Below are 72,089 nucleotides of genomic sequence, written 5' to 3' on the forward strand. Positions count from 1 at the left end.
TAGGATTCTTTCTCCGTGTTTGCAGTCATGAGATTGTTGTCTATCACATGATGGTGTATGTTTTCATTCCACAGTGTGGGAAGTGACGGAGACAGGATGTTTTGTGTTACTGTGTTCCGTGAAGTGGGACTATTGTCCTTTGTTCTTCCTCTTTTTGCTGCCTGATGAGAAAGAGGAAGGAGCTAAGTGAGAATGCTCCGAGTGTATTATATGTAAATAAAGTAGATTAGCCAAAATGCTGAGCTATTGAGTCTGTTACGCAAATCGCCAATACTCTGCAGGATCCTAAAGCGTGCTAATGCCTCTTGGCATCGGTCGCTGTGATGTTCGGGCTGAAGAAAGCTTTTGAAGCTCCCAAACGATCAACCAGGAGGGAAAGAACATGCCAGTCGGGCATGTGTCTCTGCCAGGGTCCTACACGCGAGTAGGACAATCCTAACAAAAGTGAGGCTGAATGTTGGAAGATTCAAGACAGACAAAAGAAAGCACTTATTCGCACAGCACATTGTTAAATTATGGTCTTCACTCTCATCAGAGGTAATGATGACCACCAACTTGGATGGCTTTAAAAGAGGATTAGCAGAGACATCACCTTGCCAACAAAGGTCCGTATAGTTAAAGCTATGGTTTCCCAGTAGTGATGTATGGAAGTGAGAGCTGGAACATAAAGAAGGCTGATTGCCGAAGAATTGATGCTTTTGGATTATGGTGCTGGAGGAGACTCTTGAGAGTCCCATGGACTGCAAGAAGATCAAACCTATCCATTCTGAAGGAAATCAGCCCTGAGTGCTCACTGGAAGGACAGATCCTGAAACTGAGGCTCCACTACTTTGGCCACCTCATGAGAAGAGAAGACTCCCTGGAAAAGATCCTGATGTTGGGAAAGATTGAGAGCACAAGGAGAAGGGGACGACAGAGGACGAGATGGTTGGACAGTGTTCTCGAAGCTACCAGCATGGGTCTGACCAAACTGCGGGAGGCAATGGAAGTGCTTGGCGTGCTCTGGTCCATGGGGTCACGAGGAGTCGGACACGACTAAACGACTAAACAACAACAACATGGAGGAGAAGGGTATCAGTGGCTGCTAGCCATGATGACTATGTTCTACCTTCACTGTCAGAGACAGTACAGTATGTTTCCAAACGCCAGGTCCTAGGAATCACAAGTTGTCCTTCCTGCTTGTGGCCTTCCTATTGACATCTATTTGGACACTGAGAGAACGGGGTGCTGGACTAGATGGGCATTTGAGCAGGACTCTTCCAATGTTATTATGTTCTATTACTGTACTCTTAACATCTAACATTTATTTACCAGGCTGAGGCTGCAGTCCTATACACGTTTACCTTGTACAGTAATAAGTCTCATTTGACTCAACTTGGCATACTTCTGAGTAAATATGGATAGGATTGCACTGTGAGATAGTTATTGTCCAAAAAATATAGGTGTGATATAGTCCCCTGGAGGACTTGCTGGCTATCAACATGCCACCAGTTTAAATAGTCAGTGTTTTCAGCTCTGATAGCAGTAACCATTAATTGGAGAAGGATTAAGTCAACCCTGCTGAATTAATCAAGAGAGTGACATTGGAATGAAATTTTCAGGCATACCCACACCTTCTGAGGACACCTTCTGAATCTGTGCTTCAGAAGGATAGCTGCAGTGGTTTCCTAGCAAGGGCAACCATTACATTTGTAGATAAAAAAGGGGATCAATTTCCCCTATGGTTTCCTGGGCAATTGGTCTGAAATGTTAATTATTTAACTTGACATGGGATGACTAGAGAGTCAGTATGGTGTACTTGAGAGTGATGGACTTAGATGTCAGATATGTGGGTTGAAATTGCAGATGACTCTTGAGCCTAACCCAGGATTCCTTGAAGTTCCTTGAAAGAAAGTTTGGAGACGTGAGAAATAAAATACTCAGAGTTAATAAAAGTAACAAAGAATTTTGAATAACAGGGATATTGAAAACGGACTTTCTGCTGTGAATCAAATGTGAGAAATATGGATGAGTATTCAAGTTTGCACAGCATGGACATGTAAATGCTCAAATCCCGAGAAGATTAATTTCAGCTATTTGTCAAATATTTTCCACACTATATTTCTCCTGGCTTTCTAATATCTCCTTATTAGACCTTCCTTGACTTCTAAATATAAACTACAGAGAAAATGTGATCTTGGTGACAGTTATGCGCTGGCATATTGGCCTGTGGGCTAAGCTCATCCCTTGTGTAAGAGCAATTGCAATGAATCTATACTGAAAACTTGAGTTAAATTCACAGCTGGTGCAAGTCATGAAGTACTACTATACAGTGCACACTGATTTATTTGTCAGTGAGCATGCAAAATGAATAAATTACATCCAAGATTGCTGAAGCAACACTTCACAAAACTTATTTCACTTTAGAAAGTGCAACTCAGGCTGAGGTTTCAACTGTGCTGTCTCTATAGTTTTTTGCCCGTGGGGTCAAATACTCAAATTTTGCAGCCCCCCTACCTCATGGGGTAGTCTTTATCTGCGAAAATTGTTTCTTTTAAGTGGAGGAACCACCACTTAATGGTAGAGTATGTGCTCTGCAGGGCAAATTTTCCAAGTTCAGTCCTGGTGTTTCAGGTTAAAGGACGATCTGGTGGCTCCCTCATTGTGAGAAGTGAAGTTACAGGGAACCAGGCAGAGGGCCTTCACAGCAATGTCACCCTCCCTGTGGAACGCCCTCCCACCAGATGTCAGGGAGATAAAGAGCTGCACAACTTTCAGAAGACACCTGAAGGCTGCCATGTATCAGGAGGTTTTTAATGTTTCATGTTTTATTATGTTTTTATATGTGCTGGAAGCTGCCCAGAATGGCTGGGGAAACCCAACCAGATGGGTGGGGTATAAATAATAAAAATGTTGTTGTTGTTGTTGTTGTTGTTAATGGATCAACTGCTAGGTGTGTGTGGAAGGCTACCGCACCAGCGGCCACACCTGAAGCAGCACTATCAATAGCAAGGCTGAAGGAAAGAGTTTCATCCTTCAGCTTCACATGCAGTTTCACAGATTAGGGTTACACTAAATATGCTGAGTATTCTGAACATATATCCAAAATTAGAATACTGCATGAAAGTGCTTTTTCCTTGCAGGGGAGGAAACAAGTTAAGGTTGGCTTGCCTTTAAAATATGTGTCATTACCAAGGACAAATCAGAGACTGGATAAGGCACTTTATTATAAATTTATTGCACTTGGTAGAGCATGCTAAGTCAATTTCACCTTGAAAATTATAAATCCCGGTAAGCATGATATTAATTTATGTCTCGGCAGCAGTGTAAAACACTTTTTCTACTGCTGAAATATTGATGTGAAAGGACTTTCACTGGAACAAAGTTTCATTGATAGTTTCTTCTAGCCTATCTAGAAGGCTCAAAACAGTGTGTGCCTATGCAACAGGTGACCCACGAAGCTGAATGCAGTCCACTGGGCATTTATTGTGGCCTGCCACAGGCTCAATGTTTGTTTAGTGGTTTTTTTTTAGAAGTCTTATATCCCACTTTAGGGGACGTGGGTGGCGCTTTGGGTTAAACCACAGAGCCTAGGGCTTGCCGATCAGAAGGTCGGCGGTTCGAATCCCCACGACGGGGTGAGTGCCCGTTGTTTGGTCCCAGCTCCTGCCCACCTAGCAGTTCGAAAGCACATCAAGTGCAAGTAGATAAGTAGGTACCGCTCCAGCGGGAAGGTAAATGGCATTTCCGTGCACTGCTCTGGTTTGCCAGAAGCAGCTTAGTCATGCTGGCCACATGACCCGGAAGCTGTCTGTGGACAAACGCCGGTTCCCTCGGCCTATAGAGCGAGATGAGCGTGCAACCCCAGAGTCGCCCGCAACTGGCCCTAACGGTCAGGGATACCTTTACCTTACCTTTTATATCCCACTTTATGTCATGCCCACCTCAAAGCGGTTTCCTTATACAAAATACTTCAACTACAACCAAGGCAAGAACATAACATACAAAACAAACATAATAATTCGTAGCAATTTCATTACATTTAACAACAGTACAGAAAAGGGGAGAAGAAGAGAGACAGAGAAGCTGGAGAAAAACAAAGTTGGCCTGCAAATGTAGAGAATCCCTACTAGCAAAAGAGAACAGAACCTCTTGGCAGAGAGCTTTCCATTCTTGGTAGCCTTCTCGGTTGTCAGGCTGGACAGTAAACCATGGACTGTAGATCAGAAGAAAGTGACTAGATTCTACAAGGTGCAGAGGGGCTGATGTAATCACTCTGTGATGGCCTGGGACTAGGGCTCGGACTCTGAACCGGAGGAGTCTCAGTCTGCACAGGTTCCCCTGCAACAAGCACCAGCAGAGCCGAGTGAGGGGCCTGAGCCTGCCCTGGCTCCAGATGCGGGGATTACCTCGTTGCCCTCTGCTGGGCAATCACGTGCAGCTGCTCCACTACCAGTTGGGTCAGGAGAGGCTGAGGCGGCCTCTGGGTCTAGTAACCCACCGACATCTCCCGAGCTGCAAAGACTCAGGTCTGAGAGAAGGAGAGACCTGAGTACTCGCAGGAGGAGTGCTCACCTTCGGGCAATACAGGGAGGTGAGTCGCCGGGGGATCAGGACCGGCCGCTACCCCAACAAAGATAAAAGGCTGCCGGACCCCACCCCAGGTTGCAGGAGCAACATTGCTGCTTGCTGGGACCTGCCTGTTACCCTGTGCCTGACCTAGCCTGGTTTCCTGCCTTGGCCCTGTTGGACTGACTCTTCGTGGAATCCTTGGATTCGGGACTGGACCTGGACTGCGTTGCTCGGGTTAACCCCCGGGCCCAGCACATACTGTAGGTTACCAAGCATGACCTTCACCCCATGCGGGTTGCAAGAATAGCACCGCAAGCATGACCAGCTTGCTAGATCTCCATTGCTTGCTGGTTTGAAATAATTTCTGGGATGGCTTAAGGACTCAAGTAAGCCAAATCACTTTTCTCCACTAATCCCCCATTTTCCACTTTTCCTTTCCCATTGACACTCAAACTTCTTTGGCTTTTGGGGGCTAATGAGAAAGCTCATGTGTGTCTTGCATATTGATTTCTGTTTTTGGAGCATTCCTATTTATTTATTTGGAGTGGGCAGTTTTGTACTTCTGCATAACTTGAGATTCACCTGGATAGACTGTTGCTTCCCATTTCTTTGTTGGTGGCCCCAATTTGGCACGGGGGGTGGGCACTGAGTCCAGTATTATAGGGAGTGATAGCACCATCAATGTACATAGAGCTTCCAAGCACACAAGAGGACATGAACCAGATCTCACTTTCTGGTCTAATGCCAGATCCAATGGGGAAAGTGGCAAGGGAAAGCCTGGCCAGATGTTTCTGAACCATGGACAGCTCCAAGTCAGCCACTCACTCTAACCAATTAGACCTGATTTTTGCAGCTGAAGGCAGGCAGCGGAAACCTGGACTGAGCCCCTGACAGGCTATCATAAATAGTTAGGGAGGCTGTGCTCAGCCCCTTGGAATACGTATTGTGTGGGACTGACATAGTGAATAATAAAATGTGAGTGATTTTGAGGACATTTTCTGCAAGTGTTTCCCCTTGTAAAATGTGGGCTTTGTGTTTGTTTTCTGACTCCACCAGCAATTTAATGAATATTACACATTATCCTGGATATCTGATTACTTTTCTTGCTCTGTCCCCGATGCCTGTGTGGTGATCACACAGGGTCCCTGGACATTTAACGGTCTATTGATCCCTGTGCCACCGCTGTGCTCGCTTCCCCGCTGCCCCCAACCTGTTACTCTCTAGTAAAACACTGAGTCTAGACAGTTGTTAAAAGTGAACAAAAAAACCCCAAGTTTATTTTACAGACATTAACAAGTTTATGGTTTCTCCGATAATATTCCTGTCAGTATCTTAAATTTAGTTTCTTTACCAGCCTATACCTTCCTAATACCTTCTGACTGATTATTTCAACTGTTTGACTGACTCCTCTTAACAAATTCTCTTACTCTCTCACACCAGTCTAGCCCAACCCACAGACTTATCTTATCTGTCTCTTCTAATTCCAGACTGTCTTCTCCACCCTAACTCTAACTCTCCCCCCCCAAAACCCCTGTGCTTAAACCTTATACACAGTTAACTCCACCCCCTGGGTTCCCATTGGTTAGTCATTTTACAATTAGCTAACCCTTTCCCTATGAACCCAGTATGATGTCACACACCTAGGAAGGCAAACGCCACAGCCTGCAACTTAAAAGTTATGGTAACAAATAATTTCAACCACATGTGGTCCGCAAAGTGCCTTCTCCCATTTCTTCTGCCCCAGACTCTGCGGTCAGCAGGGGAATGGAGGGCCTGCTACATAGAGCTGCATGGTGTTCCTGCCCAACAGTAGAAATCTATTGGGATTCTGCCAACAAGTAAAAGCATTGCGTGGACAGGCGGAGTCCCCAGATCCCGAGCGGTCCCCCCCATCATGTGGAATAACGACTCAAGACAACGTGCTATGGGATTAAATTGGCCACAACTTTATCAAATTTCAAATGTGGGTAGACCTTGGCTCAGGCATTGGGCGTTCTCCCTCCCCAGTCCCCAGTCGGGGACCTAGGGAGCTTCAGGGTTATCCAGTGTGGGGAGGGGGATGGGCTGGCTCTGGAGAACATATGTTCAAGCAGAGATAGCCGCCCCCGTTACGCCGCCGCCGCAGGGGAGAGCAATGACGACCTTTCGGCGTACGGTCAAAGCCTCCCTTCAGAAACCCCTTTAACGGGGAACCCTGGTATCACCACCGCAAAGAGGAAGATGGACTAAAGGATTCCGCACAAGGCCTGATACCGCCAAAGTTGTGACATTTTTGCTACGGGAAAGGCGAAACCTGCCAATGCAGGGAAATTCCTTTCCAGCCCTTTAACAGCGACCTTAACGTAGCAGCGCCCGCATACCTGTGAAGAAAAGTTAACCTGCAAAACCTATGAAGAAAAGTTAACCTGCAAAAGAAGACATTAACTGAGGGTGGGTAGGGTGGGAGAAGCTCTGGAGCCAAGTGAGGATTCCCAGGTAAGATCCTCCCTCTATTGTGTGGGCAGGTAATCCCTCCCCTACCTGGCCTGGTCTCCTTGGCAACGCTTTCCCCAGGTGGGATTGGACAACTGACTGAGGTAGGCGGGGACCTCCAGGTATCCCACCTGAGGGAAGGCATAGCCAAGCCTATGCTGATGGGGCCGCTCCAGATCTAGGGCTGCGCACGTCCACGCAAAGGGCGCCCCCGGTTTTAAGCGGGGAGCGCTCATTCTTGTTCTCCTAGGCATTTGGAATCAAGGAGTAAAACCACTCACTGGATGGTTGTATAATTACATAGGTGGATGGATGGTTGGGTTGGTAGCTAGGTAGGTAGAAGACTTCTGTAATTAGAACTATCACTGTGAACTCCCTTGTGGCAATACTTGACCCGAGTTTTGAACTTGATAAAGGAGTGTTAATAGCCTGTGATATTCAGGTGATGTGTCTCCATCAGAGCGAACTCTTAGAAAATTGTTTCTTCATGCAGGACCACTCTGGAATGCTCAGAATGGGAAAAATGATAAAAAGGGAGGGGGAAGGGCATACTTTTCCTCCCACATCAAAGGTTGATGTAAACCATGGGTAGGCAAACTAAGGCCTGGGGGCCAGTTCCGGCCCAATCGCCTTCTAAATCCGGCCCACGGATGGTCCAGGAATCAGCATGTTTTTACACGGGTAGAATGTGTCCTTTTATTTAAAATGCATCTCTGGGTTATTTGGAAAAGTGAGGTAAGCATAATTCCATGTGTATGAACATATTTTGTTATGCCCACCCCACTTCTCAGAACACACACACGCACCTACAGTACACCTCAAAATCTACTGCTATACACTATCAACTTTTTAAAAAGATAATTGGAATAATCCGCATTAAAATCAGAATCACTGCAGTGGAACTGATTGAGGTGTTACAAGGAAAATATCTATTAATTCTTCTCTAAGTGACAACAGTTAATTTGATGTTCATGGTAATATTATCAATCACTATTAAAAATAGCAACTTTGCAATGTGCTCCTTCTACCAGTTAATGTCCCATAGTTTCAATCTTTTAACAAACTGAATGGAATAAGATGTTAAAAATGGAGCTAATGGTGGGATTTTCTGTAATAATAATTTTGTGATAATAATGACTTCATTTCCAATTACAGTAGGTGAAATACTTGTTCCTGAGATATCTTTTTTTTATAAATCTCACCTTTTAGGATCAGAGTTGAATTGCCTTCCTCCATTTCTATCGAACACATACACACACAAATTTATATATTCACACTTTATTTACAGCCTAACAAAATTAACTTTTTTATTGTTGGAACAACATTGGAAACTGAAAGGAATTGGAAAGTTTGAAGTTCTGGTCTAGTCTGTAATAATGCAATAATAGTACAATCCTATACACGTCAAGTTAATATGAATTCAAAGAAAGTGGGTATATTACAGACTTGACCCCATAATAATGGTTAGTTTACTACTGTACCCTTCACCTGATTTCTTAAGTCCAGCAACCAAAACTCAATCTAGTCTACAAAGACCGTTTTCACCATCTATTAGATAGCCCTTGACAAACTCAAAACCAGTCTTTGTAAGACTGTTGAAGGTCAGCAATCAGGAAATGTAGGCACAAGTCACCTGTTCATTTCCATCCCTCAACCCCATAACCCCAACTCCCTGTAACCCAACATACCCTCTTCTCATCCAGACATTGACAGACAGATCTTGCATTCCAACTCCAGGTCAGTGGCAACAAGTTTGATCTTGGAACAAAGTGGATAGCTAAATGAAAACATTAACTTTGTGTGCTGCAGCTGTAAAAAAGGAAAAGGCAAAATTCATTTTAGGAGCTGTTGGGAAAAGAACTGACAATAAAACTGTCAATTTTGCAATGCCTTTATCGAAATTTACGGTGCAACCACCTTTGAAATACTGTGTGCAGTTCTGGTTGCCACCTCTCAAAAGGGATATTTTAGAGAGGTATAAAGTGTAGGTGAAGGGCAATCAAAGTGATTAGTGACACAGGGTAAGTCCCCTAAGAGGAAATGTGACAACATTGGCAGCTATTTAATTTAGAAACAAAGGCCAGCAAAGGGGACATGTCAGAGGAATAGAAAAATATCCATGGGCAGAGATGTGGGTCTCCCTTCTCTTGTAATCTTAGAATCTGGGGTTATCCAGAGAAGCTGAATGGTGGAAGATTCAGGACAGACAAAACAAAATAATATTCCCATTTCACATAATAAGGAATTTGGTACCATAAGCCATGGTGATGACTATGAACTTGGATGGCTTGGAAAGAGAATTATACAAATTCATGGAAGATAATGCTATCAATGGCTTCTTTACTGTCAGAAGGAGCATAACTCTGAATACCAGTTGATAGGAACAGCAGAAAAAGACTATTGTGTTCATGTCCCACCTATTTTGTGGAATGCTTGTATATGGGCTTCTCAAGACCTGACAACCAGGTGATAACTGGGTCATACTAAGCTCCTTTTAGAGAGCTAACGTGTACAGTGCTGTGCAAAGCACTCTGCAAGTCCCATGCAATAATAATAATAATAATAATAATAATAATAATAATAATAATAGAATGCTCACCTGACATTATTGTGTCAGCAGGTGATTAACAGATGGGCAGCTCTGTCAAACTTGGCCAGACCCCTGCTTTACAGAGACCAAGAAGCTTACCATCTAAAATTAAACACAGAGGGAACAAAAGTGGAGAGATGGGAAAATAGAGAAGTAATATCCCATTGTTTCAGTTGCACGGACTTAGGCTTAATTACAGTGGGAACTAGGGGGTCCATGAAAAGGGGTTTTTAGAACGATGATTTGAATGAAGTAGAGGGGAGCATCAGACAGTTCTGAGAAACGGCTCCAAGAATACAAGGCAGCAAGGGAGTAAGAACAAGAGTCCATTGAGGGAACACTGCTTGCCAAATATCCTCCAGGTGCTTTCTCATTCATAATGTGTAGATTTTGCTGGTAAATGTGCTTTCAGCATAGTATTAATGATGCTGGGAGACAAAAGCGCTGGCAAGTTTCAGTACACCATGGTCTTCCAAAAACACATTAAATCCAATGGAGAAGCATAATGGAATTTGGATCAATCATCGGTAATGGACTTATGTATAATTCAGTTTCTCTGAATTACCTGAGCCTTGCTACGCCATTTAGCAGGGGTGATATTCCACTGACATTTATCAGCAATCATATTGAAAAAGCAGGACATTCTGAATGGGACTTTTTTTTCCCTTGGGAGAGTGGGTAGTAGATTTTATGCCAGTACAAAGTCTAGATTTGGGGGCTTGATTCTAAAATATTTCACCGAAAAGAATAAAACTGGCAAATTTGGGGTTAACACCTGGCAAGTCATGCGATCTTTGAGAAGATATTTACAACAAAGGTGTGCTGCAAGGAACCAAATTTATGTTGCATAAAACCCCCCGAAAAACACACACCATTGCAGCAATACTGGAAGGCAATGCTTATGATGGAGCAATAATTTGAAACATAAAGGAAAAGGGCAGAATATAGAAACAAGTGAGTTAACAATAAGTAGGTAGTGTTGCCTTGTGGTTGCTGATGGTAAAGCTTAAGTGGATTTGAATCGTGCAGAGTCTATGGCAGGGGTCAGCAAACTTTTTCAGCAGGGGCCAGTCCACTCTTCCTCAGACCCTGTGGGGGGCCGGACTATATTTTTTGGGGAAAGAAAAGAATGAATTCCTATGCCCCGCAAATAACCCAGAGATGCATTTTAAATAAAAGCACACATTCTACTAATGTAAAAACACAATTTTGCTGGATTTAGAAGGCAATTGGGCCAGATCCGGCCCCCAGGCCTTAGTTTGCCTACCCATGATCTATGGCATTAGCAGAGTACTTTAATTTTTTATTACATTTTTATCCCACCTTTCCTCCACGGAACTCAAGATGGCTTACAGGGTTCTGTTTCTCCCCACTTTATATTTTATATTCACAGTAACCCTGTGTGGTAGGTTAGGCTGAGGGACTGTAAATTGTATTAAAGGCATTAAAAAGTGTCATTTAGGATAAAATACTTGAAAAGTATGTACACTGGGATAAGAATACTATGTGAAATTGTCAAATTGACACAGACCAGAATTAGTCTGTTCCATCCATTCCTACAGGCTATCTGGTAGTCTGTTTTGGGAGATGAAAGAAAGGAAAGCATAATGTTCTTATTTCTTCCACTGTCATATACATTCATCTTAAACCCTGAGTCAAAACGAAGTGAAGTGGAAGGCATGATGAGGTGGCAGTGATGGCAAGAGGAGCAATAATGGCAGTAGTGGTAGTAGCAGGGGCAGTTAGTGCAGCCGTTACAATGGAAAGGCAATGGTGTCATGGACTGGTTGGATGCAGAGAAATGGTGGGAGGAACCAGCTGGGGAACCACCAAAGGAAGAAGGCTCAGAGCCTGGGGAGTAATGGTGCGACAATGATGAGTGGTCAGAGGGAGAAGAGGGAGGTGACTGGGGGGAGGAAGTGTTGGAAGCTGAGGAGGTATCAGGGCTTAGTGAGCAGGGGGATTCAGATAGTCCAGAATCAGTCCAGAATCAGAGGCAGAAGCTGAAGCAGGAGGGTGGGAGGAGAGAGGCCAAGAGGCAGAAATGTGTCAGGATGGTGAAGAAGAGGAGGAGGAGTTTGGATTTGATATCCCGCTTTATCACTACCCAAAGGAGTCTCAAAGTGGCTAACATTCTCCTTTCCCTTCCTTCCCCACAACATACACTCTGTGAGGTGAGTGGGGCTGAGAGACTTCAAAGAAGTGTGACTAGCCCAAGGTCATCCAGCAGCTGCATGTGGAGGAGCTGGGAATCGAACCCAGTTTACCAGATTACAAGTCTACCTCTCTTAACCACTACACCACACTGTGTCACCCCCTCCTGCTGCGACAAGCTCCCCTCCCCGATCCTTGTCTCCCAGCACCAGAAGAGGGTGGAGGAGAGATTGGTGATGCACAGACCCAGTCTCTGATTGCTTGGGGGAAAGACTTAGGTAGCTGTGGAAGGATGAGGACCTTCATGCGACTGTGGCTGCTTGGATGTTACTGGCCCAGAGATGGAAAAAAGATAAACGTTCCTACTAGAGAAGAATGGCAGATGAAGTCAATTGACTTTGCTGAAACAGCTAAAATGACCGGAAGAGTCAGAAATCAGGAAGACCAAAATTTTAACAAGGAATGGGGAAAATTTATAACTTATCTTAAAGACCATTGTAAACAGTTAACATCCTTAGTAGGACTGGGATATCACTTGTAGTTTAAGGTTGAATTCTGGATATAATGGAAGAGATAAAGGGTTTGGATTAATTGATTAATAATTGAGGAATTGATTAATAATAGGACCCACAAACAGGAGGATGGAAGTCCAGGAGATTCCTTGGAATTTTGTTGTTATGACTTGCGTTTGAAATATTTCTGTAAAATTTTAAGTTGAAAAACCAAATAAATAATTTTTTAAAGAAAGAAAGATGAGGACCTTCAGTCTCAGCAACTGCTTCATTGAGGCAAGAGCTACCAGAGATGTGTTGCTGTGCTCATTAGGCCTGACACGCCTGTGCAGAACGTGTTTTTCCTGATAAAGCGTCAACTCCAGCTTGCACAGTGTGGTTTACTGCTGGCTTGCTCTGGACAAGTGGCTACCTACAGCAGTGGTACTCTCCAAGGTGCTGAACTGAAATAAGCATCTAAAGGCAGGTCCCTACTATGAGAAGTTTGCAATCTTAATTTCAGCCAGGTAACGGAAGATATGGGAAGGGAGAGGCAAGGATAACAAACAACAGGCAGTGGAGAACAATGAGAGAGAATTAAGATAACATAGTTCAAATGGAACAAGTTGCCGTCTTTAAGTTTTGTTTCAGTTGAGGAAGAAGAGTAAGGGCCAAGATGGGGAACTTTTTGTGATGGCCTGGGATTCGGACACGGATGCTGAACCTGAGGAATCCCAGCCTGCACAGGCTTCTCCGCCTCCAGAACCAGCTGAGCCAGGGCTGGGACATGAGCCTGAAGGGTCCTCACCTGTGCTGGGTCCTCAGGTGCAGGCATCAGCTGAGCCTGCTCTGGCTCCTGAGGTGATGGAGGGCCCATTGCCTGCAGGTGCTCTACTCTCAGCCCCATCAGAGGAAGCTGAGGTTGCCTCTAGGTCTGGTAACCCTCTCCTGAGATGCAGAGGCTCGGGGCAGAGAGGTGGAGGGAACTAAGTTCCTGCAGAAGGAGTGCTTGCCTCCAGGCCAGGAGAGGCAAGTCACCTGAGGATCGGGGCCACCCTATGCCTCGGGGCAGATAAAAGCCGGCCAGCCCCAGTGCCAAGTTGCAGGACCAACATTGTTGGTTGCTAGTTCCTGCCTGAACCCTGTTCTGCTTTTCTGCCAGAGCTCCTGACCCGCCCCAACTCCCTGCTTGCATGCCTGTTCCTGACTTCACCTGACTCCCTGCCCTGCACCCAGCTTCAGCTACTACGGACTGCCTCCATGTTGCACCTTTGACCACGGACCGGACTTGGACCTCGCCTCTCAGGTAACCCATGGGCCACATGCCAGTGGTGGGCAAAGCCAGAGGAAAAAGTGGGTGGAGAAATGAATGCAAATTTTACATTTGTACAGTAGGCTAATTTCTACACATACTCACACATCCCTCTCTATCCTCCTTCCAGGCAAGCAGGAGCTTTATGAGAGTTCAAGGACACATTCCAGCCAGCCCAAAGCAATCAAGGAGGGTGCAAAGCTGGGCTGTTGAGGGATGTGGCTTAGGGTGTAAAGTTGGGGAGGGGGTGCAGCCTGGGGAGAGTCCTGAGGGGAAGATAAAAAGGCCTGGAGGTTCTCCATCACTGTGTTAAGGATTATGCCCAAAAAACTGAACATCAAAAGGAGGGAAGGAAGAGAAAGAGGTGATGCTGCTGGGCATTCTGGGAGGAAGTCTCATTAGGAGAAGCAAGAGAACTGTGGCAGTGCCTAATAGAGCAGACATGCTTTGGGCATGTCTGTGGTCCAAATAGGCAACTCATCCACATGAGAGAGGGAGAGAGAGAAAGAGAGAGGAAAACCCCACTGATCTGCTTTGTGAGTGTGGTAGAAGAGACATGAGAGTAAATTGGCTCTCTGATTCCCTTTATAAACACAAGCCAAGCAGGTACTTTCCATAATCTCATCCCCTATATTCTTGCTTTTAGAGGAAAGAAAAATGAAATGTGCTCTTCCCTTCTCCTCCTTTCATTTTTTAAAAGCAGCCTGTGCTCTTCCCATTGCATTGCTGTTAAAAGCTCCCTTGCTTTTAAGTTATCATGTGACTAGAGGTCCCTCTTTCTCTTTCTTCTTCATCTGTTCACTGGCTTTTATTTTATTTTTATTTTTGCTCCAGCAAATGAAGATGCAGTTTGTGGACCCACACTTAAATAAAAATTACCAGAGCTCAGTAAATTGGATATCAGCTTTCTGTTTTATGTTTTTCACCTGCTGTTAGAATGACCAGGGAAATATCAGCAGTTGCTGGCCTCTCTTCCCATCCCCACCACCCCACAATAGAGACACAGTGATGTAAAAACATGGAAACCCACCATAATCTGATTCATGCACAAGGTCACCTACTTTTCACCACTTAGCCTAACCAAACCTGTCGGGTCTGCATTAAAGAACAACACATTCAGTAGCATGGACATGGTCCTATCAAAGTCCAGCACTTACTGCACACTGATTTCAAGTAGGAAATGTTTAAGATTGGTTAGCTGTCCCGATACCACAGCCACTTGGAGTGTAATAGATGGTCTTTAGTTCTATATTTCACATTGCTTTCTGACATACAGGTTCCTCCTATTTCAGACAATTGAAAGAAAAAGTATGAACACTTAAAATGGCCAATCTAATACTTTGAAAATGACCCAGACTTCTATTTCTCACTGTAATCCTTGCTGTTGAAGCTTGGGGTGTGAATGGATTGGATATGGGCGTGGGAGAGGGGGCTCCATTGTTCATTCTGACAACAGAAATCCCAGATGTAGTTCTTGGGTCAATAAGCAGAAAAGGATGTGAATAATTTCACAGTATGAAAAAGTGTTCTAGTTGATATCTTGTCAGATGAGTTATTTTCCTCTTTGCAACTTTACCTATCTGAACTCGTTTCAAAAACAGCACCCCACATATGCTGGAAGTGTGAGAAATCTCATTCCTTTTTCACAGCAGGAGCACAATTCTGCCAAGGTTATCAACACTTTGAAGATCCATGGATTTCAACGGAAGTGCTAGAACATATTATTGGCAGTGAGAAGATGTTTCATTGGTGGTGTTTACGGGTTTGGTTCCTCTAAGGGAAGAGGAATCACTGGGAACATGAACATTTGAAATATATATATATTCTATCATCTATCCTATGATAAACTATATTGAAATGGCAAAGATGAGTGGGAAGATCCGCGACCAAGATGAAGAAAATTTCTACAAAAATGCCTTATAGAATTTATAGAATGCCTTAAAGTTCATTGTAAAGAGTTAAAAACTTTAGCAGGATTGATATAGCATCTATGAAGTACCATGTATTAAGGTTATTAATGGATTTGAGATTGAAAGAAAAAGATAAGATGTGTAAGGGAACAAAGGGGAGATATTAGAAACCAGGGAGGGGGGGAGTCCAGAAGGGATAAATAATTGATTAGTTTTAATTTGTGTTATGTTGAAAATGTCAAATAAAAACTATTTTAAAAAGAAAGAAAAATATATACGTATATTAAAATACAAAATCAAAAACATCATAGAACAAAAATATCACAGAAAATATGTATGAAATATTGAAGCAAAAACAAAGAGGGGACCAGAGAAAACAGTAGTACATTCCAGATTTTTTCTACAATAGAAAATAATAGAAATTATACCAAGTCTATAAAAATCCATTTACACCGATATCCCTTGTTTTCCAGGGGGATGAATTGCATGGATTGCCAGCAAAGCTTTGTTTCTGAAGATCTGCATATATTCCTGCTTTATTGTATTATCCAGAGTCATCTATAGGTTGAGGTTGAGTGAGGAGATTGGCTATGTTTTGCATTATTAACATAAACAATAAAATCATACCAAAAAGAAAGGAATTTGTACTTACAGTACTTATTTGATCTCTATAGGGTCTCAAGTTATGTGAATTTTTCTAGCAGGGTTCCTTCCCATACCCACGTCACATGTACCAGTAATAAATATCTACTCCAACTAGATCTCTCCAAAATCAGGCCATTATGGAGTTAAGACACAGATAATCAACTTATTACACTGTAATCATTTATCACTCACTTCAAAGATGTTTAGAAGAGCCAGTAGTGGGGTGAATGTTATGTTACAATTTGTAATTGCATTAAATAATTATTCTTTTGGAACCAAATCTGTGGTCAGCTTTTGAAATTGGGTCATTTCAACTTATTCATTTATTTCCACCCCCAGGAAGGCAGAGTGAAAAATTATACAGCATATAAGTTGTTGTGACAACTCAGAGAAACTGCAACATCTATTCTGAAGGCAGCGCTTTGCCTTTTGGAGTCACCTTCTCCACCCCCACCCCAAAATAAAATATGTCCCAGGGTGCTTTTCAACTATCCAGCATCCTTTGCAGTTTGCTTTTTTCTTGATACTGGTGTTGAAAGGTCTTAGGACAGGGAAGAGGCTATTCTCGCTGCCTGCCCACCTTGTTCCTAAGTGATATTACTGATTCCAGAGGAAGAGAGTGTGCTTTAAAAGTGACACTACCTTACTCAAGATGCCCCTAGGTTTCCCTTGACCTGGATGAAAAAGTTCCCAGGTTAGGTTTGTCTTTTCTCTGGGAAAAGACTGCTCCCATCAAGCCTGACCATTGGCCACGCAGGCTGGGCTGATGGGAATTGTAGTCCAAAACATGTAGAACACCATATTGGGGGAATCTGCTGATGCTGCTTTTCTGATATGGATATGAAATGTGCCCAAGTTGAATGTATTAAAAAGGATTTTTTTTCTCTATCCTGCTCCTAGACCATCTTCTATTGCCAGTTGCTGGATTTTCTTTCTTTCTTTTTTTAAATAAAATTTTATTGGTTTTAACATACTTTCCATTTTTATTTTTTTTTATAAAGATTTTTATTGATTTCCAATTTTTTAACAAAAACAAAAAACAACATAAAAACAAACAAACAAAAAACTCATATTTTCTTAACCCTATTTCCATAACCCTCTTTTCCCGGACTTCCCCATACCTTTCCCTTTTTGCATCCTTAATTTAGTACCATTATTCAGCAACCTTTCTTGCCCAATTAAATATAAATTCATCCTCTTTTTCTATTCCACCATAAAATTTAAACCCAATTATCGCTGCAATTCTACGTCTTCTTTTCCCTCAGCATTTTAACACTCCTCAGTTTTATAATAATTCTTAAGATACATCTTAAATTTCTTCCAATCTTCTTCCACAGTCTCTTTCTCTTGGTCGCGGATTCTGTCGGTCATTTCTGCCAGTCCCATAAAGTCAATCACTTTCGCCTGTCATTCCTCCAACGTGGGTAGTTCTTGTGTCTTCCAATACTTTGCTAGAAGAATCCTTGCTGCCGTAGTAGCGTACAAAAAGAAATTCTTATCCTTCTTCGACACCAACTGGCCAACCATACCCAAGAGAAATGCCTCTGGTTTCTTGTTAAAGGTGCACTTAAGCACTTTCTTAATTTCATTATAAATCATTTCCCAGAAGGCCTTAATCTTTGGGCAGGTCCACCAAAGGTGGAAAAAGGTGCCTTCCATCTCTTTACATTTCCAACATTTGTTATCGGGCAAATGATAAATCTTCGCAAGCTTGACTGGGGTCATGTACCACCTATAAATCATTTTCATAATGTTTTCTCGTAAGGCATTACATGCCGTAAATTTAATACCTGTGGTCCATAACTGCTCCCAGTCAGCAAACATAATGTCATGACCTATGTCCTGTGCCCATTTAACCATAGCAGACTTCACTGTCTCATCTATTGTATTCCACTTCAACAGCAAGTTGTACATTCTTGATAAATTCTTAGTATTGGGTTCTAACAATTCTGTTTCTAATTTCGATTTCTCCACCTGGAAGCCAATTTTCCTGTCTTGTTTGAAAGCCTCCATTATTTGAAAATAATGGAGCCAATCTCGTACCTTAGACTTTATTTTCTCATAACTTTGTAGTTTAAATTCACCACCTTCTTGTTCTAAAATCTCAGAATATTTCGGCCAATTGGTTCTCATATTAAGTTTCTTTACCTCCTTAGCCTCCATAGGTGAAAGCCACCTGGGAGTTCTGTTTTCCAATAGATCTTTGTACCGTATCCAAACATTATATAGTGCTTTCCTGACAATATGATTTTTAAAACCCTTATACACTTTAACCTTGTCATACCAGATATATGCATGCCAACCAAAATTATTATCAAATCCTTCCAAATCTAGAATGTCTGCATTTTCAAGAAGTAGCCAATCTTTTAACCAGCAGAAAGCTGCCGATTCGTAGTAGAGTCTTAAGTCCGGCAGGGCAAACCCCCCTCTTTCTTTAGAATCGGTAAGTATCTTAAACTTAATTCTGGGCTTTTTGCCCTGCCAGACAAATTTAGATATGTCTTTCTGCCACTTCTTGAAACAGTCCAGTTTATCAACAATTTGTAATGTCTGAAACAAAAATAACATTCTAGGCAATACATTCATTTTGATTACAGCAATTCGACCTAACAAGGAAAGCTTCAGGTTTGACCATATTTCTAAATCTTTCTTTATCTCAGTCCAGCACTTATCGTAGTTGTCCTTAAATAAGTTTACATTCTTAGATGTCATGTTAATCCCCAGGTATTTTACACTCTTTGCCACCACTAACCCAGTTTCCTCTTGGAATCTATCCCTTTCAACATTTGTTAAATTTTTTTCCAGTACCTTGGTTTTTTGTTTATTCAACTTAAATCCTGCGACCTGGCCAAATACTTGAATTAATTCCAAAGCTCTTTTGGTACTAGTGTCTGGCTCTTGCAAGGTCAGTACTAAGTCATCTGCAAAAGCCTTTAATTTGTAATGTCTGGCCCCGACCGGTTTTAACATACTTTCCAGACTAAACAACCATCCCTTCTTATCTTATACATTTGTGGCTATAGTTAGCCTATGACTTCCATCAATCCCGTCTAATGGTTTTCAAATTTCACCTCCTATTCCTGCATTTTCTCTCATAACTGTTGCTTGGTCATCAAAATCCTCTAATCCATTCTCTTACACACTTGCTGGGTTTTCATTCAGGCCCCGTGACTTATGCCTGCTACCCTGGACTTGCTGATCAGAAGGTTGATGGTTCGAATCCCCACGATGGGGTGAGCTCCCGTTGCTCAGTCCCTGCTCCTGCCAACCTAGCAGTTCAAAAGCACGTCAAAGTGCAAGTAGATAAATAGGTACCGCTCTGGTGGGAAGGTAAACGGCATTTCCATGTGCTGCTCTGGCTCGCCAGAAGCGGCTTAGTCATGCTGGCCACATGACCCAGAAGCTGTCTGCAGACAAACGCCGGCTCCCTCGGCCAGTAAAGCAAGATGAGCGCGCAACCCCAGAGTCGTCCGCGACTGGACCTAATGGTCAGGGGTACCTTTACCTTTACCTTTAACAACAAAGTAAATTTGAGGGTTTCCACTGGAAGAAGCACTGTGCCTAAGACATAATCCCTGCTAAGTCTACTAAGCAGAGGACTATGCCTTCATAATGAGATTCCTATCAAGACGATTGATGTTACACATGGAGCAGCTGCTTCAACTAATATATCTTTGCTCTGTATTTCCAACATAATTTTTAGGGCAAACTATTCCTAATGCACTTTCCCCCTGACTGAAGTTCTGAAACTGGAATAGCATATGGATGCAATATTAATGAATCACCGAAGCTAAGATTCCTTTTTCTTTTTGTTAATGTCACTGTCTCACGATACAGCATATCACACGTTTCTGTTTCCCCTGCGCTCACTCGCTACCCCCACCCGAAAAAGAAATCTAGTTAGCTTCAGAACAGCAGAGTTCAAAGCCTGCGAAAACAAGAAGCTCCAGCTTAATAAACAACTCTTTGAACCTTCTAGCTGAGATGGAACACACTTCCAAAACAGCTGTAAAGCACCGTCGTCCCAGCTATTTCCTACATAGGACTTGAGCAAAATGTTCCATTTTGAAAATCAGTAATGAGCTTGAGCAAACTGGAACAGTTGAGTGCATTCCAAAAGGATTGTCTTAGAAAACTCTGTGAGTGCTAAGAATTTCATAATGGGCTTCTTGGACTATGTGGCCTGTATCACATTACAGCCCCACTAAATTGGTTGTCAGCTCCTCGCCCCTCACCCCCACGCCCGCTTTTAATTATATATGAAAAAGTAGTGCAAAAGTGCAGAACAAGATGCTCCAGAGATATCAAAGTATCTAAAACAACAACATCCATAATTCAAATCAGTTTAAGAAAATGCAAATCTGATTTTAGGTCAAATAATCCAGCTCTTAAAATTATACTAAAAAAACTAGCAATACCAAACGCATACATTAGGAAAATAGTATTAAAATAGTATTAAAAGCATTAGATTCCTAGCAGATCTTGGTCATGTTACCAGCTGAGGTTTTCTTATGTGGACTCCTAGCAAAGCAAAATTTCTCCATTATTATTATCATTATGCCTTTTTCATTCTATCTGCTTGGCCTATTTGCCTGTCATGACCTCCTCTTCTCTGCTGTGATGCTGCCATGGGGTTCTGCAAGCAGAAGTCATAGTGTTGTTGTTGTTGGCACCACAAGTGGCCTTTGACCCAGCTATTCGGATGCCACAGAAGGGTAAGCAGCATGGTACGAGGCAGATGAGTGTTCAGTAAGAATTTGGTGATCTTAGAATGAGAACAATTCAGTATCATACAATCAGGGAAGTTTTTAATGTGTGACATTTTAATGTATTTTTAATCTTTGTTGGAAGCCACCCAGAGTGGCTGGAGAAACCCAGCCAGATGGGCGGGGTACAAATAAATTGTTGTTGTTGTTGTTGGAAATAAAAGGTAAAGGTAAAGGGACTCCTGACTATTAGGTCCAGTCGTGACTGACTCTGGGGTTACGGTGCTCATCTCGCTTTATTGGCTTCCGGGTCATGTGGCCAGCATGACTAAGCCACTTCTTGCGAACCAGAGCAGTGCACGGAAATGCCGTTTACCTTCCCACCAGAGCGGCACCTATTTATCTACTTGCACTTTGACGTGCTTTCGAACTGCTAGGTTGGCAGGAGCAGGGACCGAGCAACGGGAGCTCACCCTGTCGCGGGGATTCAAACCGCCGACCTAGGCTCTGTGGTTTAACCCACAGCGCCACCCGTGTCCCTATTATTAGAAATAAACACACCTATAATAGCTGCACAGGCCTTTTGCAAAGAGTTAAATTTTTTTAAAAAAGCTAGTGCAGGATAAAACCACCTTGCCACACACAAATTCTCTTTTAAAAATATCAGTTTACATTCTTCCATAAATTTGTTTACTCTTGGAACCTGAATATTAGTTGCAAGCAAACAAATGGGTAGCCATTTTGCTTTTATATTAGGGCTGAGCTGAAAAGTAGCTATTTCCTCAAAAATTCCTTCCTCGTTTGGCTTTTCCTTTTTCAGAAAATGTGAATGTGGAAGAGAATTAAAAGAGGACAAGAATCATTGCCCTCCCTTGACTGCATAATGTCTTCATTTAACAAATAAAATGTGGCTACATGTTATTATGAAGCTAATTCAAAGACGGCAATCTATCTCATCCATGAAATGATTGGTTTGGAGCACATGAGCGAAGAAAAAATGGTGCTGAAGCAGATGATTGGGGAAAGAAGCAGTCATGAAGAAAGAGAAAGGGGAAGGAAATCAGGAAACATCTTGCCCATGAAAGCCCTCCCTTGAATATTTAGCAAAATACTAGTTTATATCAATGGTAGTTAAATCTAAAACTCTAGTTTGAAGGATCTGGGAAGATTGTGAAAGACAGCTACTGTAAGGTGATGTTTGTCATTGCCCTGTCTTTTTGACCTCCATGCTCAGAACTCTTGTTGGCAGCAGTTCACAAGAAATCCACTTAAGTGCTGACAAGAAACCAGATTTCTTTCACTTTTGTCTTGAAATTACCATTGATTCAATGCACATCAAAAAAGAAGACAAACTCATGCTTTCTTCTGTTGTTAACACACTATTTGGCCTAAAGCTAAAATTTCAGACACATTTAGAAGGTCTTGCTTAGGACACAGAGTGTTCTTTTTCATTTTGCTTGCTTTCTTTAAAAACAAACACTCTCTGATTTTTTTCTTGCAAAACAGAACACTTACCATTCTGGAGAATGCCCAATGCCCCCACAAAGGTAGAATCAAGCTAATCTCTAAAGGAGGAATAGCCAGCTTCTTAAGGCCAGGTGCAAAAACAGCTTTAGCACTCAGCTAACAGGGGGACAGGGGGTTCATTCAAACATCATGCTAAGTGGAGTATTCGGGGAGCACTCTGAAATAGCCTTTTAATAGCCTAGGCTCACAGAAGATGTGTGGAACCTAGTAGCTACTGAGACTTGAGGCAAAGGTTGTTGCTACTGGGGGAGCAAACAGCTTCTGCAGTATGAGCCCAAAACAGTGTTGCTTCAGGCTCTTGAAGACTCATGAGAGGGCCGTGGGATGAGGAGGGTTTGATTATAGCTGTCAACCGTCCCTTATTTGGCGGGAAAGTCCCTTATCCCAGCGCTGTGTCCCGCTGCTGTCCCTTATTTATGATGTCCCTTAAATTTCCCGGGTTTCAAAGAAAGCAGCTCCTCTCCCTCCCTCCCTGCCAGCCAGAGAGGAGGGAGGCTCCAACTGTGTTGCTTGGCTGCGTTGCTCAACCAATAAGGAGTCTAAGAACGACTGGGGGCTGGAGCTTGCATGCATTGTGCCGATCAAATCGGCCGCGTTGCCTGGGGACTAGCCTTTGCTCAGCGCTTCCCAGTGGAGAGGTGACGTGGTTTTCCTTGCTGCATCCCCTTTGCTGGGTTGCTGCGCTGTGGGAACCACCGCTTGAGGCTTCGTTTGGCTGCTGGCTGGGTTTTCTGCCTTTGGCTCGGAGGGGCTCAGAAGTCGAACATACCTGTGTTCAGAGAATCCCTTATTTTGGCTGCTGATCCCTTATTTTCAAGGCTGCTAGTTCCTTATTTTCAAATCTGTAAGTTGACAGCTATGGATTTGATTCAGTTCACATTTAAAGGTGAACCTCCATAATTCAGTTTCTGGAACAATATGAGAACCAAAGCACACTGTTTGAAATTCACGCTTCCCCAAATTTTGAACTACATTTCTCTGGCCAAATAGTGTATACAAAATTGCAAATACTCTGGTAAGGTATGCATAAAAATGCATGCATTAGTAAAAATAACATTAAAAATGCATTATATTTGGGGAAGATGTTTTGCAAAAATGTGTATGTTAGCCACATTTGCATATAAACGTGAATATTAGGAGACGTTTGCACTAAAATGCTGATCACTTTTTATAAAGACTTTCAAAAGAATGATGCTGATCATTGCAAACAGATGTGGAAAATATGGAGAACTGAGCATAAGATTGGAAAACTGAGAAAAGCTCAAATTAACAGATCCAGCCATCTTTATGACAGGCAGATTTGGTCCACAACTGGCCATCCTTGGGTGAAATTTGCTGAAGTCATTCATATGTTTGAAGAAACCCCATCTAAGCTGGGAGGAATGCTTAGTTAAATTTCTCAGGGGGTAAGGAATATAGACTGTAGGGTTTGGAATACTGAAATACATAGCACCTAGGAAGTTTGATTCCCTCTTTTATATTGGCGCCCCTGATATATCCTTGAAAAATACTGTAGGTCTTGGATCAGGTTTGCACCCCACAGCCTGTAGGAGGTTAATAGATCTGCTAACATCTGAATCAGAATCCAAGTAAGCAGAGTGATTTAAAACAGCCTTCACTTGACAGCTATCACATGTAAACTTCCCTAAGCTGTCCATTTAAATTTCTACTGATGTTGTTGGAGGTGGCTGAGAAATCATCTGATATGAAAGTAACTGGTCCAGTGAAAGGTCTGAGCAAATGATGCCATTTTACTGCTGGAGCTATGTGAAAGTGGTCCTGAATGCATAGGAGACTGAGACCCATCTGCAAATGGTTGAAGCTCTAGAATAAACAGGGGCACATACATTCAACTAATAATAGCTGTAGTAAGATCTGTGTGCAGATGTTCTAAACCCGGTTACTGAATACCATGTTTTGCAGTCCCCAATTCTACCCAGGCCTCATAGGAAGACCCAGATGGTGGATGTGTTAAATAGTGAAGTTTCTGTTCTCAGTTCTGCAATCCTGCATGCCAAAGGATGTTTTCGTCAGGTGCCTCAGACTCACAAGAAGCCTTTCCAATACATTCCATGTTGTCCCCATGCAACAGGAAACAGTGCCACAACACTGGACAGTGGTCACTCAGAAGCACTCATAGTTTCTCAGAAGAGACAGCCTTCCAAAGACTGCACAAGGTCTCTGTGCTCTGCTGAGACAACAGTTCTGCTCCAAACAGGAGCTACACTGCTCTGTCCAAGGTCCTGATGTGACTCAGCCTTGCTGGAATTGACGCTGCTTTGCCTCATAGGACACTGCCTTGCCTGCTTGTAAGTGCCACAGACCAAGGCTCCCCCCTGTGAGACTCAAAGGGGGGCAGGACTCTGAACATGCAAAGAAGGGGGTGTTAACTGTGCCCACGCCCTCATTCAAATTTAGCACAACACCTGAAAGAACTTACACATGAATAGGGATCCTGCTTTTTGGAGGTTGACAGGCAAAGCTCATTAGTGTTTGTATATACATATGCTGTAAAAAGTCATGCCAAATGTGCCCTCCCAGCAGATGTCAAACAAATAAACAACTATGTGATTTTTAAGGCAGGCCTGTTCAGGGAAGTTGTTTAGTGTTTGATGTTGTATTGAGTTTTTACTGTTTTTGCTGGGAGCATCCCTGCTCCAGAATCAGGTATTTTTGTTTTTGCCCAAAGTGGCTGGGGCAACCCAGTCAGATGGGTGGCATATAATTATTATTATTATTATTATTATTATTATTATTATTATTATTATGCCAGTCAGTGCGTTTCTGCTCACCCTCTACTCACATCCAGTAATCCCACATTTAATATCCACACATGCCTCGAGATACGCTGCATACAGATACATGCGTTTATACAGGGCCCAAATTTGTTAAACTGGCTTTTTACTGGAGAAGCATGACATTACAAGAAAGCAGCCTCTGCCAGCAATTGCTCACTTGCTTGATGGAAAGTCAGATGCATAAATAACAGGCTAAGTGAATGAAAGAATCACATGCAGTGAAGAGAAATAGCAGTGAATGCAGACAACAAAATATGATGCTGGATGTTGTCTGGGATTCCAGAAACGTGTCAGTTTAAGCTTACAAGCCAAGAGCTGTGAAGGAAACTGTAAAAAGGAATCAGCATCAAGGACCAAAAAGCAACTAAGTGTCAGGATGGTAATTAAAATCCATAGTGTTGGAGAGGTGAAAATGGATATACAGTGGTGCCCCGCAAGACGAATGCCTCGCAAGACGGAAAACTCGCTAGACGAAAGAGTTTTCCATTTTGGAGGTGCTTCGCAAAACGAATTTCCTATGGGCTTGCTTCGCAAGACGAAAATGTCTTGCGAGTCCCTGCGGGGTTTTTTTCCTCCCCCCCCCCCCCCTTTTCTAAGCTGCTAAGCCACTTATCTGCTTATCCGCTAAGCCAATAAGCCGCTAAAAGCCGCTAAAAGCCGCTAATAGCGCTAATCCACTAAGCCGTCAATGGGCTTGCTTCGCAAGACGAAAAAACCGCTAGACGAAGAGACTCGCGGAACGGATTCTTTTCGTCTTGCGAGGCACCACTGTAGTGAAAATGTACTGAAAGTTAAAATGATGTTTTGTGCCCAGAAACATGGGGGGGGGGTGTTATTGAAGAAAAGGATGCTGAAAAGATCCTGTTTCAATAAAAAAGACTTTTGAACAGACAGCGGCCATCATATAATGATTTGTCACTGATGTTCCCAAAGGACTGTGGTGCAATTCATCCAGCTGCTGCACTGACACCAAGCCACCTCAAATGCCAGCTACATTTGGTGTTAAACCTGCTGGCCCTCGGAGACACAGCTTTGAAGCAAAGTAGTTTCAGTAGGCAGGCATGTTATTTGCTTGCTTGGTCATCTAAAGTGCCAGACAGACATGTACTGGCGTCCTCTAGAGGCCTGGCATGGAAGCTGCTTAAGATCTTGCCAGATATGCTTTGCAAAGTCCGAGCTGTTTCAATACAAGCCGTAAATGGGTGGCCCGCTATTTTGGCCAGGAGCTGTAGCAACAATTTCAATTAACTGTAGCAGTGTTAGTGGTTATTGCCATCCTTAAAATATCCTGGCTCCTAGGTATACCTGGCTTTTGCTGGGCTTACGTCTTTGAGGCCTTGTGTCAGATCCTTTCTCCAGGTGGCTTTTCTCACTATCTCATTCGTTCCACAAGATGATTCTACTGTGGCTTTTCCTGTCCTCATTTCTTTTAAATGTTTATCTCTCTCATCTGAATTTCCCTCTGCTTCCCTCTTGCTTCATACTGCCACACTGTCCTATTATATGCCTAATTATTAGGCTCTTTCAGCTGGAATTTCCACCAGCTTGCTTCAGAATCAGGTGTTTTTGTTTTTTTGTTTTTAAAAGAACTCTGGAATATTCCCCCCCCCCCATGTACTCTGGACACTAGAGACATGACTTATTTACCCCTCTGGAGCATGTAAGTTTGCCCCTGGGATCTCCACATCCTTGGTTATCGTAGTGTTTGTTCCTTTCTCCCACTGCCAGTCGGCTGCCACACCCTGTTGGCTCATAGTGCTTGAGGGAACATGTTACATCTCTGTGCCTCTCAGACTAAAAGCCCCAGGGGAATGCCAGGGCTAGCAGTTCACTATTCAGAGACTTGTTTGTTCTGACACTGTTACAAGATCTGGAAATACGGATGGTGGGGAGAGGAACAAACACAAACAAAATGAGGCTCATTTTAGCCTCATCTTCCTCTTCTTGTTAAAGGGCAACCAACACATACTGTGTCCCATCCAACCTCTGAGCTTCAGTAAAGTGTATCTGTCACCCAGCTCCATGCTTGGACTTTCCACCTCCCACTGTCCTTAAGCAGCAATTCTTTCCCATCCAGACTGACATTTCATTTCTTTTACTGCATTGCTTCTCACTGTAAATATTAAGTTGTGGGTGGACACAGCAGTCGACACAGAGATTTCTCCAAGTGGTTCTTTATAGTAAGCTGGAACTGAACTGAAGACAGCTCAGCCGGCCTGCTTTTATAGGCAGCCGGCTGTCAACACTGTAACAACAACCCAGGGTTTCCCGCCTAAATTAAGTTATGTGGACCTGAGTGAAAACTATATACACAATACCACTGGTGGCCAGGGTGAGAACTTCAGTACATAACAGTACAGTGGTACCTCAGATTAAGTACTTAATTCGTTCCGGAGGTCCGTTTTTAACCTGAAACTGTTCTTAACCTGAAGTACCACTTTAGCTAATGGGGCCTCCTGCTGCCACCACGCCACCGGAGCACAATTTCTGTTCTCAACCTGAAGCAAAGTTCTTAACCTGAAGCACTATTTCAGGGTTAGCGGAGTCTGTAACCTGAAGCGTATGTAACCTGAAGCATATGTAACCCGAGGAACCACTGTAAACTCATTCATGCTCTGCTGTTGCAGTTTCTCATGTGGTCTCCATGGGTTCCAATGTGCCTACCGGCACTTCCTATGGCACTCCCTCAAAAACACACGGAGCGTGAGAGACTCTCTGCTCTTCCGGCTCAGTTCCTATTTGCATTGGCGCAGTCTCTCCTGCACTGAGCAGGGATGCAGGTGGCGCTGTGGTCTAAAGCACTGAGCCTCTTTAGCTTGCTGATCAGCGGTTTGAATCCCCGTGATGGGCTGCGCTCCCGTTGCTCTGCCCCAGCTCCTGCCAATCTAGCATTTCGAAAGCATGCCAGTGCAAGTAGATAAATAGATACCACTGTAGCAGGAAGGTAAACAGCATTTCCATGCCCTCTGGTTTCCGTCACTGTGTCCCGTTGCACCAGAAGCGGTTTAGTCATGCTGGCCACATGAACCGGAAAACTGTCTGTGGACAAATGCCGGCTCCCGCGGCCTGAAAGCGAGATGAGCGCCACAACCCCATAGTTGCCTTTGACTGGACTTAACCATCCAGGGGTCCTTTAACTTTACCTTTACACTGAGCACATCCCCTTACACTTGTCAGCATTGCATTGGCTGCCGGGACTGGTCACCCACGCTCCCCCAACCATCAGAAAATAGGCTGAGTGCAAAGAGTTTCTCTCTGTGAGCTCAGTGGTGGCCAATGTAGGTGCCTTTTTTCCAATTAATTGGGCAGCTGATGGGAGGTCTTGCCCACACTATTCTGTGTTCCTGTCTCTGTTTCTGCTCTTTTTGATGTGGCAGCCATTTTGTATTATGCCACGACCTTTGGCAGCCATTTTGTGGCTTACGATGCATGAGCCATAAAAAGGTTAGCCATTCCTGAGAGTGCTCAGGAACATTCCATGGTACTACAACAGCGGAGCCAATGGCTAGGAAGCTCACACACACCAAGCAATGGCCATAAAGGTAAAGGTAAAGTGACCCCTGACCATTAGGTCCAGTCATGGCTGACTCTGGGGTTGCAGCGCTCATCTCGGTCTATAGGCCAAGGGAGCCAGCATACAGCTTCCGGGTCATGCGGCCAGCATGACTAAGCCGCTTCTGGCAAACCAGAGCAGCGCACGGAAACACTGTTTACCTTCCCTCCAGAGCGGTACCTATTTATCTACTTGCACTTTGATGTGCTTTCAAACTGCCAGGTTGACAGGAGCAGGGACCGAGTAATGGGAGCTTACCCTGTTGTGGGGATTCAAACCACCAACCTTCTGATCAGCAAGTCCTAGGCTCTGTGGTTTAACCCACAGCGCCACCCGCATCCCGCAAGCAATGGCCATAGATCTAAGTTATTGTGTATAAATTATATATGTATGTATTCTATTTGGGCTTTTCTTATCCCACCTTCCACTCCAAATCAAGTTCCTATGATGGTTTACAATGTTTAAAGCAGAACATTTAAGTATACATATAACAGATTTATATAGATATGGTAAATATTAAATTTAATGCTACATTTCATCTGCTGCTCTCAGAGTTATGGACCTGTTTTTATACCTTTGAATTTTATTTTACTGTATTGCGTTTATATGTTTGTATTGATTTAAACCACCCTGGGGCCTTATTGGCAAAAGGAGGTATATAAGGTTGATAAATAAAGTAAATACTGCAGTAACATAAATAAAAACAGAGAACTAAAAACTGGAAACATACACTGTAGTGTATATAAGGTAAAGGTAAAGGTACCCCTGCCCGTACGGGCCAGTCTTGACAGACTCTGGGGTTGTGCGCCCATCTCACTTAAGAGGCCAGGGGCCAGCGCTGTCCGGAGACACTTCCGGGTCACGTGGCCAGCGTGACATCGCTGCTCTGGCGAGCCAGAGCCGCACACGGAAACGCCGTTTACCTTCCCGCTGGTAAGCGGTCCCTATTTATCTACTTGCACCCGGAGGTGCTTTCGAACTGCTAGGTTGGCAGGCGCTGGGACCGAGCAGCGGGAGCGCACCCCGCCGCAGGGATTCGAACCGCCGACCTTTCGATCGGCAAGCCCTAGGCGCTGAGGCTTTAACCCACAGCGCCACCTGCGTCCCCCGTAGTGTATATAAAATAAATCTAATAATTATGCAAAGCATCAGATTTGAGTTTGCTTTTTAGATCTGTCACGGGAAGAAATAGAGTATGGAGAGATACTATTACTATATATCAATACCTATTTTGATATTGTTATGAAAACCCTTTGTCTTCCTTGGCTTTAAGGGATATGAAGAGAGATTCAGTTTTCTCTGGCCCTTTTGCGTCACTGTTAATGTTATTCATCCTCTGATTCATTTCCTAATTTTCTCATATTTGGCCAAGTTCAGTACTACCAAAGGCAAAGGTTGGATTATACTGACTGACTGACTAATTGCACTGAAAAGACCATGGCAACTCACAGATAAGTGGCAAGGGAGAGCAGTAGCAGAAAGCATCATCCTCTTTAACAGGGCCTTGCTGCAATCCGCATGGGGCTGACCTGGGTTACGGTGTAATGTGATCAGAGTTATGGAGCTATTTATATATAAAGAGCTTCTCCAGCACATTATTCATCATTCGTATTCCATCTCCAGCCACTCTTCTTCCTGGGCTCAAGTGCTCTTATTCATCACTTGGGGGCGTCCTTGGCTGATCTGAAAGAGGTGGTGGGACACAGCAAAAGGCAATCGCTTGGCTATGCATTCTGCATCTGTTGTATGGCTAACATTTCTGACCCCATATTTTGTTTCAATTCTTCGAAAGAGGAGAGTGTATAACAGGAGTCAGTAATCTTTTTCAGCAGGGGGCCAGTCCACTGTCCCTCAGACCTTGTGGGGGGCCAGACTATACTTTTTTTTTTGGGGGGGGGGGAATAATGAATGAATTCCTATCCTCCACAAATAACCCAGAGATGCATTTTAAATAAAAGCACACACTCTACTCATGTAAGAACACCAGGCAGGCCCCACAAATAACCCAGAGATGCATTTTAAATAAAAGGGCACATTCTACTCATGTAAAAACACGCTGATTCCCGGACCATCCGTAGGCCGGATTTAGAAGGCAATTGGGACGCATCTGGCCCCCGGGCCTTAGTTTGCCTGCCCGTGGTGTATAACATATGCAGTATCAACATACAGTAGAAAATTAAAGTACAACCTAAAGAAAAGAAGGGAAAAGATTACAGAATCAGACTCACAAAACTCTGAGGCAGTTTACACGTCACATTAGGTAAAGGTAAAGGGACCCCTGACCATTAGGTCCAGTCATGACTGACTCTGGGGTTGCAGCGCTCATCTCGCTTTATTGGCCAAGGGAGCTGGCGTACAGCTTCCGGGTCATGTTGCCAGCATGACCAAGCTGCTTCTGACAAACCAGAGCAACGCACGGAAATGCCATTTACTTTCCTGCTGGAGCGGTACCTATTTATCTACTTGCACTTTGACGTGCTTTCGAATTGCTAGGTTGGCAGGAGCAGGGACCGAGCAATGGGAGCTCACCCTGTCACAGGGATTCGAACCGCTGACCTTCTGATTGGCAAGTCCTAGGCTCTGTGGTTTAACCCACAGCGCCACCCTAGGCCCCACACGTCACATTAAACCATAGTTAAAAATAAGCTTTGGTTTAATGTGAGTGAGTGACGTGTCAGGAAATGGGGGCAGAGGCAGACTTAGGGCAGTATGAGCAGTGTGGCCGCTAGGCACACAGCCAAGGAAGGCACCTTCTCAAAACTTGGTAAGCATTTGCCCAGCTTTGGGAAGGAGGCGTGGGGGCTCTGGCGGGGTCCTAGAGTCCTCTTGCCTCCTTCCCAAAGCTGGGCAATGACCAGGCTTTAGGAAGGTGGTTGGAGGGCTCTAGGACCCTGCCAGAGCCTCACACCTCCTTCCCAAAGCCTGGCTTAACCAGTGCCACAAAGGCTTGGGGAAGGGTGTCAAATGTTTGCCTTGTACAGGGAGGGAGGGCAGAGGCTGGCTTTGCATGAGAAGATTGGCTTCTAGATTGCAGGTTGCTGGAGGAAAATAAACCACAAGTGCTGGTTTCACACATAATAAGAAGCCAACTTCTGCTTAGCTTCCTCTCCAGCATGGCTGCCGCAGCAGGAATATCAAAGGAGCAACAGTTCAAGGATTGAGATTGGCATGCTATGCTACCAGAACTACAAGACTGGCTCTGCTAGTGCACCTGAACTCTGTTGACCTCACCACCATCCTGCCGCACACCATCAGGGTGTGCAACAGTGACACCATAGTCAGGTCTGTGGTGGCAGTGGTGGACTTTGGGCTCTCAAATTTGGCACCCCCACCAATCACACTCTGTCCTACATTACTGTTGTGGCACTGGGGTCCAGTGCAGCCAGACCAGTTGCACTACCTTAAAACCGTCTCTGGTGACAGGGGGCACTCCTTCTCATTGGCTGCTTCTAAACCCCACACATACTTTCCTGGAAGTAAGCCACACGGAACACAGTTGTAGTGACATCTGAGCAAACTTGCTGTGCTGTGTAAATGTTTATGATCATCCTAGCAGAATCTGGGGAAGAGTTCTCACTGGACTCTTTGGGAATAGAAGCCCATAGCTCAGGGGTGGCTAACCTATGACCCCAGATGCTACTACAGCTCTCACCATCCCTTGCCATTGCCCATGCTATCTGAAGCCGATGTGAGTTGTAGTTCAACAACACCTGGAAGGTCACAGTTTAACACCCCTACCATATGTCAGGGAGTCTTGATAACAAAACGAGCAGAGTTAATTAAAAGAAAGATTTATTGCAAAAACAACAAAGTTCATCGGAGCGGCGAGCACAGCCATCCGTCCGTCAATCAAAGATGTCCCTTCTAAGGAGGGTGTTTCCGGCGAGACCAGAAACAGGCAAACTTCCTTTTGCGACGGCTGGATACTTTTGAACTTAAACTTTGAAACAATCTGAGGGAGTTTGAACTGGTTACTTTGAAGCATCTTTTGGAATACCAGCAAGCACTGTCTGAAACACTGAAACACTGTGACTTTTTAAACACTAACTCTGCTAAAAATTACCTTATTGAAGGCTCTCGGACATTAAATGGGATTACAATATTTTTATGGAAATTTGTCTTCTTCTCTAAAGACATTTTAAGTTCCCCCTAGAGGATTTGGGATTAATAGCAGTGACATTGTTTTACTTTCCCTTTCCCGGCCTCCTGTTTGATTATTACCATCTGGGCCGCTGTTTCTCTCATGGGAACAACTCAGCTTGACCTTGAATTTTAGATAACTCTGGAATGAGTGGCGCAAGAAGAAAGGGACCGAGAACCAGACAAACAACTCTAACCGCAGTCTCCCAGGCACGTAGATCATCTGTGCCTACTGTGCTTACTTTGCTTACTCTGACTTCTGAGAAAGAAGCTGATTTTCTGCCAAGGGCAGAAACTGAGGAATTTCAATTGGAAGAGATGGCCTCAGGAGGAATCAGCTCTACTTTAGAGAAAATTCTTGAAAAATTGGAATCTTTGGAAAAAAAAGTGGAATCTTTGGATAAAAAAGCTGATCAACAAACAGCTAAAATTGAACAAAATACTGAATGTTTAAATAGACTAACTGGACAAGTTGCACAAAATGTGCAAGCAATTGGAGAACTGAAGGAGACTGCAGGTGAAAATCGGAAATTGGCTGAAGATACCAGCCAAAGATTGGGAAATTTAGAGAAAGAGGTAAGACCACTCAGCAAACAAGTAGGTGAACACCAGACCTATCTCTCTATGATAGAACTACAGAATAGACAGACTAATTTAAGGATAAGGTCGATACCAGAGGTGGAAGAAGGCAACTTAGCTGAGTTCCTGACTAAAGAATTTTCCAAGTTTTGGAACCTAGAGGAAAAGGACTTCAAAATTACATCAGCCTTCAGACTTGGAAGACTTATAAAGAGAGAGAAGCCCAGAGACTGTTTAATAATATTGAGATCAAAGGAGGAAAGGGATAAGATTTTGGGCTTACATTACGGAAAGTCACTGGACATTCTGGATAAAAGAATCGAAATTTTTAAGGATATTCCTAAACAACTGTTGGATCTTAGAGCTGACTATTTGGAACTAACAAGACTGTTAAGGAGCAACACAATTATCTTCAGGTGGGACTTTCCTCAAGGATTATCTTTTACTTTTAGAGGGAAGAAGATTAAAATCAGATCACTGGAAGATAGAGACAAATTTCTGATTGCGTACGGAGAGGACCTTCAAAAAGGACTGGAATTACCCTCGGGGCCTGTAGTACCAGAGGTGCCTGCACCCTCGGATTCTGAAGACCCAGCGAACAAGGTACTACCCCTAGAAAAATAACCAAACTTATCCAGGATGTCTCTGCAACTTTTGAGTTGGAATATAAATGGCTGTAACATTCCGGAAAAAAGAAGGAAAATTTTTTATATATTGAAAAAGGAACAACTGGACATTATTTGCTTACAAGAAACACATGTGACTAGGCTCCATCGGAAAGTATTAATAAACAAAAGACTTGGTCAGGAATTTATATCTTCAGACAAAGTAAAGAAGAGAGGCGTGGTGATATATGCAAAAGAGAGCCTGTCACCCAAATTCTTATTTAAAGATGAATATGGAAGAATTCTGGCAATTGAAATACAACATCAAGGAGAAAAGATTCTGATATTAGGAATTTATGCACCAAATGAAGGGAAGTCGGAATTTTTCAAGAAGTTGCATGAGACTATGCTGGAACATCTGGATTATGACAACATCATCATGATGGGAGATATGAACGGGGTTGTATCAACAAATATGGATAAGTCACAAAGCCAGAATGTCACTAAAGATGGCAGACTACCAAAGACCTTTTTTGAAATGACTGACAATATGGACTGGATAGATATTTGGAGAACGAAGAATCCCTTGGGAAAAGAAGGAACATTCTTCTCTGAAGCTCAGCTGACTTGGACAAGAATCGACCAAATATGGATAACTAGAGGTCTGGCACCGAAGGTCAGAAAGGTGGAAATCTGCCCAAAAACCTGCTCCGACCATAATGCACTGAAAATGGATATGATACTATTACCAACTGGCTCCTTTAGATGGAAGATGAATGACAATCTGTTCAGAGATCAGGAGATTACTAAGAAGGCCCAGAAAGCATTGAAGGATTACTTTGAGATAAATATGAACACTGCGGTGGAAAAAAGAATTATTTGGGATGCAAGTAAAGCTGTGATGAGGGGGTTTTTGATACAACAGAACGTGGCAAGGAAGAGGAAACAAAATGACAGAAAAGATAAGATTTTGGAGAAAATAAAAGAATTGGAGAAGAAGTTAAGATCAAACCCGAAGTCCCTGCCGATCTTGAGAGAAATCAAACTCTATCAAGCACAATATTCTAAACTGATAAATCAGGAAATAGAGTGGAAGATTAAATTAATGAAACAAAAAACTTTTGAATCGGCAAACAAATGTGGGAAACTGCTAGCTTGGCAGTTGAAGAAGAGACAAAAATTGAATACAGTTACAAATTTGGAAATTGAAGGAAGAAACATTCAGAACCCCACGGAGATTAGAAAGTGTTTCCAGAAATACTTCAAAAAATTATATACCCAAGGGCCGCAGAATGAGGACGAGATAAAACAATTTTTGGAGAAAAATGGACTTAAAAGGTTGTCACAAGAAAATAGATCTCTCCTGAACAGCAAAATAACATGTCAAGAAATTGAACAAGCCATTCAAAACATGAAACCGGGCAAATCTCCAGGGCCAGACGGGCTAACCTCCAAGTATTATAAGATATTAAAAGACCATTTGATTCAACCACTGATGGAGGTTAGCAATGAAATTATGGAGGGGAGGAGGGCGCCGGAATCGTGGAAGGAAGCTTTCATCACATTGATACCAAAATCGGAAGCTGAAAAGACACAACTTAAGAACTACCGTCCCATCTCCCTTTTAAATGTGGATTACAAAATCTTTGCAGATGTTTTGGCAAGTAGATTTAAAAAAGTTCTAAATGAAGCAATTCATAAAGATCAGGCAGGCTTTCTCCCAGGCAGACACATGTTTGCTAATACAAGGAACATTATTGACATTTTGGAACTTTTGCAAATTGATATAAATACAAAAGCAGTGTTAATCTTTATAGATGCGGAGAAGGCCTTTGATAATATCTCTTGGAAATTTATGAAGGGAAATTTAAAAGAAATGGGAGTGGGTCGGGGTTTTGAGAATGGGATTGATGCAATATATTCAGAACAAAAGGCTAAACTGATAGTAAACAATGTGGTCACTGAAGAGTTTAAAATTGAAAAAGGAACACGACAAGGCTGCCCGATTTCCCCTTTGTTATTTATATCAGTTCTGGAGGTGCTCTTGAATATGATTAGAGGGGACCGGTTGGTGGAAGGGATTCAGGTCGGAGCGAAACAATATAAACTTAAAGCTTTTGCAGATGACCTAGTTTTGACCCTGCAGGAGCCAGAATCTAGTACAAAAAGAGTATTACAACTGATTCAAGATTTTGGTCGGGTGGCAGGATTTAAACTAAATAAACAGAAAACTAAGGTGTTGGGGAAAAATCTGACAGATGTAGAGTCGGAACAGTTTCAGAGAGAAACGGAACTAACTGTGGTTAAAAAAGTAAAGTACCTAGGGGTAAACATAACAGCAAAAAATCTGAGTCTATTTAAGGATAATTATGAAAAATGTTGGTCTGAAATTAAGAGAGATTTGGATAGCTGGACAAAATTGAAGCTTTCTCTGTTAGGCCGAATCGCTGCTGTTAAGATGAATGTATTGCCAAAGATGTTGTTTTTGTTTCAAACATTGCAGATTGTGGACAAGACAGAGTGTTTCCGGAAGTGGCAGGGAGATATATCTAGATTTGTCTGGCAGGGCAAAAAGCCCAGAATTAAGTTCAAGATACTAACTGATGCGAAAGAAAGAGGGGGCTTTGCCCTGCCAGACCTAAAGTTGTATTATGAAGCCGCAGCCTTTTGCTGGCTAAAAGACTGGCTACTTCTTGAGGACACTGACGTATTGGACTTGGAAGGGTTTAATAATGCCTTTGGTTGGCATGCATATCTATGGTACGATAAGGTTAAGATTAATAAGGTCTTTAAGAACCATATTGTCAGGAAAGCAGTTTTTAAAGTCTGGACAAAATACAAAGACTTATTGGAAAATAAAACTCCGAGGTGGCTTTCACCTCTGGAAGCTAAGGCCCGAAAAAGACTCAATATGGAGGCCAACTGGCCAAAATATTGGGAAATATTAGAAAAAGATGGAGACAATTGGAAATTGCAGAGTTTGGAGAAAATGAAGGATAAAGTGCGAGACTGGTTACATTACGCTCAGATTAAAGAAGTTTTTAAAAATGACAAAAAGCTAGGATTCCAGGTGGAGAAATCGAAGTTGGAAACAGAATTGTTAGAGCCAAAAACTAAGGTTTTATCAAGAATGTATAACTTGCTGCTGAAATGGAATACACAAGACGAAATGGTTAAATCGGTTATGATAAAGTGGGCTCAGGATATTGGGCATAATATTATGTTTGAGGACTGGGAAAGGTTGTGGACCACTGGGCTGAACTTCACTGCATGTAATGCTTTGAAGGAAAATGTAATGAAAATGATATATAGATGGTACATGACCCCAGTTAAACTTGCCAAAATATACCATTTGTCTGATAATAAATGTTGGAAATGTAAAGAACATGAAGGAACATTCTTTCACCTCTGGTGGACTTGCCCTAGGGTGAAGGCCTTCTGGGAAATGATTTATAATGAGTTGAAAAAGGTATTTAAGTATACCTTTACTAAGAAACCAGAGGCCTTCCTTCTGGGCATTGTCGGCCAGAAGGTGTTAAAGAAGGACCGAACATTTTTTATGTATGCAACAACGGCAGCAAGGATACTCATTGCCAAGAGCTGGAAAACCCAAGATCTACCCACACTGGAAGAATGGCAGATGCAGCTGATGGACTATATGCAACTGGCCGAGATGACTGGCAGAATCCGAGACCTGGGAGAAGAGAGGGTTGAAGAAGACTGGAAGAAATTCAAGATTTATCTACAAAAGTATTGTAATTTGGTTGAATGCTAAGAAGGATGCTAGATCATAAATAATTGCCTACCATTGAATTAGATTGAACTTGACGATAAGTGAGATTGAGGGAAACATAAATTTGTGGAGAATAGATTAAATTAACTGAATAAAATTTAAGAATATAAACAAGAGGATAAATTGCTGGAAAAAATTTACAACGATGTAAGTGGGAGTGGGAGACGCGAGGGAGTCCAAAGAAGTTCTGAAAAATGTGTTATGATCCATGTTATATTGTTTATTATTTTTGCATTTTGTATTTTAAAAAATCTCAATAAATATTTATAAAAAAAAAAAAAAACTTCCTTTTGCGACGTATTCTGTATTGAAGAGCCCCCATGCACCTAGACCTTGGGGAAAGGAGGTCAGCTCCCACCTCTTCCTCATTCTCTGAGAGTCTACTTCCATGGGCTTTCTAAGTTGGGTTCATTTCTAACCCCTGTGTCTTGCTCTTCGATAGCACACTGGCAAGCTGCTGGCTGGCTCTCTAATAAGCCGTTATCAGTTGGCATTCCTACAGGTTGGGGAGTTGACTCATGGCTATAATCCTCTTGTCTTGTAGTTAACCCTCTCTCCTCTTGGCTCCTGCCTTTGCTAGCTGCAAACTTCTCTTGAGGTCTGGCTCATTCATGACACCATAGCTGGTATGCATGGTCCTAGCTTTTGGGGGCTTGCCTGATTACATCCTTCAATGGTTATGAGCTGTTTCAGTGCAAGCTAAAAGGAAACCTGCCTCTGCTTGAGACAGCTATATCCATGCTCCTGCTAATTCACACACACTAGCTAGGAATACTTTTTGAAGGAGGAAGCAGCAAACATGCTTTGAACTCCAGCATTCAAGTAAGCCAAGCATTCCATGCAGAAGCTGGATTTGTGCATTACCCCTCAAATGGTAAGGAAAGCTCATGCAGCTTAGGCCACCACACATACCAATGTTCACAGGAGGCAGAAGCAGCCTCACACATGGTGCTATGTGCCAGGAAGAGGTGAGGAGATGCTGAAAGGTTTCTAGGGTCCTCTGCAATGCCAAGCGTTTTGCTGCCCAGTAACTGTTTGAACTGGGGCCAGATCTCAGAGTCTTGCTTGATAGTTGCATATTTGTAGATAATGTTGAGCATTCTTTTATACTACGTTTCTGAATGTATAGATATGGGAATGTATTAGAATGGGGGAAAAGATTCCACGATTCCACTCAGTAGATCAAGTCTTGAGTAATTTAAGTGCAACTGAGGTTTATAAGCACTACTAAGTGTTATGTTCCTAACATCCATTGTAATTCATCCGACTATTATATGTCACGCACAGTTCTGAAATTTACAATCTGCCCATTATCATTAGATCATATTCTTCAAATGATGCCTCTCCATTTTTTAAAATCAAATTTATGTCAGGAATAAAAACACTTTAACAGACACATTAATGGATGTTGAAGACTGGACAATATGAAATCTCAATTAAAATGGGAAATTCATTTAAAATGGGAAACACATATATTAAGAGTAGACTGCTGCTACTACATTCCAGGCAGATGATGACTTGATTAGTCTACTATTTCTTATATCACCTTTTCTTTTCTTTTTAACCTGGGGAATGATTTTGCTTCCATATATGAATGGAGTAACAGCAAGTTATCTTCTGCTGTGATGGAAATAATTATAGATTGCACATGTACATAAAATTATGTTAGGGGCCAGGTGTTCTTCATTGGGAAACATTAATGAGTGATCCTGAAGGCATTTAATGATGGAAATGTCAGTAATATTGATCAAGAAGATTTAGAATTCAAGAGAACCACAAATTCCACCACTGTGAGCTGTGGATTCCTAATGAAAAATTAAAGAAGACTTTACATTCCACTGCCACACAGTAACTATGCCACTACAGCACCCATAAAAGACAATTAGATGGCTCCTGATCACAGTCCTTTACCTAGAGCAGCTTTGCTCCACAGTTTCCCAGCTCAGAGAGCATAAATCAATCAATCAATCAATCAATCATCTCCTTTATTGGCATAAAAAGTGCATCGTATACATGGATCAGAACACAATATAGTAACGAAGCATAGTAGGAGATACTTTAAGATACAACTGTCCAGACATCATGAGGTACAAAGATGGCTCTTAGGACCTATGGTGATGTAATTCCATAGCGCCACTCAAAAATCTTGCCACATTCTCCACAATGTCATTACTACAATTGTTCAGCAGATAAGACACCCTGGAAGAATCAGTCTGCTAAATCCCCTCCTTCAATAAGGGGGTCAAATGCTTATGATATATTTTTTGCATAAAATGGGCAATAAAATAAAACATGTGTGGTGGATTCAACCTGTTTTGTGCCACAGGGGAAGGATCTTTCAGAGTATGGGATTGTTGAGAATCTACCTTGCAAAACTGCATATGGTAAGATGTTAAATCTTGTGAGGGAAAGAGCTCTGTGTAGATGGGGATCATAAAGCTGGTGTAAATATGGAGTGTCCTGGCCAAACAAGGGTGGAATTCCCAACACCAATGAGGAACAGGTTTTGTTGGCTGCACTGCAAAAGGTTTGGAATTGAGTCTCTAGGATTGTGCACTTGATTGTCTGGAATGCTTTCAATTGCTAGAGCATAAGCAGTGACTCGAGTGATGGGCCACAGGTTCTGATTTTGCTCTCAATGCACGCTAGCCATTTGGAGTGCTGGGATTCTGCCAGCATTTTGGAAAGTTAAAGAAGATGGACCAGACATGAAAAGTAGGCATAGCCAGAATTTTATAGTGGTGAGCCATGCTTTTGGAGAGTATTTTAATTTATTTATTTATTTGTGCAATACAGTGATACCTCTGGTTACGTACTTAATTCATTCCGGAGGTCCGTTCGTAACCTGAAACTGTTCTTAACCTGAAGCACCACTTTAGCTAGTGCCACCGCCGTGTGATTTCTGTTCTCATCCTGAATTAAAGTTCTTAACCCGAGGTACTATTTCTGGGTTAGCGGAGTCTGTAACCTGAAGCATATGTAACCTGAAGTGTATGTAACCCAAGGTACCACTGTATGTTTATACTCCATGTTTCCTTCCAGGAGGAAGGTAGGTTTGGCTGAGAAGTATGACTGACCCAAAGTCACCTGGTGAACTTAATGGCTGAGGAAGATTTCAAGCAACGTCTAACACTATAACCTCTACATTATATTGGCTCAATCCAAGGCAGGGTATCACTGAAGATCTAGCAGCTCAGCGCCTGCTCTCTAAAGCACTCCAGTGACAAGCTGATAACAGACAATCCCTGGCAACATCAGTACATCAGACCGTGTTTCCGAAACCTCTGAGGTGTGACGGAAATAGATTTTGCTGATATGGACAGTGTGTATGGACATTGCTTTTATAGATTTGGTTTGTGTTATGTACTGAGTTGAATAAGATCCAAAAGGCAGCAGTCTGATTGGTCCTAGAACAATAGGATCCAAAATGCAGCAGTCTGATTGGTCCTAGAACAAAGCAGCAGTATGATTGGTCCGCAGGAGCCACCCAATCCAGCTCCAGGTGGAAGTGAATCCGCAACCTGATTGGCCTACAGAAGAATCCCGGAATTAGCCAATCACGTGGGGCCCATTGTGTAAATAATGTATATAAAGCAGATATTGGGGGGGGGGGGACTTTCATTCCTCACTTCTTTGAGCTGAAGAAGAAGAAGAAGAGTTTGGATTTGATATCCCGCTTTATCACTACCCGAAGGAGTCTCAAAGCGGCTAACATTCTCCTTTCCCTTCCTCCCCCACAACAAACACTCTGTGAGGTGAGTAGGGCTGAGAGACTTCAGAGAAGTGTGACTGGCCCAAGGTCACCCAGCAGCTGCATGTGGAGGAGCAGAGACGCAAACCTGGTTCACCAGATTACGAGACTACCGCTTTTAACCACTACACCACACTGGCTCTCTGAATAAAGAACATGAAATCCACACTCGACTCCGAGTATATTTCAGTTTGTATTATACGAACGTATGAACTCTTGCTTGGGGATTATAGGGTTAACTTGCTATGCCTGCCCTAGTCCTCAAATGGAAGGAGAGAAATTCACTGAGGGTGTAAAGGTGGCAGGGCCGGCCCAGGACCTTTTGGCACCTGAGGAAAACCACAAAATGGCATCCCTTTCCTCACCTAGGGAAGAAAGGGTGAGTGAAGATCTACATTACAATCTGCTGCATCTGTGGTTTCCTGGTGCCTCAGGTGGTCACCTCACCTTGGCTCGTGGCCCTGAAAGGTGGGCATGTATCTGGCCTGAGAGCTGGGAACTAAAACCCACAAAACCTACCAGAGCCTGTGATCTACAGGGACAGGTTGGTTGAGTTTATTTCTAGAAGTAGCTTGCTTTGAGAGAGTTAGTTCAAGGCAGATCTCAACAGTATAAGGAGGAAAAGCACACCGTTTAAAGAACAAAGAAGGAAGAACTGCAAAGATTCTTTAGAGAGAATGTTACTGCAATATATCATTTAGTTTTCAGGGAAAGAGGATTTGTGTCTAAACCTTTGTTTGTTTTGTTCCTTCGCTCCACGGGAAAGCTACTTGTATGCTAGCAACCTTTCCTGGTTATGCCTATATTATAAGAACCTCTTTATTTGTCTTGCTCCATTACAACCCTGCAGACTCCATTATTCCACCACTTGTGCCTTAAGCCAAGATCTGTGCTACTTGAGTTGTTCTTGGGGAGACACAAGGGATTTTTTTTTGGTCTGGTTAGGAAAAAGGGAGACTTGTAGAAATATTCCCCCTTTTTCTGGGTGGCAGGAAGTTCCTGAATTGGGAGGGTGCGCTTTGTTGTGGCTGGATCTCCCTCCCCATCATGGCACAATATCTAGGGTGGCTGAGGTCCTGTCACAGAAGCCATGTTTTTTTCCTGACATAAAATAAATTGGAGACATGCTGTGCTATTATCCCCAAAATATTAATTTTTTTAAGTGTGTGAATGTAAGAATGAGCAGTGACTGGAAAGAGACAGGCCATCACCAATGATAGGCGCCTCATCTGAAGAAGAATTCAGTTGGATCTCTTCATTGGGAATGATGTAGTGCTGTCAATCACAGCAGAGAATGGTAATGGATCAGAAATGGGCATCTTGGTGGTGGAACATCTGCTCTGCAGGCAGAATGTCCCAGGTTCAATCCCCTGTCTGAAACCCTGAAGAGTTGTCACCAGTCAGTGTAGAAAGTACTGAGTAGATAGACCAATGGTCTGACTCAAATATAAGGCAGCTTCTGTGGGATGTGAAACACAAGAGCAGTTGAGTACAACATTCCTAGAGTGAACATGTTTACACATGGGGAGGAATGTTTGTCCAGCCAGCAGGTAAACTTCCTGTTTCCTTATGGGCTGGGACAGACTTCCTCTGCATATGACTAGAGGTGGGTGTGGACTCACCTGTGCAGGTTAACAACAAAAGCACAGGGCAGGGCAGCCATCTCTCTCTCTTTGACTACATGCATTGAAGAAGCAACATCTGCTTAGCCAAAGATGCTCTCTTGGGTGGGACTATCTCCTTATGAGATAGTTTCCAGGTGTATGTTACTTTTCTAAGCTAAGTCTGCCTTCTGGGATCCGATTGTGAACAGAATGTGAGTAAACTCTTTTTATACTTTTATAGAAGACTGTGTTGTGTCTTATCTTTTATGAGGGAATGAGGGGAAAATACCAGAACAGTTATTATAGAGGCTTTAGCGAGCCTGAGCAAACACATCCACTGCAAGTTTAAAAAGGGGAATGTTACTCTGCTAAATTGCGAACTTGTTAACACAAGTTGGAAAGGCTATAATCAAACAATATATCCTCTCCTGCATCCCTGAACATTCCCACAGCTTCCTATGTTCCTGTGACTTGTGCAGGCTTCTATTCACACATACGCATGAACCCATAACAACAACCAACAAACACCTATATAGACAAATACCAAATGTTTCATTTGCGCAACATGGCAGTCATTTTACAGCTTGAAATGCCAGTACAGTATACAAATAAAACCTAGCAAGATAAATAGTTTTTATGACTTACACAGGCTACCCAACCCACTTTGCATGGACCATAAAGTCCATTAGTAGTTCCTGAGATAGGGAATAGAAATTGCCTTATTGGGAGTGTAGGCAGGTGCTAGAGAGCCAAACAACTTGCTCTGAAGGCTTAGCTTTGATGCCTCCGAATTTGAATTTGGGCTTTCAAATTCATTTTATTGATGCTCTGAAAAAAGATCACATAGGTTTCTCCTTGTGCAAGTGTCCAATCCTTTGCAACTTTACTCATAAATAAGTCCTTTTTTATTTCAATGAACTTGCTCCTAAGTGTGCCTAGAATTGCAGTGTTCGGCAACTTGACCACCCAGATATTATAAAAGGAGGCCTTTCTAACTGAGTTACCAGTTATGTCGGAGGCAAAAGAACCCCAGCTATAAGCTATATATTGTGATCTACTTATAACTTTTGTTGATATCTTTTCAGATGGATATGGGCCAAAAGCAATGCACTCGTCGATAATGCATTAGCTAAAAGCTTAATAAGCACAGTATAATCATGAGATAGGAAGTGCTTTGACATCGCTGGCTGTAATATGGAGAATTATGCTACTCATTTCACACAGAGTTGGGGTACCAATTGTCTCAGTCCAGCCGAGCTTATTCTGTGTTTAGAATCTGGCTTCCTCAGGCAGAGCTGCAAGCACAAACAAATGCTGAACCACGACACACACTCACACACATACCTGCAATCCAACACTTGGACCTACACTTTCCAAAAAGGTTAATGCTTTGCCGTTTGTTTCTTAAGGAGTGGGTCTAGATCCAGCCTCCCTTGCTCATCTATATGCAGGAAATAGTTGACTGCCAGGTGTTCAACTTCTTAGAAAGGAATCACACACATGCAGAGAATAAGATAAGACTCAAAAAAGAAGACAAAACAAGAAATAGTACCCATGTGTGGGGGGGGAGGGACACGGGTGGCACTGTGGGTTAAACCACAGAGCGTAGGACTTGCCAATCAGAAGGTCAGCGGTTCGAATCCCAATGACAGGGTGAGCTCCTATTGCTCGTCCCTGCTCCTGCTAACCTAGCAGTTTGAAAGCACGTCAAAGTGCAAGTAGATAAATAGGTAAACGGGGGAAGGTAAACGGTGTTTCCGTGCACTGCTCTGGTTCGCCAGAAGCGACTTAGTCATGCTGGCCACATGACACGGAAGCTGTACGCCAGCTCCCTCGGCCAATAAAGCGAGATGAGCGCCGCAACCCCAGAGTCAGCCACGACTGGACCTAATGGTCAGGGGTCCCTTTACCTTTACCTTTGGGGGGGGGGGGAGAAAGATATTGTGTACATTACAGAAAGGGAGGAGGGACTCATTATTGTAGTTAACCAGATCTTAATCTAGTATGGTATTTATAAAAATGAATTCCCAATATTGTTAAAGTTGTCCATGGCAAGTCTACATTTGTACACAACTTGTTCAAGTGTAGCGAGTTTGTATATAGCTTCAATCAGAGTATTAAAGTGAGATTTTAAAGCATTTTTATTTTTACAGTTTACCAGTCTTTTTGCTGTAGTAGTGGACAGTCCATTCATATTGTCCCTTTGTTAGATTCCATGTCTTGGGATACACGATGAAGTTAAAGTGGGGCTTCACATGGCTTTGAGCCAATTTTCTCTTCTTCTTTTTTGAAATGAAAGTTGCCAGAAAATAAGTTGCACTGAACGCCATGGGCCTTGAGTTTTTGCTGGGAAAGCTATTGGGCAAAAAAAAGGGGGGGAATGATGTGGAGGTTTAAAACAGGGACCATACCTGGAAAGTCTGGAGGAAAGGTAATCGTGGCTAAGCCCTTAAACAAAAATGCACTTTATTAGGGAGATCTGCTTTGCAAAAATGTTTATATTTGGATGAATTTGCAATAAAATCCTGATGCATTTCCATGGGGATTTAAAATAAGGAAAATCACAAACTTATATGGGAAAATGGAGAAGTGAATTTATGTTTGAAAAATGAGAAACTCGGAAAAAACCAAAACTGACAAAGTCACACATCTCACACTGCTAGTGCTGCAAAAAGGTGTTAACCATCTCATGCCCATATGCCAGACACAGGCACCAAACCAAATGATTAAGGTTGTCATAGATTTACTGGGTCTCTTGATTTACTGGGTCTCTTGAAAACTCCCAGACTCTAAAACTCCAATAGACACCCACAACTTTCTCTGTTAGCTGAAGAACTGAAAATCACATTACTATTAGAAGCCAGCCACCTTATTAATAACAAGAGAATGATGACATATTATCCACACACCGTGTGCCACCATCATTCAGGCACACCTTACTGCCTCTGCTCATATTTCTTTCTGTTTTATTTCTAAAACAGGGGGTTGGGAAACTAGTTCCTCCCCAGTAAGAACAGCGATGAGATGCTTTAGCAATTACCCACCATGCTTACGGACTGGAGGGCAGAGCCCTTATTCAAAGGCTGCCAAATTATGCACATCCATCAGACAGATCTTTAATTACCATTACAGCAAACCACTTGACACATCTTTAATTAAATCTCTGTCACTCTGGTGATGTACAGTTCTAATCACCCAGCACTCTAAAGATGATGTATAATAAAGGTAGTTGTCTCGATAATATGCAAGCGGCCAGCTACAGACTAGGGATAATGATAATTAGACATTTTCAGGTACATCTTTTGGAGATGAGTGGCTCTCAGGATTGATCTTCTAACTTTGTGGGTCTGTGCGTGAGTGAAAAAGTCTACTCTCTCATATAGGCTGAAATAATAATAGGCATCTAGTTAGGGAGGCTGTGGCTTAAAGAGCCTGTAGAGCAAGAATGGAAAACCTCCAGCCCTCCAGGTGGCAAGTTTTCAAGGCTGAGGCCTAGTGAGCCTGGCCCTTTTGCCTCCACCTTGTTGCTCTACAACCACAGCAGCTTTCTTGAGAGCTGCAGGTAAGGCTTGCTTACCTGCAGCTCTCAAGATAGGAACTTATGAAGCTGCCTTCTTCTGTGACTGGCCATTTGTCCTCCTCCTCCTCCTCCTCCTCCTCCTCCTCCTCCTCCTCCTCTTCTTCTTCTTCTTCTTCTTCTTCTTCTTCTTCTTTACGATCACTCATAGCCGAGTAAGATTGTCTTCCATAAACACAGTTTTAACAGTGAGTCCGTAAGTGACTGTGGAGGCCAATTCTGAATCCACATATCCTTCCACATTGGGGACATACGTTTCCGGGCGGGAGTTGATTACAGTGTGGATTTGCCAAGCGTGCCTTCCTCTTAGCATGTTTCTCCCTTTCGTCTTGAGTTTGAGTGTTTTCAAAGCCCATGACACCTTTGGGAAAGGCTGTTCTCCAACTGGAGCACTCGCAGGCAAGTGTTTCCCAATTGTTGGTGTTTGTACTACAATTTTTTTAAAAAAAAATTGCCTTGAGACAGTCTTTAAACCTCTTTTGTTGACCACCAGCATTACGCTTTCCATTTTTAAGTTTGGAATAGACTAGTTGCTTTGGAAGATGATAATCAGGCATCAGCACAACATGACCAGTCCAATGAAGTTGATGTTGAAAAATCATTGCTTCAACACTGGTGATCTTTGTTTCTTCCAGTACACTGGTATTAGTTTGCCTGTCTTCCCAAGTGATGTGTAATGTTTTTTGAAGACACCATTGATGGGATCTTTTGAGGAGTTGGAGATGGCGTTTCTAAGTGGTCCATGTTTCACAAGCATACAGTAAGGTTGGTAGTACAATAGCTTTGTAAACAAGCATTTTGGTTTTCCTGCGAATGTCCCGGTCCTCAAATGATCTACACTGACTGGCATTACCTCTCCAGAGTTTAAGGCAGGAATTATTCCCACGCCTACCTGCAGATGCTGGGGTTTGAACATGGGACCTTCTGCATGCAAGGCAGATGGTGTGTCACTGTGCTTCACCCCAACGTTGTTGGACTCCAACTCCCATCAGTTCTATGAAGAATGGCCAGGGATAACGGGAGGTGTGTATTCCACACCTGCAAGAAACCACATCAGCCATCCTAGTGCACATTATTCCCCAAAGATGGAGGAACAGAGGACCTGGAGATGATGAGCATAGAAGAGGAGGCAGCCACTGGGTGTTCCAGTGTCAAGCACAAAGGGTCTTTAATAGAGCCATTCCACATCCTGCTTCCTCTGCTCTCTGTTATCAGGGGAGATGCCCTTTCAGGTTCTTTCCTGACTTAGAAAAATTACTTCAAGTTATCATGAGCCATATAGATTGATTTTTTTTTTCCTCCCAGAGAAAGAAAGAGAGAAACTGAAGACTCACAGAAGGAGACTTCCAACACAATGACAGCAACACATTAGGGAAATTATTGCTTGCTAGTGTGGTCATCATTGTTCTTTCTTTGTAGTGACTTGAAACTAGCAGGTTCTAGGCCTTGTCCCGAGCTGAGCAATGCACACAACGGGGGGGGGGGGGATTCCCCGATATCCTGCCATACAGCACAAACCTTTCCAAACTGACTAATGCCTATGTCCTTCTTATAAATAAAGCGATGACAAAAGAGCACAGCTTACATGCTATTTTAAAAGTCACTGGTAGCAATACATGCAGGTTCCCTGGAGAGTGTGATTTCCGACTAATCCGCAAAACATACAATGAAAAGGAACTGGCTTTTGGAGATAATGCAAAAGATGCAGATTCATTAACCTACACTCTCAGCAATGATGGGCACTGCCCTTCTCTTCCTTTGCCCTTCCCTTTCCTTTCTTTTCTTTCTTTCTTTTGTGGAAATGCAAAGTCTCACTTTTCCGTGAGCAGAGCAGGGATGGAGAAGCTTTTTCAGCTGAGGGCAGCATTCCCTACTGGACAGCTTTCCAGAGGCTACAGGCCAGAGATGGGCAGTAGGTCACAGGCCTAATTTCATCCAGGTGAAACAAGAGCATTATGAGAGTTCAAAGACATGTTCCTGCCAAGCAAAAACACTCAAGGAACCCTCCTTGAACAAAGAAGGCAACTGGGGCAAGTCCCAGGGGGCAGGTAGAGAGGCCTAGAGGGCTGAGAGCCATCCTTCTCCCCAATCTAGCCCAACTATGATTCCAGATGCCTCTTCAGGGATGTGCCAGCCACATCTGGCTCTTCTATGAGTGCTATAATCCCTTGCAGTCGCTAGATACTTGATTAATGTCTTATTTCAAAATAGGAGAAATGGATCACTGTATGACTCTGACAGCTTAGCTAAACTTAAGAACCATCAATAAGTGCCAGAACTAAGACGCATATCTCCCAAAATCTGAGAGATTTGAATTGTGGTTTACATAGAGGGAGCTTATTGTGTATAGTGTTTACTTAATTGAAGCAAAATTGGTTTTATATTGTAGCACCCTGCTTGTGGTTAACGCTTAGCTGGAATGAAATATTCAACGCAGCAATAGAGAAATTAAAATAATAATTTATTTGTCAGACAAATAAATATGAGGCACAGTGGTATATGGTTACCAAGCTCTGGCCTGGCCGCCTGCCATTCTGGCCAGCACTTATATTTCCTTAATCCAGCCCCCTTGCTCCTCCTGTGGCTGCCTCTGTCCAATCAGCCTGGTTGAAATTCCTATTGGCTGTTTGTTAGAACCAATCACAAAAGATACACCCATTTCCTCATGCCCTTTTATGGGAAACAAAAAGATATATATTCTTCTATCTATAAATGACAAATAAGTAGTAATATATCTTACATGTGTCTCAACAAGGAACCTTAATTACCAGCTCACCTCGCCCTATTGCCCTCCAAAACAGATGGTTTAATCTCAAATTTTTATCTTAAACAGATGTCAAGGATCTTGAATTCACATCATCATTGAAAGATCTCCTTCTCTTGAAGGTCTTTTAAACAAAGGCCTGACAACCATATGTGTGCTCTAATGATGTTTCCTGCTTGGCAGGGGGGCTGGGCTGGTGGCTGATGGCCCCTGTGATCTCTTCCAACTATATGAAATAAGAATCTAGCATAAGGATTTAACATTTCTTAGCTTCTAATTCCTTTGCATAATTACATTTAAGCCAATATATTTAATACATAACATAGATAGCTTTTTAGAAGAATAAACCTTTTCAAAGTAAAAAGGAAGGAACAGTTTCCAGCCTCAAAATAAGATAGAAAGAAAACCTCTTCTCCAGCCAAGCCAGTTGCCTTTTTCACTGCTCTTGACCTTTCAACCTTAGGAAAATATGGCTCAAGTTTAATGGGAGGCACATGGTTTTATTTTACTATTTACCCACTCTTAATTATGTTTATCTCTTTTTTTATCTTCTGTAATATGTAGGGTCAGTGTAACCTTGGCTGTCAGCCTGTAATTCCCTTTGACTTTGAGAATTGTTTTCTGCTATAAATAAGGGGGCCCCCTTGTCCAGGAGAATAAACATCTTGCCAAGGTTCTTAGGCAGCTGGTCTTCTGCCTGGCATGAACATTTGAAAATCTTTAAGCTCATTTTAAAATACAGGCCCTGATCAAGCCTCAATAAAAATGCAGGCTATGATTAGATGCCTCAATATGGGTGTTTTAACTTGGATTTTATACTGTTTAAATTGTATTGTTTATGGATAAATTTTGATGTATTGTTTTCGATATGGGCCAATGGCCGTAATAAATCAAACTAACTAACTATGAGTGCTATTCACCTCCTGTCTGAAATCAGCTGCTAAGGGGTGCCATCTCTAATTTGGGGTGTTAAGGAGTGGGTGAGATTAGAAGCAAGATTCAGTGGATTGTTCTCGGGTGCATTTAGGATTAAACTGCAAATGGTTTCAGAACCTTCATTGTTGTCACTTTTTTATATCTCATAATCACTGCAGCAAAAATATCAACAGAGGTCAAACAGTCCGAGAAAGAGAGAGAGAGAGAGAGAGAGAATTTATGCACTTGATTTGAATACCTACGACACAGGGCACCTTTTACTGTTTATAACAACACTTTCTCGGATTATTAAAGTGGTACCTTGTGTTACAAACACCTCAGGTTACAAGCACTTCGGGTTACAGACTCCGCTAACCTCAGGATGAGAGCAGAAATCGTGTGGCGGCGGTGTAGCAGCAGCGGGAGGCCCCATTAGCTAAAGTGGTACCTCAGGTTAAGAACAGTTTCAGGTTAAGTATGGACCTCCGGAACAAATTAAGTTCATAACCAGAGCTACCACTGTATTTTAAAAGAAACAAACCAGTAACATGGCCTGTGGTGATCTTCTAGGATCAGGTCAATGTGTAATCTGATAGAATATGGAAGTCATTGCTCCTCCTGTGCCCCTTAAATGGTGCCCTTGCCAGTCCACAGTAATTTCCAGTTGAAAAGTGTACTATTTTTGTTACTTGTGTAGGGTATGCCCAGTCCTGCTTGGCAATCTCGATGCTCAACATGGCAAAGTATTCAGCACTCCAACTTGTTGCGGGCAAGTGATAGAGATGGAATGTCTGCCTTCCATGTATGTAAGTCAAATGAGGCTGAACTGAGATTCTTCAAATGCTGATATAAAAATATATCTTGTCTCTGCTGCACACTGACCTTACTGCTGTGCTATTTGTTTCTTCAACAACACCTGAAAATAGGGGCAGAACAGTAGGTGGGGAAACCCCCAGCACTTGGTGGGGAAGGATCACAACATGTCATGGGGAAGGAAGAACTCGACTGATTTGGAGCTACCATTTGTGGCATCATTCTCATGCCTCTTCCAACATTTAGTTGCTGGGTGGCCAAGGCAATTAGCAAGCTGTTCTGCATGGTTTCCCCGGTGGTAAAATGGGAGCAATAATAACCACCTACCTGAGAGGATGGAAATGAAGACTGTGATGTCTTTGGCACAGTCAAAGTGCAGTATAAATGATTAATCACAGCACAGAGACTGGAGAGACTTAGCAATCTAGTTTACCCTATGAAACTGGGACAGAAAACCATGTGGTTGAACAGCACGACATCTGCAAATCACCCCACTTACCAGAGGTGACAGAGGTCCTTTGCTGGTGGAATTCTGGCTCCCTCTTTCAACTTGCATTGACCTTTTATATTTAACAAATTGGAAACTGCACCGCTCCCCCGCCCCACTAAACCTCAAATCTGGAAACCATAGAAACCAAAGCAAAAGTACAGCTAAGAAGTTCGTCATTTGACTCGCTTGCCGATCTCCATGGAAACGTTTTGGTTGCCTGTTTTAAAATAGGGAAACTGAAAGACTTTCAAAGCAAACACATGACCGTTGCTTGAGAGGCCTATGATGTCACCAGAAAAGCTGTAAGCAGAAGTAAATAATGCAAGGTATTCCTGGAATGCAAAATCCCTCTCACAGCTAAGAGCTATTCATAACTAAGTTTTAAATCGGTAATTATAACAATAACCTTTCTTCTGTTATGCAAGTTTTCAAAGAAAGGTCTGGAGGAAAGACGAAACGCCACTTTTAGACTCAGCCTACTAATTGCGTGCCATGTATTTGTGGAGGCATTTTTTTAAAATAGAAATAATACCACATTTATATTTTCTTGGTGAGTATTATATCTTTGACACCAGGTGATGGAACTGCCTGTAACACTCAATAGTGGACACTTAAAATAGCAGTCCTCATGAGATTTTTTTCTCCTTCATCATAATGTTAGACAGGCTTCACATTCTGTGTTTCTACCAATATGGTGGCAGAATGGTGGGGAAATGCATGATGACAATATGACCTAAGTAAAACTGTGGGTGCTCCCTAGGGAGTGGCGGACTTAATTTGTTAATGGGTTGTGAAGATATCAGAGCCGGATTTAGGTTTGATGAGGCCCTAAGCTACTGAAGGTAATGGGGCCCTTTATACGTCCAGCTGTCCTTTGCCAACAACAAATTGTCACTGTTTTTATGTGTTGAATATATGCTAAATGGTACTTTATGGACCTAATAGGTATCTAAACCCATTTGCACATAACATTTGCAACCAGTCCATGCAGAATGTAGGCACCCTATACATAGAAATGAGCAAACAAGCGATATTTTAGGGAGCAGGCTAGCAGGCGGGGCCCATTACTTACATCATAGGAGCCTACACAACACAAAACACTGTTGCTGTATGTAGGTTTTATTTTATTTGTTTTTTAACTCATATTTTGGAAATGTACATCCAGGTGTTTTTTCCTTTAATTTTTTTGGGGGGCCCAAGAGAGTGGGGCCCTAAGCCATAGCTTGTTTAGCTTATACGTAAATCGGACACTGGAAGAGATCACAAGCCAGTCATTGGCAGCAGTTTCCCCCACCCCAACTTATCAGATTTACCCCCTAGATTTCCAAGAGAAACCCCATGGAAGGTTCTGATGTTACCTTTTCCCCACTGTCTAGTCTCCCTACCAGTGCTGCTGCTGCTCTTATGGGAACAAATGGGTTTTGTCAAGTGAATTTCATTGACTGGCATTCATTTCTGTTGTTTCTTTAGTTCCAGCGAGAGGGGAGGGCTCTAGTAATGTGCATTCTAATCAGGGACACACTTCACTGGGCATTTCCATAGCAACTGAAAACACTTCAACTCTTTTTTACATGTACTTTTCTCGCAGAGTCACTTAAACAGATCCTTTCGTAGCCAAGCTAACCATAAACAAATATTTAGCATCATAAAGGAGATGTTATTCATGGAAAGATGAAAACTGTGGTTCTTTTATGCATCCGTTGTGGATGATGGAATTTTTTTCTCAATTCTAGAAGCTTTGTTTAAGCTTATGCCATACAGTTAATATGGTTTTAGTTGTTTTATCTTGAGCAATTATTTCAGAACTTCTTTCACTTTAATTCTGCCTGTTTGTCCACCTATTCCTTGGGTCCCCAATATGGCACCTGGACATACCACGATGCCTTCAGAAACTCCCTTAGGTGGCTGCCAGTGACTTTTGTCCCTCCCAATTTTATTTTTATCTTTAAAAAAATGAAATTGTGGGTTTTGCCTGTTTGATGAGGCATTGCCTGTTGTTTGGGGGGTCTCTGGGTTTCTGGTTTTGTTTTAGGAGCTATTTGCCTGTTTATTCTGGGGTGGGGGTGGGTAGATTCTGATCATTACCAGTTTTTCTTCTTTGAAATTGTGTTTTGTGGTGTCCCCAACAATTTCTTAAGTTTCCAAATACACTCCTGGGCCCAGAAAGTCTGAGGACTTCCGATCTCATCTAGTTATCTTAAACCACCAGGCTCAATTTGACAACACTGCTGGCATCCAAAATCCAGAGCAAAAATTCTTAAACTGTTTCTGCACTCAGAGGTACAATTTGTATAAAAATGCCATCATAAAAGCATAAACATGTTTTAAAACTAAAGAAATGAGGGTTGTTGTACATCCACATAACACCGGTCTTGAAAGACCTACATTGGCTCCCAGTACGTTTCCGAGCACAATTCAAAGTGCTGGTGTTGACCTTTAAAGCCCTAAACGGCCTCGGCCCAGTATACCTGAAGGAGCGTCTCCACCCTCATCGTTCTGCCCGGACGCTGAGGTCCAGCGCCAAGGGCCTTCTGGAGGTTCCCTCATTGCGAGAAGCAAAGCTACAGGGAACCAGGCAGAGGGCCTTCTCAGTAGTGGCGCCTGCCCTGTGGAACGCCCTCCCATCAGATGTCAAAGCGATAAATAACTACCTGACATTCAGAAGACATCTTAAGGCAGCCCTGTTCAGGGAAGTTTTTAATCTGTGATATTTTAGTGTATTTTTGGTTTTTATGGAAGCTGCCCAGAGTGGCTGGGGAAACCCAGCCAGATGGGCGGGGTACAAATAATAAATTATTATTATTATTATTATTATTATTATTATTATTATTATTATTATCCTGAATTCCCTGGACATGTCCAGGATTTAACTGGCAAAAATAGCGTCCTGCAAAATGTTCAGGATTTTGAGGTTGACAACAGCTTTGTTTTTCCTGAATTTTACTTCTAGAAATATGGCAGCCCTAATAAAATATTAACCATTGAATGTTGGATAAAGTCTGGCAAGTGGCTAGCTGATCAGGTTAAGGGGTGGGAAACAATTAAGATCCATATCTTAATCAGATATAAGATTAAGATCAACTGCTTCTCTCTTATAGGATATAGGTGTTGGCCTGGAAGGATATTACTAATGTATATTACATTTTTGCATGTTTATTTGAATTCATCTGGACTTTATATAAAACAGGAAAATGTTTAGATTATTTTTATATTTTCATACATTGAATCACCCATTTATATATTGATCAAATAATTTTTTTAAAAAAGCCAGCAGAAATATTAACACCATCGGAATAATTTTTAACATGACATCCTCTTCTTGTGTTTGATAAACCACCACCATTTATGGTTTTGAATGGGTGATGCACCCGCCGTTCCCAGTGCCTTTTTGTCCAACTCATCTTTTTCTCTTGGCTTTTTCAGAGAGCCTGTGATTGTTCATTAATGAGATACTTTAGTCCATTCAAGCAGATGAGCTCCCAGGCCTCTACTTGCCTCTGACATTAGTCATCCATTCAACATTCCTTTCTTTCCCAGTCAAATAGCACTGATTGTAAGTGCAGAATCTTTTTAAAAGGGAAAGGTGAGCTTCCTTCACTTTACTGAGGTTTATCCTTTGAGAGATTGCAGAAAACTCTTTCCCACTTCTAAATGCCAAAAAAAGGCTATTGTGTGCCAGACTCGCACACAATTCATTTCAATCCATTCAGAATTCCTTGAGAGCATAAATTTGCTAAAGTTGCTCATTGATAACTTTCTTAAGGCTCTTTTTTTCTCACCTATCCATTCATCCTTTGTTCGGATGCTTTTCCTACCCAGCTGAAAATGACCAGATCATTACTCATTCTTCTCTTTCTCGTTGGCATGTGATTCTGTCTCAGGGAGGAAAGTATCTTCTTTTATTACTTTGGAGTAGGGTCTGCAGTATCCCACCCACAAATGGAGGCTCTGCTTTTCTTCCCAGATTCATAAACCTGAAGTGTGAGGTTTCAAGTGGAGCACAGCTTGAGAAGAACAGGTTGATCCGTGCAAGCTGATGAAGATGAGATCCAGCAGGGTAGCAAGTGGGGAAGAAGGAAAACCCACACAATACCAGTATTCTGGTACCATACAAGTGCAGATCCAGCTATTTGCACTCGGTCGTAACAGCTTTTAGGAGTGACTACAACAAGAGCAAATATTAGAAATCATCATCACCTGGGCTGAGTCAAACCATTTGCCCACCTCTGTCAGTATTGTCTACACACCAGGCAGGGCCAAACTTGGCCCTCCAGCTGTTTTGGGACTACAACTCCCATCACCCCTAGCTAACAGGACCAGTAGTCAGGGATGATGGGAACTGTAGTCCCAAAACTGCTGGAGGGCCAAGTTTGGCCATGTCTGGTCTACACTGTCTGATAGTGGCTCTCCAGGATTCCGGTCAGGATTTCTCTTCCAGACCTACCTGGAGATACCACGAATTGAATCTGGGTCCTTCTTCACACAGTGTAGATGATCTACCATTGAGCCACAGCCCTTCCCCCAGTTGCTCTTCTCTGAGCTTTGCCAGTTTGTCTTCCGTGAAATGGGCATTTGATTGTGTTGTGTGGAGGTCAAACATGTGGTTACACATTTGGGGCTCAGACCCAGCCTTTGCTTTGGACTCAGCTTCTTGCACTTTGTGACTTGTCGTAATCCTCATGGCAGCCATTTTGTGACTAACCACACTCTTCACGGCGGCCATTTTGTGATGGTGCCCTTGATACTTCCTTAGATTTCTAAATGTGCTGGTGACCCCATTCTGGACATTCTCCCCCAGTGGTTTCATGTAGATGATAACGTTTTCCTTGCCTCAGTTTCCAGTGCTGAGAATTCCAGTGTGTATTGTGTTTTTCCCACCCCTGTTGTCACTAGAGCCTCGTTTACACAATGTTAAGGGTGTGTTTAACATTTCAAAGGAAGGGAACAAAAAGGGAACTTAACTTGGAATTTTAAACTAAACCTGGCCCTTGCAATTGCCAGGCCAAGGCAAATGTGGAGCAGCTTTAAGGATTCCCTCCACAAAGACAGTAAGTCTAGGAGATAATGAAGGGGGTACTTAGATTGGTAGGGTTAAAATAAGTTGCATTGCCTCTGAAAACTGATTGATAAACCTACAATGTGCTGTATTATCTATAGCCGTTCATTTCAACAAGCACCTGCTGAGATCCTTCTCTCTGTATTCTTCTGCATATAGGTTATCCCTCCGGTTTTCCTTTGAAGATTGTAATGCAGCATTTTTAATTAAAGAAAACTGTCCTTGATTGATCAAACAAGAGTGGTGTTTTATTTACAGCCATGATCCCATTTCCAACAATTGTCAGCATCTTCACATTTTTCCCCCTTGCTATTTGTCATCACTAAATCCATTCACCTTTGATTTTTCAAACTATTCTTCAATTTCTTTTCATTCTGCATGGAGGGATTTACCAAGTACAAAGGAAAGAGCTTTCTAAATTGCCTTTTTATGGTATAAGAAATCAATGTGCTTTTGTAAATATACTTTTCTTCATGTCCTCAACATCCAGTATACTAAATCTCTGTAGCCAAAATGCTTTAACCAGTGAGACATAAAACTTTTGCAGAATGTGGATGATATCAAACTAGAAGGCAATTTTTCTTGCCTAATATAGGGACTCCAATTCCCATCAGCTCCAGCCAGCATGGTCATGGTTGATATGAACTGTAGTCCAAAATATCAGAGGGCACCAGATTAGGGAAAGCTGATAAGTCCAACCCTCTGCTCAATACAGGATCTGCAATACAAGGCAAAACCACATCTTCTCTATCAGATGTCAATTCAGCCTATAAAGACCGCCACCTATGAAGGCATTCTGTTCCACTGCTGCCCTTACTGTTACAAAGTTCATAGAATCATAGAGTTGGAAGGGACCAAAAATGTCATCTAGTCCAACCCCCTGCAATGCAGCAATCTTTTTCCCCATGTGAGGCTTGAACCCACGACCCTGAGATTAAGATTCTCATGCTCTACTGACTGAACTTCTCTTACTGTTTTGCTGAAAGTTGCTTCCTTGTATTTTCCTTGTTTTTTTTAAAACTATGACTAGACCACCCTTCATCTACTCAGACTCCCATGCAGTATACAGTGGGCATAAATAAAAATTATTCATTCCACATACAGAGTGCAGTAAAACAATAAAATATAACAATGCATTCCAAAGTCAGGGTGCCATCACAGAAAAGCCCCTGTATTGTAAATCCAGAACATACCTCCACTAAGGAAAGCACTTGGATGAAAGGCCCCAATAGATGTTTGTATTTTATTCTCAAGAATACATTTTATGTAAAGCAACAAGAATTAAACTGGTTGGCCTTTCTTTCCTATCATTCCCCACACCCCTATCCTTGAATGTCTAGGTTTCTCCTTACCTACATTCCGTATAAATTCCATACTTGTTTGGATGTTCACATAGTGTAACATAACTCATTTTATACAGTATTTATCTCATCAGATCCCTCATAATTGACAAGTGTTGCCAGTGGGACTCCACTCCACCCCATCTTCTGTATGTCCAGTGGGGTCTCTCTTCTCTCTATAAGCCCAGAGCTCTGATGTTGTCAGAGACAGTGGGCTTTCTGCTAACTAACTGTGTGCTACTGTAGACTATGTGTGCTGAAGTCTCATAACCTCCTTTCAATCTAAATGAAACAGGGGTGTGCAAGATCAGTCTCAGAAATTATCTCGTAATGGTCTCTGGATTGGCCAGACCTATGTGAAATTCTAGAAACCTGGCCTTCTCCTTTTGCTTTGGCAATAAGGCAGTAGCTCCTATTTGCTGAGCTTCCAGCTTCTCTGACTTCCATCTCGGGGACTCTGAGCAGAGGAACACGGACTTCAAGACTGGAGTGGGCATGGTTTAGCCATGACCCTGACCCAGCCCTAATGACGACACAGCCACTCAATTCCCAATGCAATCTCTTGTGCTCAGACATTTTATCCCGTTTGGTCTCAGTGATCCTGACGTAAATAATAGATGATGGATATGTGAGAGAAATAGTAAGTCTAGAGGATAATATGGGGAAAAGATATGGAATAATGAACAGACAGCATCCAAAGTAAATCACAGTGAGACAAGCTGTCAAGGGAGGTGAAAGAAAACCTGCTGGTGCTTTTTTGAAATATGGATGAATGTTAGAAAGATTTTCATGAATTATAGAGTTATAGGAATCAGCAGTCACTTGTTTTATAAGCTCTCACCTTGCTGACATTTATAGGTCTTTCCATCCACATGAAGGTGATATCTATCTATCTGTCTATCTATCCATCTATCTGGTACCAAGATAAATAGTCTGTTTAGAAGAACAAAATAATAGGAAGGGCAGAAATATAGTACTATTGTTTTTCTTTAAAACAAACACAGCAGTCTGTGTCTACTCAGAACTCAGGCCCGCTGAGTTGAAAGGGACTTATTCCCTGGCAAATTAGTACACGATTAATATTTGTTTAAGGAATAAAAAGAAATGAATGAACTGAGATAGTCATATAAACCTGGGCTGAGATATGGAGAAAAGACGTTCCAAAGAGACAGCCTCTACTAGCAGCTGCCACACTTTAGAAACAAACTGCTCAAAGATTGGCATCAATTATATGTGTGATAGATATAAATTGGGAAAGGGGCTTTGTCAAGTGGTGGGCAGTTCAGGGTGCTCTTTAACACAGCCCAACAGCGACTTCATAATAAGCCATTCTGGGCTATCCAGCCTGATCTGTAGCTATCCGTGGCTGTCTCAACCCACCTTGGTCAATGCCCATATCCTTCCAAGTAGACCCATTTAGGCTCAGCCCTAATAAGCAATGCATCTCAAAATTCAGAAAAAGTGTGAAAACCAAAGGGTAACTATTCTGAACTATGTATTTAGTCCTGGAAGTGTGAATCAGGTTAGTTCACTTTTAAAGGTGGACTGAACAAAATCCTTGAGCGTCCCAAGATTCTGCATACAGTGTTTGTGGTTGCCCACTGAACTATAGTTCTTCTCTTGATGTTTCAGTCTCTGATTATTCTAGTCCTCCTCAGAAAATTGCCCTCAGCTTTCTGCCACCCTGGCACTGACTCTGGGTGGTGTCGAATTAGTGGAATGTTACAGTGGCCTCTCATCTGTATTTTGGGTTACCTAAAGCTTTCTCTCCTATTGAGTCTGGGGTAGAGCAGCTTCTTGCAAGGTTGAATAAGGCCTACAGCAGATAACTCATCCATCCATAAATTTTTAATGCATTGTGAAAACATATGAGCAATCCGAAGGCAAAAATAGATTCCCTGCTGTTTTTATTAATCCATTCATTTTGTTTCCGTGACTATAATGCAAGAAGGTGAAAGAGATACTATTTGTCTAAAATGCCGACAACAAGTCTTTGTCGAGAGTTAAAACAAGTGTTGTGTGTTGCTTTCGCCCTCTTTTAATAGACACTTTGAATTTTGTGCAAAATTCGCTTCTTATCGTCTCTTACATATTTCCTTTGCAAGACAGCTGATGTCTCCACATAATTATATCTTAGGATATTTTCAGATAGGAAGCTCTGGGTGCCATTGTTGAAGAATGGAAAGGGCTGTAAATAACATTTTTAGCTTTAAGGGATGAGAATGATGTAAATGTCATGTCAAGCACATATCTTATAAATGTAACTTTAGACTATTAATCGCTTCCTGTTGAAAAATGCAAAAACTTCCCATCACCTGTAAAATGATTCCTGGAACTTTCACCAGCTGAATTTGCCTTGTATCTTGTAGGTACCATGTAAGACTGCAACTGGGAGGTACAATTTCTAAATCCCTGCACACAACCCTATACTCTATATGCAAGAAAAGACCTGCTGCAATCAAAATAATGTGCATCGTATACTCTTTTCTCCACCATTCTGGTTCTTTACTTGTAGGATTTCGGGGGTGATGTATTTGTTTTGAATGTTCATCTGAGGTGTCAAGTTGTCCACTATTCTGTCATCTTAGGAAAATTCCACCCCATGCCTTCCTAATTCTGTGACAGGTGTGGATCCAATTTAGGGCACAAAGAATTATGAGTCTTTTAGCTTTAAAGCTGTGTACACATAGAAATGAGTCACATATCACAGCAAGCCATGGTTTAGCATGAGGTGTAAGGTAAAGGACCTCTGGACGGTTAAGTCCAGTCAAAGGCAAATATGGGGTGCAGCGCTCATCTTGCTATCAGGCCAAGGGAGCCATCATTTGTCCACAGACAGCTTTCCAGGTCATGTGGCCAGCAGGACTAAACCGCTTCTGGTGCAACGGAACACCATGACAGAAACCAGAGTGCATGGAAACGCCGTTTACCTTCCTGCCACAGCAATACCTATTTATCTATTTGCACTGGCGTGCTTGAACCCTGCCCAGCAGTTTAACTATGGTTTGCTTACTGTCAACAAACCGCAGTCTGAAGTCATGGTTTTTTGTCGGCTTACAAACCTTGGTTTTTACTACGGTACCCTTTCTTAACCATGGCTTGTTTGCCGACCTCACCACTGACACCCACCAAATGACAAAGGCATGAAGCAAGAGTAGCTGGAACACAAAACACACTTTGGAGAAACAATCCATGGCCTGTTTGATCATCTGGGGACAACTCGAGGTTAAGCCATGGCTTAACATTATGCATGAACACAGGTCACTTTATTCTTCTTGGGCATTTGTGGCTCTCATCTGATGTCAAAGACTCTGCTATGTCATCCAGATGCAAGAAAAGAATCTGGACCAGCCCCAGTAATGATAATGGGGCTCATAAATACAGTAAAGCAGAGAAACGGATGAGGATGGACTCCTATCTCACCACCGCAAGGTCAATGCCAAACGTGAGCAAAGGAATAACAGCTACAAGACCCCCTCTAACCTCAAAGAATAAGACTCCACAGAAGGCAGCTACAAGCCAAGCTTCTTCCCCAACCCTAAAAATCTTCAGCCCAGGTCACTCCCCGGAGGAGGAGGCATGCAGAGATATCGTATTTTTTGCTCTATAAGACTCACTTTTTCCCTCCTAAAAAGTAAGAGGAAATGTGTGTGCGTCTTATGGAACGAATGCAGGCTGCACAGCTATCCCAGAAGCCAGAACAGCAAGAGGGATTGATGCTTTCACTGCGTAGCGATCCCTCTTGCTGTTCTGGCTTCTGAGATTCAGAATATTTTTTTTCTTGTTTTCCTCCTCCAAAAACTAGGTGCATCTTGTGGTCTGGTGCATCTTATAGAGCGAAAAATACGGTAATTTCCCGGACCAAGTCTCCTGCACCCCCCACAACTATATCACCCAACCTCTCCAAGAGATTTGTTTTCTGTCTGTGGAAACTTTGATCCTTATATTGCAACAGCTAAATAACACACACTGTGTTGCAAAACAGCTGCAAATAAACACAAGTGCAGCTGTTTGGGCAATGAAAATGGGCATTTATTTTGAGAGCTGCTGATATTGCGGGAATGGTGTAGTGCGGCCGTCATGACCACCTCTTGATTACTGCCTGAAAAGCATGACAGGGTTTTTGATATTCCTGCCAGAAGATCAGGAAATTCTGAAATTGCAATATTTGACCACAGTGCTATTTATTGTTAATTTTGATAGCGAGTCTAAATAACCCCACAGCCGCACTCGTGTTTTGCTTGTGCGCTGTCTGCCGTGATTGGTGACTCTAGTTCTCACTGTTTTGTTTTTGGATTTGCATTGCAAAAGCAATAAAGGCTTGAAAGAGAAGAATTTGCTAATTGCTATCTTAATGAGAGGCATTCGCAGAAAGTTAATTAGGTCATTCCCCTGAGCTACAGTAATTATGTTTGGGGGTTTCTTTAAGAAAAGAAAATCTTTACAAATGTCCGTCCTGTTGTTTGTCAAGGAAGAAGGCATCAGGTTCATTGCAGAGACCCCTTTTATCAGGGATAACAGTTGCCAAGCTGATAAATCATTGTTAGAAATGTGCTATTCAAGAAAATGAAATCAGACGTGCTACTAGTATATGCAGTGTTTATTCTTGAAAATTCAGCAGCTAGCAAGGCAATGATGGTGATTCAAGCAAATAATTATCAATGCTGTATCTTAAAATTCAAGGTGCTGCAGTCCTATACCCACTCTCATGCGAATAAGTCCAAATGATGTTAGGATTTTCATCCACCCGTGCTGCTCCAGTACGTAGCACTATGTTGTTTATATCATGTGAGTGTCTGAGAGCGTGAGACAGGAAGTCTCCGTACTGTTGGGAAAGTTAGTTTCACTTCTGTGTGTGATGCTTTTTCTGTGCTGATGCCGAGAGAGCACAGACATGCTGATGGATTCTTTGTATACCGACTGTAAAATAAAGTACAGTGGTACCTCGGGTTAAGTACTTAATTCATTCCGGAGGTCCATTCTTAACCTGAAACTGTTCTTAACCTGAAGCACCACTTTAGCTCATGAGGCCTCCTGCTGTCGCTGCGCCACCGGAGCATGATTTCTGTTCTCATCCTGAAGCAAAGTTCTTAACCTGAGGCACTATTTATGGGTTAGCGCAGTCTGTAACCTGAAGCGTATGTAACCTGAAGCGTATGTAACCCGAGGTACCACTGTAGTTTAGAGCTACTGATTGACTCTTTCTTCTGCTATCAGATGCAAGAAGACGAGCGTGCTCCTCTCAGGAGGGAGGAGTCACTTATCACCAGCTTCTCTGGACTGAGGAAGATTTACAGCCAGAGAGTGACCACTGGAGAGACGCCCCGGTGTCTTGGGAAGTTGGTGGTCTTCCTGGGCATTTTTCCCAACAATGAATTCATAGAATCTTAGAACTGGAAGGCACCCCAAGTGTCATCTAGTCCAACGCCCTGCAATGCATCCATAACAGATAGCCATCCAACCTCTGCTTTAAAAACTTTAAGGTAAGGAATGAGAGTCCCCAGTCTCCTGAGGGAGACCGTTCCACTGTCAAACAGCTCTCACTGTCTGAAAGTTTTTCCATATGTTTAGTCACAATTTCCTTTCTTGTAACTTGAAGCCGTTGATTTGAGTCCTACTCTCCATAGGATTTAGTTCATAGGCCCACATAGCTATGCACTGTAAAGGGCATATAGTACAAAACCTCAAGGACCTACTCAGTCATCATTATACAGTTCTATCATTTTGCAAACTTTGATATAAAGAATTGGGGGGAGGGGAAGTTGAATAATTGGCTTGATCAAACAGATGGGGAATAGGCTGCTAGTTTTCTCTCCTTGGGCTTTTCCACACTTCTGCTCGTCGCATGCCTAGGATGCACAGGTCTGAGCAGTTTTCAGTTTCTCACACGATTTCTAGGCAGTTTTGCACCTGCCCCACAGCTTTCCCCTGGAAAACACACTCTTTGAACAAACAGCAGTCCCCATAAAACTGGATTGTTTTGATTCAGGGGTAAAAAGTGTGTTTTCCCTGGGTGAAAGTGGCAGGGCAAACTGAGGTGTGGATGAGACATCTCTCTCTCTCTCTCTCTCTCTCTCTCTCTCTCTCACACACACACACACACACACACACACATGGGGGGGGGGGAGAGAGATGTTAAAGTGGTTTTCTTCCATGTCATCTGGTAACAAGGCTGATTTTAGACACAACTTGCATATTTTTATTAAAAGTTCAATTTTTTCCTTTTCAAGCTGAGACAGGTTGATGGTGCCTGATTTAGGTATTTGAACTGTGAACGTGATATTGGACAGTATTCCAACAGCTGGAATGCTGTGGCATTTCATATTTAATGGTATTGACCATTTAATGTTTGATAGCCACTGACGATCAAAAGAATAACCAGATGCCAACAAGAACTCACATTTGGAGATAAGATTTCATATTCATAATATAAATTCAGATTTTAAAATTCACATTCAAAACCAGAATGGCAAAATTGGGGAGTCAGGCAATGTTTGAAGAGTCCTAGATCATTGTTTCAGCTCTAGAAAAGAAGTACACAGATTACCCTTCTGATGTTTAAAAGCTCACCCCATGTTTTCCTAGGAGAACCTGTGGCTCTTCAAATGTTGTTGGACTCCAGCTTTAATCATCAACCTCAGCTAGAATAGCAAAGAGTCAGGGATGATGGGATCTGTACTCTTAGCAACATCTGGAAGATCATGAGCTCCTCAATGCTGTTCTAAGATTTCAATCACAAACCTTCTTTCCCAGCCTTGTCACCTTAGATCCCTAAAATAGGAAAACCAGGAACTGAACCATAGGGCTTTATGATGCAAAACATGTGCTCTACAACTAGAAGACAAGTATGAAATGATGCTATGAAATTTATAGTTCTTTGCTCCTGTTTCTCCTTCCAAATAGGGAAGCTTTTGTGGCACAACACATTTTGTTTTTTGTTTCCCCATATTTCTACATGCAAAATGTTGTCACATTCTTGTATAAACTCTCTTCAGCAAATCCTTAGAGAACCAAACACCTTTTTGCAGTTGAAACCATGCCCAGAATTTCTTCCTCTTTATATTCAGAGCAATGTAATGTTTCCATTTCCCCAAGAATGCTGTACATAATTACACCTGGATTATTTGTATGCCATGAAGATTTTTATAAAGCTTCATTTGCTAGGGTTACCAACCAATGCCCTTGTGTATTTCATCCATCTACTCCCACTGTCCTGGAGCTATTCATAAAAGTGATGGCATTTCTCATGGCCTTTGTGATTCCTGATAGAACCACATTGTAGGAAGGTGAAGCTGGTGAGAATGGAAGAGGAATTTCTGGAGAGTCTTGGGACCAAACAACACTTGACATGGAATGCAAAGCTTGCACTTGTGTCGAGAAGCAGCAGCAACAGCTACCTGAGATGCCCAGTCTTGATTATGACCATGGCAGGGGTGTGTTTAAGAAAAATCCTGGTCAGCTGCTGTTTGCTTGATTCAAACATATTTGGATATCCAACAAGGGTGTAAGGGATAAGACTAGATTTTGTTCAATACTCCAGGTTCAGTGTCATACTTGCAGGTGTGAGGGTATTGGCGGCGAGCCTTCAGCTCGAGTGGTTGTTGTTGTTTAGTCGTTTAGTCGTTTAGTCGTTTAGTCATGTCCGACTCTTCATGACCCCATGGACCAGAGCACACCAGGCACTCCTGTCTTCCACTGCCTCCCGAAGTTTGGTCAAACTCATGCTGGTAGCTTCGAGAACACTGTCCAACCATCTTGTCCTCTGTTGTCCCCTTCTCCTTGTGCCCTCAAACTTTCCCAACATCGGGGTCTCTTCCAGGGAATCTTCTCCTCTCATGAGGTGGCCAAAGTATTGGAGCCTCAGCTTCACGATCTGTCCTTCCAGTGAGCGCTCAGGGCTGATTTCCTTCAGAATGGAGAGGTTTGATCTTCTTGCAGTCCATGGGACTCTCAAGAGTCTCCTCCAGCACCATAATACAAAAGCATCAATTCTTCGGCGATCAGCCTTCTTTATGGTCCAGAACCTTGTTTGGGGGATGGGAGGTGTGGCTATCACCTGCGCCTCCATACTAAAGGATATTCTGTTAAAGCAGGCATGACCAAACTTGGCCCTCCAGCTGTTTGGGGACTAAAATTTCCATCACCCCTGACCACTGGTCCTGTTAGCTAGGGATGATGGGAGTTGTAGTCCCAAAACAGCTGGAGGGCCAAGTTTGGCCATGCCTGTGTGAAAGGAATCCCGGGGTTGTGGTTCCTGTCCGAAGCCCGGGTGAAGGCTAGGGCCATGGCACGACCTTCCGGTGACCCGGGGGGGAGCTCTGAGTTGATGTACATCAACAGGGCTCCCCCTACTGGTGGTTAACCCTTGTGAGACTTCCTGCAGGTGGGCAGGAGTCAGATATAATCAGTTCAATTCCAGTGCCTAAGCCAATACCGCTCACATTCTGTAATAAATAAAGTTGTGGCCTAAATTTTGCTCATTTACCTAAAATATGGTGTCCACGTGTTATTATTCAACATAAGGGGGAGGCTTTGGGGTCTTGACACGCAATAGTAGTAGCCCTTGCAGCTGGCTGTGCAGGGCTCCAACTGCAGGGCGCAGTGAAATTGTTTCACCTGTGCCTTGACGAAGGGGAGCCATTCCGGGCCACAACCACTACCCAGCTGGAATACCAGTGTGTGGTCCCAATGTGAAAGGGCTGCCCACGGTTTCTGGTGTTTTTAAAAAAGGTAAAGCTAAAGGGACCCCTGACCATTAGGTCCAGTCGTGACCGACTCTGGGGTTGCGACACTCATCTCGCTTTATTGGCCGAGGGAGCCAGCGTACAGCTTCCGGGTCATGTGCCCAGCATGACTAAGCTGCTTCTGGCGAACCAGAGCAGTGCATGGAAATGCCGTTTACCTTCCCGCTGGAGCGGTACCTATTTATCTGTTTGCACTTTGACGTGCTTTCAAACTGCTAGGTTGGCAGGAGCAGGGACCGAGCAACGGGAGCTCACCCTGTCGCGGGGATTCGAACCACCGACCTTCTGATCAGCAAGTCCTAGGCTCTGTGGTTTAACCCACAGCACCACCCACATCCCACAATGATTTTTTTTAAACACACAAAAAAAGACACAATGGAAAGCCACACATTTCAAATGATGTAAAATGCCTCTCCAAAATGCCTCTTGTTCAACATAGAAGAAAAACTGCTTTAGTGGCACTCATTTGTCCATGTGATTCATGCAATCCATCTGGGGAAATGCACACAGAAGCCTTGTCTTGCACCCATCAGGCTCCACAATGGCCATTTTTTAAAGCTGCCTTTGAACAAAAGGCTTCAGACAACAACAGCTACTATTATTTATTGCAATTTGTTTCTATGAGCAAATTATCTGCGTTACACATTGTCTCATCTCCTTGTCAAATAGCACAATCCAATATACCCGGGGGGAATATAAGGAAGACCTAACCTAATTCTGAGCACACTTACTTGGAAGCGAAGCTCATTAATTTCATTAGACCTTACAATGAAAGGCTTATACCAGGCACTTGCATTGGAGATCAAAGCCCTGTCTGAGAAAAGAGAGTCGCCACTCATGCAAATGGCAAATGTAGCCTTAATAAGAATAAGAACACACAAATTATTCCCCAGTAACTTTTCAGGTAAACCTTGTTTTCTGGGTGTCTTGAATTCCTTTGGTGATGAGCTGAAATCCAGCAGAGTAAAGGTTGTTCCCATTACTGCAATTGTTTCCGAGGAAGAGTCCAATTGTTGCATCGTTCCCTGGTCCTGAGTTCCCTGGTCCTGAATGGGGTAACTGTGCCCCTGAAGGACCAGGTGCGTGTTGAATGGTTTCTTTAAATGTAAAGGTTCATCATTGTTCCACCCGATGTGTATGTCTTTAAGGGGCCAGAGAAAGGGCCAGAGCTAAATAACGAGACCCAGCTTTACAGCTGTGAAATATAGCAGGTGCTGCTGAGTTGCATTGATTAAGGGGTGTCAGCATTTGCATGTAGTATATAAGGAGCAGCACCTAGCTCTCCCATTACCCTGGGGGTTGGGTTGGTGGTTGGGTCTGGTTTGTTGTTAATGTATTTAGTGTATAAGGAGTTTTTGTTTTTTTGTAATTAAAACCTTGCTTAAGTTATTTTTGAGTCCCTTTCTTTCTAATGCATGGTCACCCCAGCAAGCTCTCTGCAGCGCTACCATACTGCAAAAAGCCAACAGTGCGCAGCCTGGGAGTCATTTTGGACTCACAGCTGTCCATGGAGGCGCAGGTTAATTTTGTGTCCAGGGCAGCTGTCTACCAGCTCCACCTGGTACACAGGCTAAGACCCTACCTGCCCGCGGACTGTCTTGCCAGATTGGTGCATGCTCTAGTTATATCCCGCTTGGACTACTGCAACGTGCTCTACCGGGGGGGGGGGGGGGTACCTTTGAAGGTGACCCGGAAACTGCAATTAATTCAGAATGCGGCAGCTAGACTGGTGACTGGGAGTGGCCGCCGGGACCACATAACACCAGTTCTGAGAGATCTGCATTGGCTCCTAGTACGTTTCAGAGCACAATTCAAAGTGTTGGTGCTGACCTTTAAAGCCCTAAATGGCCTCGGTCCTGTATACCGAGGGCCCTGCTCCTCTCTGCCACTTACCATCTGGCCTGGGGTGGGGCCTGAAGCCTCATAAGGACTGCGTGGTGCTTGCTGCCTGCTGCCCAGGAGGACTCCCCTGAGTGAGTGCTTGAGGGCCCTGCTCTTGCCACTTACCATCTGGCCTGGGGTGGGGCCTGAAGCCTCATAAGGACTGTGTGGTGCTTGCTGCCTGCTGCCCAGGAGGACTCCCCTGAGTGAGTGCCTGAGGGTCCTGCTCCTTCCTGCCACTTACCACCTGGCCCAGGGCAGGGCCTGCCAGGCCTCACTAGGACAGTGTTACTGCAGGAGGGGCACAGAGTGTTTTTAAAATGTTTTTTAAAAAAATCTTTTGGATTTTTTGTATGTGGGGGGTGGGGGTGGGATGGATGTTTGGTTGGGTTGGGGAATTATTTTTTTTATTTTGATGTTTTTGTAATTTTTAAATTTTTTTGTTTGTATTGTTTTATTGGTTTTGTTTGTATAAGTTGTTATTTTGTTCTTAGGGGGAGGGGTCAGGGCTGCCGGGGAGTGGGCCCCAGCCCACAAAATGGCTGGGGCATGTTCCACAGGGGGGGATGCACTGGGACAACCGATCTCAGTGATCACGGGTAGGAGGAGGAGTTACGCTAAGACCAGACCATGTCATTACAGAGGAGGCAGGTTTAGTCGTTGTCTGAGGACTATTCCTGCCTCCGGGTCTGGTCCTGACCGGATGGATACTAGAATCAGCAAGGGATACCCACATGACCTGAAGGTGCTGCTGTGCAATGCCAGGTCAATGATTCATAAGACCACTGCCATCCATGACTTGATCATGGATGGAGGACTTGACCTGGCATGTGTAACAGAGACTTGGTTGGATGAAGCAGATGGGCCTGTCCTTGCCGCTGCTTGTCCACCAGGTTTCTCTTACGCACAGCAACCCAGGTCATGTGGGCGGGGAGGGGGGGTTGCAGTGATTTTTAGAAAGTCATTAGTTTGCACCAGGCGTCCTATTGGGAAGACCCAGTTTTCTGAGTGCATGTTCTGGAAGTTGGGCAATAGGGGCAGTACAGGATTCCTTTTGGTGTACCGACCTCCCCGCTGCACCAAGGATTCCCTGCCCGAGCTGCTTCAGGTCATGGCGGATGTTCTCCTGGAGACCCCTAGCTTGGTCGTCCTAGGGGATTTTAACATCCATGCCGACACGACCTTACAAGGGGCAGCTCGGGACTTCGTGGAAAGCATGGCCTCCATGGGGCTGTCCCTGAATAAGTCTGGCCCAACCCATAGCCGCGGACATGCCTTGGACCTGGTGTTTACCTCTATGGATGTTGGTGATCTGACACTAAGTAAAAGTGAAACAAAAGAAGTGCCATGGTCAGATCACTTCCTGGTGCAACTGGACTTCTCTGCGACCCATCCCCTCTGCAGGGAGGTGGGACCAATTCGGATGGTCCGCCCCCGCCACTTAATGGATCCAAATGGTTTCCAGAGAGTGGTAGGGGATGCTTTATCCCATGTTGATGGCCTTTCAGCTGATTCCCTGGTGGCCCGCTGGAATGCGGAGTTAACCAGGGCTATTGACTGTTTGGCTCCGAAGCGCCCTCTCCGAGAGAGCCCCGTGGTTTTCCACGGATCTGAGGGTAATGAAACAATCTTTGAGACGGCTAGAGCGCCGGTGGCGGATAACTCATTCCGAATCTGATCGGACACAGGTTAGAGCTCAACGTCGAGCCTACCAAGTGGTGATAGCGACGGCGAAGAAGAATTTCTTCACCGCCTCTATTGCATCTGCAGAAAACAGCAGCAGGAGACTTTTTCAGGTAGTTCACAATTTAGCAGAACCACCTGTAACATCGGGGCCCAGTACGGGCCACATGTTCTCCTGCAATGATTTTGCAAAGTTTTTTGCAGATAAAATCGCTCAGATTCGGGAAGAAGTAGACTCCACCGTGGGAGCAGGGCCAGGGCGGGAGAGTGCTAGAGTTCTGTCTAGTCAAGTTGAGTGGGATCAATTCCAATCTGTTACCTCCGAGGATGTGGACAGGCTGCTTGGACGAGTGAAACCAACCACCTGTCTCCTGGATCCTTGCCCATCCTGGCTTATAAAAGCTAGCCGGGAAGGACTGGGCGATGGGCTTCGTGGGGTGGTGAATGCTTCCCTCCGTGAGGGAGCCTTCCCAGACCCGCTGAAAGAGGCAGTTATTAAACCGCTTCTTAAAAAACCATCTTTAGACGCGGGCACAATGGCCAACTATCGCCCAGTCTCAAATCTTCCATTCTTGGGCAAGGTGATAGAGCGAGCGGTTGCCGAACAACTCCAGGCACGCCTGGAAGAAGCGGACCATTTGGATCCCTTCCAGTCGGGATTCAGGCCTCATCATGGGACTGAAACTGCATTTGGTCGCACTGGTTGATGATCTCCGGCGGGCTAGGGACAAAGGTGAGAGCTGTTTCCTAGTTCTGCTGGATCTCTCAGCGGCGTTTGATACCATCGACCATAACATCCTTCTGGACCATCTTGAGGGGCTGGGAGCTGGGGGCACTGTCCTACAGTGGTTCCGCTCCTTCCTCCTGGGCCGTGTTCAGAAAGTGGTGGTGGGGGATGAGTGTTCAGACCCCTGGGCTCTCATTTGTGGGGTGCCTCAGGGTTCTGTCCTCTCCCCCATGTTTTTCAACATCTACATGCAGCCGCTGGGAGAGATCATCAGGAGGTTTGGGCTGGGTGTTCATCAGTATGCAGATGATACCCAGCTCTACCTCTCTTTTAAATCAGAACCAGTGAGGGCAGTGAAGGTCCTGTGTGAGTGTCTGGAGGCGGTTGGAGGATGGATGGCGGCTAACAGATTGAGGTTGAATCCTGACAAGACAGAAGTACTGTTTCTGGGGGACAGGAGGTGGGCAGGTGTGGAGGATTCCCTGGTCCTGAATGGGGTAACTGTGCCCCTGAAGGACGAGGTGCGCAGCCTGGGAGTCATCTTGGACTCACAGCTGTCCATGGAGGCACAGGTCAAATCTGTGTCCAGGGCAGCTGTTTACCAGCTCCATCTGGTACATAGGCTGAGACCCTATCTGCCTGCGGACTGTCTCGCCAGAGTAGTGCATGCTCTGGTTATCTCCCGCTTGGACTACTGCAATGCACTCTACGTGGGGCTACCTTTGAAGGTGACTCGGAAACTACAACTAATCCAGAATGCGGCAGCTAGACTGGTGACTGGGAGCGGCCGCCGAGACCATATAACACCGGTCTTGAAAGACCTACATTGGCTCCCAGTATGTTTCCGAGCACAATTCAAAGTGTTGGTGCTGACCTTTAAAGCCCTAAACGGCCTCGGTCCAGTATACCTGAAGGAGC

At 43.3% G+C, this 72,089-nt stretch overlaps 1 long non-coding RNA gene across 1 annotated transcript; it reads right to left on the reverse strand.

Annotated features, from left to right (window-relative positions):
- Nucleotides 1-8,717: 8,717 nt before the first annotated feature.
- On the reverse strand, nucleotides 8,718-53,186 carry LOC307223692. The gene is made up of 3 exons (XR_013842202.1): nucleotides 53,126-53,186; nucleotides 9,623-9,715; nucleotides 8,718-8,832 (listed from the first exon to the last, which is right to left on the reverse strand). It is a non-coding gene; the product is annotated as an uncharacterized lncRNA (long non-coding RNA).
- Nucleotides 53,187-72,089: the final 18,903 nt, after the last annotated feature.

The sequence above is a fragment of the Podarcis cretensis genome, assembly GCF_951804945.1.
Source record: "Podarcis cretensis genome assembly, chromosome: 9".
Taxonomy (NCBI): Eukaryota; Metazoa; Chordata; class Lepidosauria; order Squamata; family Lacertidae; genus Podarcis; species Podarcis cretensis.